At 35.6% G+C, this 72,089-nt stretch overlaps 2 protein-coding genes across 4 annotated transcripts in view; both read right to left on the bottom strand.

The window, feature by feature from the left end:
- Positions 1–713, bottom strand: part of LOC145692870 (uncharacterized) — an 8,395-nt gene extending 7,682 nt beyond the window's left edge. Inside the window, exon 1 of the mRNA XM_081768399.1 lies at positions 1–713. This exon is cut by the window's left edge and continues 751 nt beyond it. Within this exon, the coding sequence (XP_081624525.1) occupies positions 1–195 (195 nt within the window). The 5' untranslated portion in view covers positions 196–713.
- Positions 714–40,002: 39,289 nt separating this feature from the next.
- On the bottom strand, positions 40,003–71,115 carry LOC145692868 (uncharacterized). Of its 3 annotated transcripts, XR_014132655.1 has the most exons (3): positions 70,062–71,095; positions 59,473–59,530; positions 40,003–40,276 (listed from the first exon to the last, which is right to left on the bottom strand). XR_014132655.1 is itself a non-coding variant. In XM_081768398.1 (2 exons), the coding sequence occupies exons 1-2, from the start codon at positions 71,005–71,007 to the stop codon at positions 40,253–40,255; spliced, it is 303 nt and encodes a 100-aa protein (XP_081624524.1). In that variant the 5' UTR covers positions 71,008–71,115; the 3' UTR covers positions 40,003–40,252. The 3 variants fall into 3 exon arrangements, 2 of the variants coding, with proteins under 2 accessions (XP_081624524.1, XP_081624523.1); XM_081768398.1 differs by lacking the exon at positions 59,473–59,530 and having other exon boundaries at positions 70,729–71,115; XM_081768397.1 differs by lacking the exon at positions 59,473–59,530 and having other exon boundaries at positions 70,062–71,090.
- Positions 71,116–72,089: the final 974 nt, after the last annotated feature.

Genomic DNA, 72,089 nt, shown 5'->3' with positions numbered 1-72,089 from the left:
AGATTTATTACAACAAAACACGTAACTTTCATTGCGTTTCTCTATTTTCACCGGTTTGCGGCAAATTATGCACTCAGTTTTTAATTTTATTAGTCCATGTCGTTCGATAAATTTTAAAAAGTCAACAGGGCTTCTGAGTAGTTCATTTATATAACTAAAACTACTTATATCACAGCCTAAACATTCATCAGCCATGCCAGTGTCCTTGCACTACAAGCTTGCACAATGCACACTTGCTCTTAAAATATTTCTAACCTTAGTGGGATCAAATATACTATGAGGCAGTCATAGTTGACATGTCATGTATTACACTGAAAATCTGTTATAAGATGTGTAAAATTGTAGTAAACATAAAGGGCCTTATGGAAAGTCGTTCTGACGCATGATTAGTAAAGAGTTCGATTAACATATCTTTCCTGCAGTAGTCAGGCTTTTAGTATGAATCTAATCATACGTCAAAACAATTCTGCATAAGGCCCAAAATGGATTGAACTGAAGTAAAAACGTGGTCATTACAGCATGACCAAAATGGTGCGATTCAGAATTCGGAAATCACTTGTGTTAATCAAAATGGTTATAAAATAAATTCGGTGTAGAAGAGTAATGGATGTCCACGCACTAGAAAAGGGATCTTAAAAAAAATAAACACTTGTATGAGACGAACCCATAGCACAAAACAGGAGTCCAAGACAAATTAACAAACCCCGACGTCACGACACGAATTGCACATAAAATGCACTTACAGTTAATCATCAAGGAAAAGATATCATGATGTTTGGTTTTTCATCTGCTTCTTTTATTCTCTTTCCACTCCACTACCACACTATTAATAGTGTTCATCATGAAATTAAAACATAATAAAATGTTTTTAATTAATAACAATATTTTAAATATAAGATAATTATTGTCCCTGTAGTGGTAGAAGTAATATTTCATAGTTGTAACTAATTGGGACTTGTCTTAATCATGCTTTCCTATAACCATTCTTACACTGTATATGTAACTATAGCGCGTCTCACTCTTAGATTGTAGTACAGAGTAAATGGAGCGCGCTGTTGCCACATTTCTTCCGCCGTATGTTTTCTTCTGAAGAAAGAACAAAAAGGACTGAAAGAGTGCCTGACTCTGTAAATAAAACCTTTCTTAAATTAGGACTAGCTCAGGAGAGTAATGCTCCCGGAAGTAGGAATGAAAAGCACAGTTCTGATTGGTTGGCATTATCCATTTCTTGCCACGTTGCATCCAAATATCAAAAAATCAATCAGCTATTGTTGTCGGTCTTCGTGGACGAGTGGGCTAGCGCTATATGCTAGTAACAAAAATCTCTTTTGGCGTAGGTTCAAACACGGCCCGAGCAAAGTTTTTTTTTTACATTTCTTTTTACATCTTTATAACAATTTTTAAATTAAAATAATATGAAAATAATACGGTACTCAAAAAGTGATTTATTTACTTTTGTGCAGATTAGTAGTAGTAGGAATGGGTTAGAAGCCTCGCAGGACTCGTTTTGTTCCCCTCGTACTCCATGATATAGGGCTCGTTTTGTTCCCCTTGCAGGCCCGTAGCCAGTCCGAAAATGTAGGGGGGTCCCGGTGGAAGTTAGGGGGGACCCGATCCAAAAATATTATTTCATCACATATTATAGTTCATTTGCAAACCTACCGTGAAAAGTTTAGAGGGGGCTAGTAAAATTTATGGGGGGCCCGGCCCCCCTAGACCCCCTCTGGATACGGGCCTGTCCCCTTGTACTCCATGACATAAATTTTGTGTCCAGCTTTTAAACAACTGGCTAGGACAGCGCGTAAAACAGCTGGCTAGAGTAGCGCGCGAAAAAACGTACTTCCGGCAGCATTAAGGCGGATTTTCATGCCCACGTTAGAACGGAAGCATCACATGTAGCGTATTCACCGTAAATTAGTTTCGTTTACATACATCAATGCGTGTATTGCGCCAAATTACTACTCCCTAGCTAATGCGCATGCGTAAAATAGAAAGTTTGCGACTTTAGTTTGTGATAATGGATTCCCGAAGGAGAGCTATTGTTTTAGTTGGAATATATTATATTTCAAAACGCCGCCGTCGGAAGTATGTTAGGAAAATGTGGTGGGTTCACCCCATTTTCCAGCTTCGACGAGAATACGGAATATACAGGAACCTTTTCTTTGAATTAAAATCCGATCCGGATAAATTTTATAAAACAAATAAAAATATTTATAAATCATACTAAAGCAGTTTCAAATTACATTGCTTTTATTTTATATAGGAATTGATAATTTGTACATAACAGTTATTGTATGAACTATCTATTGTTCCCGGTAATACAACTAATTAACTACACAAATATAAAAGTGCTAACCATCGATACCAATATTCTCAGCAATTTGATGCCATGTTTTTGTCCTTAATACTGAATCCTTGTATTTCGGATGCTTAAGGTTGTACAAAATTTCGTTTTCTCTTACTTGTTCTACGAGTAGTTCTTCAAACGTTGTTTTTACCTCCGCCATGTTAGTCAGTCAATACAACAGTGTACGCGCGCTACTTCAGTCAGAATTGAACAAATTTCTACTCTGACGCGAGTGTAGCGCGCCATCTCCGATGCGTGATTTCATTGGCTATTTAGCACAATCGCTCGCAACTCACGGAGGTAAAGGACACATGAAAATCCGCCTTACTCTCCCGAGCGTGTCGTCTCTTAAATTCATATATTTTCATCGTTTTTGCCATTCCATTTGCGCAAATTCATTTGGAACGTCGAACTGGAGGGTACGAAACAACAGTCTAATAATTGTGTGTTAGGTAGAGGGTGTCCTTTTATGATGGTTTATAAATCGTTGCAATAAAAGTTTAATGGGTGCAATACGAAATTGAGAGAATATATGAAACGAATAGACAACATATGATTGAAATAAATGAAAGGCTAAACTGTTTCACACAGAAATTTCCTGTACCGATTGTGCGGCAAGCTAAGAAATAGCAATGGGTAAGATACTGCTACTGAACCTGGATAAGAGTGTTGGAGTAGGGATGATCATAATATGTGACGAGAAAATATGACGTATGAAGAGGCTCATTTGTCTGTGTACACAAAATATCCGCAAAACTAATTTCGTTTGTCAAACAAAAGTTACATTGTAAAGTATATTGTGAAGGCGACTGCTCCCACTTCCGGTAATTTAGATCTGATTTTCCCCGCGGAACAACAGTATGATATTTAACAAATACCAGGAGGTCTAAATGGAACATCGCACTATAATAGAAATTATAAATGCATTTGTGAATATTAACGAAAGATTTGTAAATTTAAAATTAAAAAAAAAAGAAAAGAACGCATGCTAAATACCTTTTAATCACTTCTGCTTAAAGGTGAAATCCCTTCCATGTATTCAGTCTGTAGTTGAAAACCCAAAGAGCATGTGTGGAATAAACCCGAAATGTAAACGTGAAATAAAAGCAAGGATTGGAATAGCGAAAGAGTTGAGAAAAAGACTCATAAAATGTTTCATGTGGGGTATTGTACTGTAAGGGTCAGAAACATGGTCATTATCCAAAAAAATGATTTAAAACGACTGGAAGCTTTCGCAATGTGAGTGTGGAGGAGAATGGAGAGAATTAGCTGAGTCGAACGAAAAACGAATGAGAGTATTAGAAATGGTTGGTGTCAAAAGAACAATTTTAGATATAATTAAGAAAAGGAAGAGAAACTGATTGGGACATTGGCTAAGAAGGAACTGTATCATGAGGATCGTGCTAGAGGGTATGGTGACAGGTAAAATAGGGAGGGGACAAAGGAAACTACAATTACTGGACGATATCAAAATAGAAAAATCACACGTAAAGACAGAGTTTAACGTAAGACCGTGGATCATGGATGCTTCTCAGTGGCAGTAAGTGACCTGCCAAAAATGTAATGATAAATAGACATCATGATGATTATGACAAAAAAATGTAATGGTGAATAGAAACTGAACATAACTGGTTTCTGTACTCACTTCTGACACCTCAGATACACAATGTCAGTCTGGAAACAGAAGAAGAATGAAAAGAAACCCTATTATATCTATTCTTAACAAACGCACAAGTTGTGACTTTAAATCACGTATATTGACAGCCAACAAGGTGCAGATCGTTGGACGAGGAAACAAAACCAAACAGAATTATCAAACCCGCCGAAAATTCATTTTGTTTCTTTCATACTTCCTGAAGAAACATCGGGGAAAAGAACAAAGAGCCTTTTCATTCTGCTTTGTGAGCTCATGAAGTTATTTGTTGCTAATGTTTTTCTCATCTTCATCTGCATATTCAAAATAAATAAAAAAAGTGGAATTACAAACGAAACCATCTTTTATTGTCAAAATTGTCAGTATTCGAAACAACATTAGGGACTACGTGCGAACTGTAAATGAATCAATTACAAAAACAAATAAGTTTTTATCACCAGGAATGAGAAGTTTTATTATTAACAGATATTATTCTGCTTTTTCCCCTTCCATAGATATTGATCTTCTGAAGAAACAGTTTGTTTTGTTTGAGTACCAACTACATTTTTGTGATTTATGTTATTGCTAACTGAATTATTATCCTGATTCAAGTGTTTACTGTACTTACTATTCATCCGCGGTTGAAATTTGTCTTTCTTGGAAGAGAGAAAATACAAACTATACGCACTCGATGTCTGAATGTCAGTCTTATTGAGTGTGTGTGTGTAACTCAAGGAAAAGGAGCTAAGTAAGAGAACTGTAAGATTGAGTGGAGTTGACACAATGTTTCTCGTATGTGTGGTCCAGAATTCGATTTTGCGATCGTGCTTCCGTTAAGCAGTAGATTTGTTCACGCATAGCATCAAGTGTGAATACTCATCGGTATAGCACAACACTTTACATCAGCAACTTTAAAACAAACATTATAAGAAAAATAGCGTTGGCAAGATTTGTCACTGCCTTTCTTCTGGTCAGATGTACGCGCTTTGGAAAGTTGACTCTTAACACTAAAAGTAATAAAACCTAAATAAAAAAAGATATCGACCAGCAATTTGTTTTTAAAATAACTTCAATCCTTTCTCAATATTTTTCTCGCTTTGCACCCCCATCTAAGCTGAAAAATAAAAAAAAGTTTCTCTGTAGTCAACTTTTTAGATATTGCATTGCAATAGTATATGCACTTTCTCTTACATTTTATTTTTTATTTTAAAATTCAAGAAGATTTTTTGAATGCCAACTTTTCCAACATTGGCACCTTTTCCAACATGGTGTTAATAACTGTATAAGTTTCAACGTTGTATCTCTTATAGTTCCGAACTTATGACTTGATATGTTAAACGCGACGTTAGAATTTACCATTAGCAAGATTTCCTTATTTCAAATTATTTCATTACTTGAAAATCCTTCGTGATATGAGAAAAACAGATTATTTGGTAGAGAATACAATGTTCTACAAAAGTCTATCCATATTTAGTAAATAAAACAATTTCTAAAATTCAGGCTAAGTTTGGCAAAAATGGGCATAAGGAAAAGCATTGCCATTTACTCCTGTACTGCAATCTAAGAGTGAGACGCTCTATAGGGAAGGCCACAAAGTTCCGGTTCCGATATCCGATTTCAGAACCGGTACCAGACCTGGATCCGAAAACTCAGTTCTAGAACCGGATCTTGAACCGGTTCCAGACCTGGATCCGAAAACCCATTTCCAGAACCAGATATTAGGAACCGGTTTCAGGCCTGGATCCGAAAACCCGGTTCGAGAACAGGATCTTAGGAACCGGTTCGAGAACTGGATCCGAAAGCCCTCAAATACCCGTAAAGGAGGCACAAAGCTCACCTTCAAAACACTGCAAAGATTACCACACGCTTGTGCCCTACACGCCCAATACCGCTTGTGCCCTCCATAAAAAAAAAAAAATGGTCCACCAGTGGGTGTTAAGCCACATGAATTTGCCTGTTTAGCCAATGAGTTTCTAGTCCCGGCGGAACTTGGAGATCCTATTTTCAGAGCCGGTTCCAGACCTGGATCCGAAAACCCGGTTTCGGAACCGGATCTTCTAGAACAGGATCCGTTCTGAGCCGAAAATCGGTTCCACCACGAACAGGTTCTGGCCATCGCTACCTGTAAACAGTATGTCCTGTCTGTATATAATTTGCAATTTCTTTCTTTCGTTTTTTATATTACTTCTTCGGATCTATAGCTATTCTTATCTGTTTGTTTTATATATATTTTTAATCTATGATTTTTTCTTTGAGATTTCTTTGTTTAATTGATTTTTCATAAGTATAGAAATAAATGTATAAATTTCTTGAGATGATAAAGATGAATTTTTAAATGTCTTTAATGAAACATTAAAGCTAGATTTCAGTAAAAAATTGATCATTAGCTTAATGGTTTTCCAATTGCTTTCTGCCAATATATATTTGTACGATTAAGGTGTATACCCGTGTAGTTGTTGTAATTGAGAAATGAAGGTTGTTCGAGTAGAATAAATAAGGTCACATTTGAAAACGAGATGGCTCATTGTTCCTATTTATATATCCAGTGGTGTATTTAGGATTTTATTTTGGGGACAATGCACAACATGGGGGAGCAGGGGGAAATTGCCCACCTCGATTTAAGAATTAAAATATATTTTAATCGATTGTCTACTAATATAGCTATTAGGAGAAAATGTGAAACTCGTATGTATGTGGATGATTTATCCCCTTCCCCACAGGCAGATTTAAAATGACGCTGCTGTAAACAGATGTTGAATACTTGTAACCTCATTTCAACTTAAATGATTTCGTTCAGGAAAAAATAGGAATATTCAGTTTTATCTGTATGCGTTTTTACCTGAAAGAAAAAGTTGAGATAGACCTAAACTGAAGTTGAAATATACTGATTGCAGTTTTAATAGCAAGAATTGCAGACTGGTGAATCTTACGTGATATGATTTTAAAAAATAGCGAATCTAACTTTTTTTTACTATATTCAGAGAAGAAACAGGAAGCGTCCTCTTGGCCTACCTAATTTCTGGGGTTGCTTATTCCTCCTCTTGATTATGTTTAATCCGAACATTTACCTTTCTTTATGACTAAACGACGTAAATATTCCTTTGGTATAATAAGAGAAGTCCCGTTATATTGATAGTCGTGCAGGTTGATGTGGAACACCAGTATCGCGTATCAACTCCTCTTAGTTTTGGTGTCGCTGAAAATGGCCGACTTGAATCATAACTAACAACGGTCCAGAGTATGTTAGGAGATACGAAAGAAACTACTAAGAAAAAGAAACGAAAACAGAAAAGGGAAGGAAATGAGGAAGAACATGGCCTCTGGTACAGTTCACATAGAACAACGCTTCTTGTTAGAAAAATGAAGTCGAAGCATTTGTTCAAAATGCAGTGAATTCATTAATTGGTGCATTGTTTTACATACGGTAAACTAATATTATAACCCGATAATAAAAACACTTGAAGTGCATGATTTTTGTGTTCAGATAAAACAAATAGGCTTAGGTGTTGGGTTCGTTAGGTGAATCTCCATTTGAGTTGATTGTGTGTTGTTTTTACAATTACTATAATATAATTGTCTCTCAGATTTAAGGCATACTTTTCATGTTCTTTGCAAGATATCGCTTTTGTATAAGTTTGCATATAGTTACATAAGTTTTGTTGTAGGTGTGGGAAGATGGATGAGGAAAATTATTTATTCTCAATAAACATATCCGATTCTCAAACGTCAACTAATATGGCGGATCTCAATGATGCTAACATGTTGGGAATTTAGTTATAAGTTAGTTAATACAAGTACAAGTACAAATTTACCGGTACTATCTCACAAGGAGAATTGATATTGACATTACAATGGGCTTGTGTATAGCCCGCTCCCCCAGTTCTTTGTCACCGGAACTGGAAGAGTCGCTACTACTGCTACTGCTGCTACTACTACTACTACTAGTACTACTAATACTGCTACTACTACTGCTACTGCTACTACTATTACTCCTCCTCCTCCTACTACTACTACTTGTATCGAGAACGTAACCCAACCAACCCCTGCGGGGCTTCTAACCAGTTCCTACTACTACTACTGCTAGTATTGCTACTAACTACTACTACTACTACTACTACTACTACTACTATTACTACTATTTATACTAAAACCTCCTTACCACAAGATTTACATTTTAAATCTTTATAACATGCGATTCCGATTCATTATGAACTTATATGAATCGTTAGAATCACTATAATTCGTTAAATATCACTGGGGGGAGCGGGCTATACTCAATCCTTACAATGGACCAGTTATTAACTGGTATACAATGTGATGTTCCAGTAACTTCTGCTAGACGAATATACAGAAAAGATTTGAATGGTGATCGTCAACCCACTAAAACAGTTATAATTACATTTGACTCTCAACAGTTACCAGTAGATATTAAGTTTTATTATATACGAAGAAAAGTCGTTACATATATACCATCAATTAGGCAATGCCTAAACGGCTGTTATAAATACCACCACTTAAAAAGAAATTGTCGATTAAATAAAATTTTATGCAAAAATTATGGCGCTAATTATCAGTATGAAACATGTGCAAATCCTAGTAAGGGTATTAATTGTGGCCAATAACATAAGGCAGCCAGTAATGACTATCCTGAAAAATTACGACAGAGGAAGATTGTAAAATTAATGGCAATTAACTAAATGTCTTTTAACGAAGCCAATAAATTAGTTAACAAAATTCAAGACAAGTCCAATACAATGCAGATAAATTTCCAGGGAGACTTTTCCAATAATCTGGAAACAAGAGATTATCCTAAGCTTATGAAACCAGACAACTTTAACTTATGCTAGTAGGTTATATGATACATTCTATATTCAAAGTTCAAGTAATAATACAAATATTATAGAGTCACCCCCAGAAAGGAAAAGACGAAATATTACAGACCCATTAAGGGGATGTTATACCATTTGCCACTGGTTTCTCAGTCCCCATAAGATAACATGTAAACTTTATTTCATGAATATCTAACGAAATATGGTACGTAACAACTTAAACATTTTCATACGTATACAGAAAAGCAATAGAAATGAAATGATTGTTTCAATTTCACGCTTAATGACATAGATCAAGAGTAATGAACTTTTTAAAGTAACATTGTAATGGACTATATATTGAAGGTTGTGTGTTCCAATGTGATCTTCGCGAACAGATGTCCTGCTGACAGGCAGGTATTTCCCTCCCCCTCTTAAGTCCTTTTCCAATGGGTGTGGTAGAACGCCGCGAGGTGCCACCCTCATCCCATTTCTTTCCTTCGTTTCTGCAGAGCGGATAGATTTTCTGTAAATGTTACAAAGAAAGAATATTTGCTTCCAAGACAATTTGAAATATTTGCTTCTTGCGATTTCATGCTGTATGATGTATACTGCGAAAGCAAAGATCAGGTAGAGAACGCCAATTTCTTCATTACTAGTAACTCTAGTTAGATAATTATTGCTAACCACTAATTTCATATTAGTACGTTCCAACTCTTTGTAATAACACTGCCTCAACAGTAGAAAATAGGGGAGAGTATATACTTTGAAGAGGAGGATCAACAATTTGATACAGATCATGGTTGAAATTTAGCTTTCCTTTGCAGCACAAAGTTTGTATGAGACGTTTGCATGGATACAAACTGCAGAATTCCCTCTAGTAACTGGGATTTGAAATTCGTGACAGGTAGTTACTTCTACTTTCTGGCAACATTAGCTATTCAACACAAATTTTTCTGAATGTAATAAAAAAATCAACTTTACTTCAAGCTAAATTCTACAGATTGAAATGATGGATTGAACCCGATGAACCAACTTTCCCGTGAATAAACATACATAGATAACATTCTAAAAAGTGCAATAACCCTTCCCGTTCGTCTGTCTAGTGGCTAGCTCGCGCACCTTTGGATCACAGATCTCGGGTTCGATACGCGGCGGAAGAGCCTTGAAATATCAACAGATCACTAAGGACTCGGATTCCACTGAAGGCTCACGTCTCTTATAACATCGGTACAGAAAAGGGACACTAAACTCTAAACCCACCAAACCAACCAAGCTAATGAAGAACGGACATAGTAATGTCACTATAATTTAGACTACGTGAACGATTTTTTGAAGTTTTCATTATGGTAATAAATATAAGTGGAACTAGGGCCTCGAACATTTCTAGATCTTGTTACTCGAAAATAAGCAAATATAATATACACACATGGTGTCAGGAAATAACTTCGGGATGTGAATCCTCGGACGAAAACATGAAAAAGCCTATAGACCAACTTTGGTGCACAGTTGCGTTATTTCAGATATATTGTCCACAGAAAATTGGTCGTAACGGTACAAGAAAGCAACAACTAGAGCAATATTTTGGAGTTTTCCGAAAACGCCTTAAAGTTTTGTTGTATTTGACAGCAACATAATATGATTTAACATAAGAAATTTAAGCGAGAATGTTTTTAGTACGGTGACCCGTAACTTTCATTTTATGTTCTCGTGTAAGAATTAATTTCCTTAAGTAATTTGATGTCGTTTTCGAACACCCTGTGAACATACATAGCGAGACCTCGGGTCACTAACTTTATACCTATTCCACTGTAGGGATGGATACGAGTGAGTTTTCTTTGAAACTCGACTCGGCTCGAAGCAGACATTTTTGAGCTCGGCTCGAAAAATTTCCTCCAACTCGACTCGAATTCAGTCGAGTTTCGAGTCGAGTCGAGTCGTGTGTAGTTTCAATTGCTATTTTTAAGTATCCAACATAGATAATAGGTCAATGATACTACTACTACTTTTTATTATTATTATTATTATTATTATTATTATTATTATTATTATTATTATTATTATTATTATTATTATTATTATTATTATTATTATTATTATTATTATTATTATTATTATTATTATTATTATAACATCATGTATAACCAAGAAAGTAGGTGTACCTGTATACTAAAAACTAGTTGACTTCCGATCTCGGTCGCCGAGAAGTCTTCAGAAGGCAAGGACATTGTTCACGAGGATTTGGGTTTGAGTTCCGGAGAAGCAAGTATTCAGGCTCGAGCCAAAAATTGTTAAAAGTTATAGGGCGCCGGTCAAATATGTTCAAAACTGCTCGGCTCGGGTCTAGGGTTGTCAGTGGCTCGAGCGGCTTGGTTCATAGCTCATTCACTATCGAGCCGAACCAAGAAGTGAGCCAAACCAACAGCTCACCCAACCGAGCCAACTCGAGCAATCGGCTCAGTTGAGTCGAGTCGAACCGAGGCGACGAACTCGTTTCAACGGAGCTGGCTCGAGCCGATGGCTCATCTCAGCTGAGTTGGTGACTCATCTGAGCCGAGTCGGTAGCTTATCCCAACCGAGCAAGCTCGGGCCAAAAGCTCAATTGTGCCAGGCGACGGCTCGTCTCAACCGAGATGGCTCAAGCCATTGGGTCAATTGGGCCGAGCCGATGGCTCATCTGAACCAAGCCGGCTCGAGTTGTTCGCTCAGTTGAACCGAGTGCCGAGCCGATTGACATCACCACTCGGGTTGGGCTTCTGCTTGAGCTCAAAAATTCGAATGTGCAGATCTCAGCTTTGATAGTAAGAGCTACAGTATATACTTATATTGATGCTCATGACACTTCAGGCTGTCTCGATATAAAAAATTATTGTCGTCTCGTTATCGAGACGAGACGAGATGCGAGTAGTGTTCCTTGTCGTGTGCAACACTAAAAGTATTCCACACTGCTGCTTACATTTCTCATGGCTTTCGCTTTCCAGTCTAATCAGACCATTATTTCAAAACGAGTTAAAACGAGCTGAACGAGCGAGCCATTTAACAAACTCGACTCACTCGAAACGCGACGTCAAAAACAGTGACTCGGCTCGGATCTCCACTCGAGAAAATTACCTTTGACTCGACTCTAAACTTGACTCGAGTTTCGAGTCGAGTCGAGTTTTAGCTCGACTGGTGCTAAAATTATCCAAAATTATCCAAAGATTCAAAATTATTTTCCTATTGAAGTTCATAGAATTTGTATGTGTATGTTAAACAAACAATTGATTTAAACCAATAAAATAATATAAATGATTCAGAACCAGAGTGAACTCAATTGATTCATATCTTTATTCACTTCTTATATTTATATGCAAATTAAATTAGGTCGCTGAATTTTTGACTCTGTGAACTAACTTGGAGGAATAAAGTATATCTTCTGCACTTTGTACTGATTTCACTTGTGCAGTTTTTTTTCTCTTCTTGTAAAGTGATTCTTAAAATATTCACAAGTACAGTACATGCAAGATCAGTACAATATATCTTTATCAGGTGTTCTCCGTGGATGAGTCTGTAGAATTGTCACTTTTGTAATCAGGCAGGGGTCCCAGGTTTGAGCCCAGCTAGAGGACAATTTCTCTCCGATTCAAACCGAGTAGTGGTTTGTAACGCACTTTAAACTGTAGGTCCCGTCCTTCATAACCCCCCTGTTACATAAGAACGGGCTAGAAAAAACTTATTTCTATCCATATGTAATCTAAATAAATTAAAAGTTTTGTAGCCATGGCCCCTTCTTAAAAAAAAAAAAAATGAATAACTGCAACTTGAGGGTGCTAATTCGACTGATCTCGGTCTCAATCTTAAGAAGTGACCGTAAACCGGTCTAACTCGAGGTCATAGGTCAACTAGCTGTTTTCGCTCAGAATCAAGACTTTCATTACAAAAATGTGTTTTATACTTCCCGCTTTATCCCAACTTAGGCTCTAGCCCAATCTATCTTATTCTCTTATCAATTTCTTAACTGTAACTGTGTGAACCAAATAACCTCTCAGATGTTTAAAATTTCTTATCCCTTATTACAAATCTAAAGTAGGTTTTATTCATGCAAATACTCTTATGAGTCTTCCCTAACTCACTCCTTTGTTCAGACACGCTACTCGGTTTGGCTTATTCAATCTTGAACAGTAATGAATGGGCAGACCAGTAAATAATTTGTGCTCTTCTGGTAAATCGTTTGCAAAACTAGTTTACATATGGCCTCGAGTTTGACTTATTTTATTATTTAAAAAAATAGAGGCCACGATTATCCACAAGATAAAGAAAATGGTTCAAAAACAAGTAGCAGTGCCACGTGTACATCACGCAGAAGAGTTTGGTGTCTGTGGTACGATATTTTCACAATTAATATTGAAACTGGAAATTGTAGTAGATTTCTACCACTTCCGGTTTTAGTAGAGAGATTAGACTAGAGACGAAATATATTCTTGGAACGCCTAATAAATTGTAGAAAACCGCTTCTTATCTATTACAGTTTTTATTCTATAGCCATCAAAGTTAAAATCGGTAGTAGTTGATTTCCACATCTTTTGGAAGACAGAATATAGTAGTTATTTTTAGAAAGCTGAATAAAAACCAAAAACCTGCTTCATTCCTGTTCTATGGAGATCACTATTGAAACCGAGGTTTCAATTGAAGATCACAAGAGGAGATGAAAGGTACACCTGAGACGCTTGAGAGCTGCTCGATTGGAAGAAGCCGTTTTCATCTATTTTTTACCGTTTTTGCTATATATAGATCAATATTCATTGAAAACAGAAATTATAGTTGATTTGAACCATTGCAGGTTGTAGTAGTTAATAATAGAAATTAAATATATTCTTACGAAGCAGAAAACCGGATCTCACTACATATTGCCGTTTTCGATCTATGGTGCCCAAAGGTCAAACCAGAAATGGTTTATTTAAACCACTTCCGGTTTGGGTGATGGTTTTAATGGCAAATAAAATTCCTTACTCTTGACTATATTTTGACCAAATTTGGTGATGATCCATCAAGCAGTTCTTTAGTTTTTTTCTTTTACTTTTTCTTTCTTTTTTTCACACACGTGCACAAACGGGTATGGTAAATATATAAAGGAGTAGGTAAACCAAATTCTAGTTATTCAAAAACCAAACAAGGAAAACTTGGTTTTTACCACCCCTGCATACAATTAATCCGTTCTATCCACAGAAATGTCGCACTGTCTGTTTTCTATGATAAATAATATAAAATGAAATGAAACCTATCCTTCCAGAAAACAAAAGATAGGTAAATAAGAAACATTTAGACTTTTCTTCGTTGTATAGTTTTGAGTGGCAGAGAGGTGAAAGCTACTGCTTGGAAGAAGAATCCATCCGTTTCAAGGAAAAAAAAAAAAAAAAAAAAAGATGTAGAAAAGCAATCGGAAACATATGTTCGATACTGAGGTTTCAAAGATCATTATCTTTGTTCTACCAAAGTATTTTGTTGACACTTGAGTCACTCCAGTTTCCATCGAAAAGGCAAATTCAGGTAGTTGCCGTCTGGGGCGGGGAGTGGTAAGTAAAACTGCTCAAGGCGTAAATGATTATGAAAATGGAGGGATAGACATGAGTTTCGCTGTTCAAATTGCCACAATGCATCCTTCCCCAGCATGTGTTCTTCAAAGAATTTCACCTGTAGTAATTTGTGAAGTATGAAAGTGGTCTTTTGATCCTTTACCTGCAATAGTGATTTCGTTATTACGGAAGTAATTATTACAATTAATCTAAGTCATTAAGTTTAAAATTGAGATAACCACCTCCTTTGTATTGCTCTTTGGTATCCGTATAGAAAATTGCAAGTTTCTAAGTGCAGTATTTTGTAAGATATTTACGAATTAAATTTTGCATGTTACCTTATGGAGATTCTGAAGCCTCTGATGATGGGTAGACACCCCCTTAAAAACAAATTCCTTCTCTTTTAGGAATCAGCTTTACAATGAAAGGATTATAGAATTCAACAAATTAAAAATAGTTGTTCACAAGTAGAGGATTTGAACCAAAGTGAGCTAAGAACATTCAGTGCAAATGAAGAAAATAGTATAATTAAAAGGAAAAAGCAACAGGTATATGACAAATTCAAATCAGGATTCATTTATAAAAACTAATAATATTAAGGGCAGTCAAAAAAAAAATGTTTCAAGAAGCTAGTAGGGCTATTCTTTCAACCTCTTTTAGAGTTTCATCAAAAGCAGAAAGCTTTGACAGCGTAACTAATATTAATAAGAAATATAAAGAAGCAATTAGAAAGTGTTTATTGAACTTTTTTGGTGGTCTTCTAGTAAATAAATTTGATACACATCTAGAAAATTTATTAACATTATTATATACAGTGAAACCTCTCTAAAGCGGACAGCCGTCGGGAATCAAAAATTGTCCGCTATAGAGAGGTGCCCGCCTTAAAGAGGTTTCAATATTTTCTTACGTAAATTAGTAATCAAGGTGATATGAAATTAGAAAAAAAATATTTTTGTATGAATCGTGTATTTACGAATATTATCAAAATGTTGCGATACCTGCATTATCCTCCATCATCCAATACTCTATGTTCGAGGCACAACATTGAAATAAGATGTTATAGTTCTCTGCAGTTTACACTCATCACTACTTACTACGTTTTCGGTATGTCGCTTTAATTTGTGGGTTGATTGCAGGAAGTGTCTTTTTCGATACAATATGCCTACCCGCGGGCAAAAAATACCAAACTTGTCTTCTGCTTGGTCAGGGATTCCAGAGGGACAATAGCATAACATGTCACCCCAAACGTCGGGCAACTACAATCACTTTTGTGTCTAAAATAGCTTGGGTTGGAGTGGTATGCATGCAAAGGACATGAGAGTGTTGCTAAACAGAGACGCTTCATCTGGGTTGCTGAGCAGACAGTTGAGGAAGCTAAATCTCACATTACTTCCTTGGTGACACATATATGAAAAAATGAACTTTTACTATACTTTTTAACTTGTTTCTAGAGAAAGTGTCCGTAACACGGAGGTAAATAATACCTATAAAAGACAGAAAAGACTGTCCGTGTCCGTACTAGAGAGTGTCCGCTTTAGAGAGGTTTGCCAATATGTTTTTCCTATTGCAATGTTTGGAGATTACAAAATATATCCGTTACGGGAGGTGTCCGCTTTATAGAGGTGTCCGTTAGTAGATGTTTCACTGTACATCTCTTCATTCGACTTAGCATGGAATATAATAAACTTAGCAGATTTACAATAATTCAGTGAAATTGCCAAAGTGCAAGGGGCAAAATCCCACATTCATCATTTAATTCAAACTTTTCATCCTGATATTCTTTTACATCAAAAAACTTGGTGCAATCCCAAATTTCATTTTCAAATTAAACATTATACGGTTATTAACCAATATAGATCAGACAATTATGGAGGCATTGCTGTTTGTATAAAAAATAATTATTCACATACCACATTCTCCTTACCAAATACCACTAATTTTCCTAATATTCAAATGCTAGGTGTTATAGTAAATAATATAAAATTTCTAAATACTGTATGTATATATATATATATATATATATATATATATATATATATATATATATATATATATATATATATATATTCCACCTAAGACTCATGTAGATGATCATTTTTGGGATTACCTATTAAACAATTTAAATATAGATTATGTAGGGGGGATCTGAACATTCATTATACTATATGGGGTTCAAACCGCACTGATAATGCTATTAAATTATTCTTATCAAAATTAGTAGTATCTCAATATCTCTACTTAAATAACGGAGCCCCTATTAGAATTTCTTCAACAGACATTACAGTTCCAGATTTAACATTATCAAAACTTAATTATTATATTAATACAGAATGTTGGACATACTTCACACCATGTGATAGCGATCATATACCCATTATATTCACAACTCATTTTTTACAATTGAAGATATTAATAATTATGCAATAAAGTTACATGCATAAATAAATTGGTCTGATTATCACCATATTCTGGATGGAAAAATTTCCAATTCCTCATCTGAATATTTAAGTCATCATCCTTCACAAATATTTAAATTCATCAAATTAACTATTTCTATCATTACGGAAACTACAGGAACCACACATTTATATTCATATAAACAAAAAGAAAAAATCTAACAAACACCCATATGGTGGAATCAAACCTGTCAACAAAGTATAAACATGGTACAAAAAGCTTATCATATTTTCATTAATAATAAAACCAGGGACAAATTCCTACATTATTGTGCACAAAAAGCTAAATAAAAAATAATACAAAGTATCAGAAGACAGAGTTGGCAAGAGTTTTGTAATCAATTCTCCGATAGGACTTCACTCCACCAAATCTGGAACTTCTGGAGAAAATACACACAAAAAATATGTCGTATTCTTAGTACTCTTCTATACATTTGCCAATTACATTGGATAGATGATTTCTTTCAAAACCTATCACCACCTTTGCTAACAACTCACGACTTTCATTACAGAAACAATTATTATATAATCAAAATCCTATTATAGATAAAAGCTTTACGATGGGCGAATGACTCTTCCAGTTCCGGTGACAAAGAACTGGGGGAGCGGGCTATACACAAGCCGTGAGCAGTATTCGGCTGTCTAGAATGGCTCTCGAAAGGGAACATTTTCGGGCAATGATCCTTTACGATTTCAAAAGTAGTTTGAACGAGACACAAAGCCTTGACCGTTTGCACGGGGCATTTGGGGACCTTGCTCCTTCCCGTGCTACAATTTTTTGGTAGTTTGGTGAATTCAGAAGAGGTCGGACATCGCTTAAAGATGAAGAGAGAGCTGGACGTCCGGTAACAGCTATGTCAGATGAAAACATTGTCGCTGCGGAACAAATGATTCGAGAAAATCCTCGAACAACTTTCAAGGACATTGAATCTACAGTGGACATTGGATCGCCAGCAGTAACAACAATTCTTCATGATCATCTTCGGCTCAGAAAGATTTCATCTCGTTGGGTGCCTCACACTTTGACTAAACAGCAGAATGGCATGCGTGTGGAATGGTGTGAAGAAATGCTTGCAAGATTTAATGGATGCAATTCTCGACATGTCTCTGACATTGTTACTGGTGATGAGACTTGGATCTATTAATTTGACCCTGAAAATAAACACCAGTCTACAGTTTGGAACTTTCCAGACGAAAATCCACCCACGAAAGTGAAGCGACCGAGAAGTGTGGGGAAGATGGGCACAGCTTTCTTCTCCAAATCTGGCCATGTTGCAACTGTTCCACTTGAAGAACAAAGGACTGTTACTGCTCAGAGGTACATAACTGTTTGCCTAACAAAAGTGTTCCAGAAGTTTCAGGAACGGCGACCAAGAACTGGATTGCGTGGGATCCTGCTTCATCATGACAACGCGTCCGCACACAGGGCCAACATCCCAATTCAGTTTTAAGAATCTACGGAGGTCAAACTTATGACTCATCCGCCGTATAGCCCTGACCTGGCTCCGTGTGATTTTTTCTGTTCCCCAGGATCAATGATCGCAAGCGTGGGAAGAGATTTTGCAGCCCTGACGAAGCTGTTGTGGCTTACGAGAATGAACTTTCAACACTTGAAGAAAAAGACTGACAACACTGCTTCCAAAAGTGGTTTTCGAGGATGCAAAAGTGTGTACAGTGTAATGGTGAATACTTTGAGAAAATGTAAGTGTTAAATTGATTTTAAGTATGTAAGTTATTTTACATCTCAAAACTTTCGTAGTGACCGTCGTACTACTACTTATATCGATAACAGAACCCAACGAACCCATGCGGGGCTTCTAACCTATTCCTACTACTACTACTTCCGCTACTACTACTAGTACTGCCGTTCTACTACTATAGCTATTAACTACTACTACTGCTACTATCGCTACTACTACTACTTATACCAAAGTTTCCTTACCACAAGATTTACAGCTTAAATCTTTATAACATGCTATTTCGATTCATTATGAACTAATATGAATCGTTAGAATTACTATGATTCGTTAAAAATCACTAAGGGAGCGGGCTATACTCAATCCTCCTTTTCAATTTGAAATAACTTTAAGAGTAAGTACTGTTTCTATAATAAGTCAATAGTAAAGTATAATTTCCCGCCTAGTCCAGATTTTTTTTCATCAATTTCTTACGTTTGTCTATTTTACTTTCAAGGATTCTCTAATATAAATTTCCTGGATAGTTTCTGCTACGCCAGTGTTCCAACTTAAGTTAGAATTTTTCGTCTGCGACACAATAAATTACAGAACCGAGATGGTGTTTTTCGAGCCGTTGTAATTCTTTCTTGCCAAGCACTTTCAGCAGTTGAGTCAATAGTGCTAAGTTTTATGTTTATATGTGCATTCCTGAAAACAAAATGATTATATAATTTCTGTCATAGTATAATAAGAAAAAGTATTTATTTATTGAAAGATCTCAAGTTTATTAAAAACCAACTTCATTCTTTACTCTTTGCTACCTTTTTCGAGCCCCCATGTTCCGCGAAATACACCAGCACGTTTTTTCGCCCATCCCAATACATGGCTGAACTGACACTCTTATTGGCCACATACTGATGACGTCACAAAGTTTAAAGTTCAACATGTTACTTTGCTTACGCTTCCGTGTGCACAGACTAGAATATACTGACCGCAAACTCAGCGAAAAACTGGAAACTTGGCGACAGTAGCGCCTCTAACACGCGACGAAGGAACTAACCAGTCGATCTGACGTCACCTACGTGGAAACTTCGAAAGCAACTATTACTCTCTCGCTCGTTTGGTTGCATTTGGGAGGAACAGCTTTTTGTGTTGACGTCAGGGGCGTCATTTAGGGAGGGCAGGAGGGGGCAATTGCCCCCCCCCAAGAGTTTGAGGAATACATATACTTTAATCGATTGTCTATTACTATACTAGTACAAAACGTTAAAGTCTTATGTCGGTGGTGCTCTTGCCCCCCTCAAGCGAAGGCTGAAATGACGCCCCTGGTTGACGTACTTTCAATGTGAACTCTTTAAAAGAAAGAAAAATCTGTTAATATAAAAGAGTTGGAAAGGAACGTTCAGTCCAGAGACAATACAAGAAAAAGTGAACATTAGCTTGTCTGATCTTTCTGCACTACATCTGATGAGAAGCAGTCGAAAACAATCTGTCGGTTACTATGACAACCCATGACATCGCCTTCCAAGACCGATAGCAGCACCATCCACACACGACGACACTGATCCCGCTCACCGAGAGCATTGATTGGCTCTTTCGCTGTACAGACAATTCAAACTGATTTCAATTGCGAATATAGGAAGTTGCTCGTGTGTCCGTGTGTGCGTGTTTAAAAAGAGAGAGAGAGGAGATTATCAATATTGTTACTTGTAAAATACTTGCATTATAATTTTTGATTTATGTTCATTTTTTACTCGATACAAATATATTATCCTTAAATAAGTCTTCGCCAAATAAAAGGTTTAAAAAACGCACTACACATGAATGTTATTACTGTCTGCAATTTAAAATTTTATAAGATCATGTATTAGCTAATTGTGCTCACAATAAAAACACTGGCTTTTGCGGAAATCGTACAGTTTGTAATGCAACACCTTTTGATTTCAAATTTATATACAGAACTTGGGTTCCAATCACTTAATGTTGCAAAATTAAAAACGCCTTGGTCTTGTAACTTTACCATGTACAAAAATGGTTCTCAAATTAACTTCACTTTACACACTCCAGTTCGTCCTCATTTGCATCCAAATGTAGGTCTGGTTTAGATGTATTTTGAGGCAAATAGCGTTATAGTGTCGTTATAGATAAGTCATGCTCGGTTCAATTGCACGAGAAATGCCTACCAGCTTGAGCTAGATGGTCACTATTAGCTAGCTTTATTTATGAACCACACATGGATACCGACTGGAGCATACAATGTAAATTGCATTACATTTCGTTGGAATTTAGCGTCCCTTTCAATGCCAAGGTTATTGAGACATGAACCTATTGCTTCAAGTGAAATCCGAACCACATGAGATTACGCCGGGAATCGAATCCGGATCTCCAATGCAGAGACACGTACCTTAACGACAGTAGCGTAGCGTGATATTCCGAAAGGGGGATGCCAAAGTTAGTCATTTGTGCGATATAGTACTACTGCAAGCAGCAATACATAGCTATTCCGAATAGAAATATAGGGTTATACAAAATTTAGGAGGAAGCCCCCCTAATTGGAGGTCTAGTGGGGCATAGAGAAGCGAATGCGTGGATTACGTTAGAATTTAAAAACCAATTGTCTCAGCTCCTTCTTGCTACTACCGTTGTGACGAGAAAACTAGGCCCCACTTTTGTATGAACATTGTTTCCAGTATCGTTCCCTTCATTTCTTTCTCGTGGGCGGCTTTTTTCTCCACATAAAACACGTCAATCTCGTTCTTTCAAAAATATATATATATATATATCGCCCCTAGAAATTTGTCATCTTGGGTCCGGAACTCAGACGCCCGTTCGTGAATATGGGCCTAATTGTATATATCATTTGAAGATGTAAATACAAAGCATTTAAACCAACTCTGGGGTCCTGTTTCTGTATCCAGATACTGAAGTCAAGGGCGCAAATCTGTCTTCAACGTTCGTGGGATGGGTAAGACTGTTCCCATAATCCTTTCCTTTTTTAACGATGTTCAAAATATTTATGAAGTTGAAAAAAAATACTGTGGAGGATTAGGGAAGCAGAGTTGTCTATAACATCGGCAGGAGGGTACATTTTAAGGCTTATTGTGGGGGGAGGGGAGAAGAGACTCATATTACAGTAGATGAATCAGATTTCTGAGGTAAACCTGTTGTACTCGTATATTATATACCAAATGATGTGGATGAAATAGTGGTACATATCATTATTACAACTCAGTGCCGTGAGCACATTCTGAAATATGAATATATGCATAATAATAATTGACATGTTTCTACTTACGCATCCACAATGATCCACATTAAAATTTTAGGACATTTTGTTTTATAACAATACAAATAATGACCCCCAAAACTATGAAAGAAAATCAATCAGGCCTATATTTGGCGCAACAATACTCTTATCTCAGAAAAATTATGATTACCACAATAGCATTATAGGAATTGTTACAGGAATTAAACAAATATTTGAAAATAGACTACTAATAATTAATGACAATGAAATATTAAAGAATACGATTCTTTTTTTAAAATGAAACAAGTCAAAGGACATCAGTTTCGTTTGTGGCAGTCGGATAGAAATCATCATCACAATCTCAAATCGGATTATTGGGGGGTGGACAAGATTGTAGGGAACATGTTCCCCTTATGTCCCCGAGATTTGTGCCAGTGACTGAAGGACCCTGGCACAATCTTTGCGAGTGACGGGGAGTGGTGGCTCTCTTGTCCTACCAGATCGGTGATCGTAATTCTACAGAATGCTTTATATTTATGCCTGTGTCTTTGAGCTCCTTTACGATGAAGATTACAATTACGATGCATTTAGTTGTGATTAAGGCATAACTATTTTAATACTATTATTTACATAACCGGCATGCTTCAAAAATGCGTTGAACTAACCATTTCCGTTTTGTTCTATTTCCTTTATATTAGGGATCGTACGTTCTGTTCAGAAACTATAGCTTAGTTCAAAATATATACAGTTGGAAATACTTGAATATGCCAGCGTATATCTAAAGCAAATGTAGGGTTGCAAGGGATGAGGAGGAGTGAGAAGGGAAGTATTGCGCATGCGCATTCAACAGAAAGCAGACGAAAACCCCGATGCTTTCAGTAGGCCTGGAAGCCCGAGGAAAATAGCATACGACAAGAGGAAAGACAGAAAATGTGCATCTGAGCGACGCGCATGCGTAGGTTCCTCTTGTCAAAGTAAGTCGAGAGAGCACGCCAGAAGATTGCAGTCGAAATAATTGTGATAATTACAAGCAAACAATTTATATATAATGAAATACGTACTTTTTCTTATTAACAGGGGACGCCGGGCATACCGGCGTTCTCTTACGCTACGCCGCTGCTTAACGATAGTTCCACAGAATGTAAAATTATCCCTGTTTTTCTTTAGAATGATTTTCTAGGGTCAACTTTACATTGTCTTAAACTTTAAACTAGTGGTTCCCCAGGACCAGTCCCTTGGAGGAGACTTGAAGAACAAGCGAGGGAGGGATTTAGTTACCCCAATTTATTGAAAGTATGCGTTGAAGACATCTTTTCACGCACCTATAAGTAGAAGGTTCCAGTCAGTGTTAACCCTTTGGGGATCCCATGGTACAATTTGTACCATACGGGTGTTTCATGGTACATTGCGTTATAACTCTCCTATTTGAGCTTTTTCGTCCGTTTTTTTGTTTTTCAAGTCCAGAGGCATTGTAGAAGACATTACGTATGGTTTCACACCTTCCTGCGTCGAGACATAGGAGGTGATGACGTCATAAGTCTAAAATTTATATTTTCGTGTAATACCTTTTGGGGGGGGTTATGTAAAGTATTTTTGGCGAGCTTATTTTTGCACGTAGAAGATTGAAATTTTGCACAAACATGCAGTCCACCGAGTAGTATTTACCAGATTTTTTTCAGATTTCTGCGTTAAAACAGGGGGGATCCAGAGGGTCAAAAATTTGAAAAAAGGGATATTTTTTACCAAAAAATCCCGTTTTTCCTCATTTTACCGCCTTAGATACATGATGGAGACAAGTTAATGGTACCGTCTGAAAGGCAGTTCTATTCTGAAGAGAATGATGTGCGACACATGGCCCTAGGGTAATTAGGGAAGTGTCAGGGAATTTTTATCAAAATATACTTCTGTATAGGGGAATTTTGGACATTTTCGGTATTATTTTTGTGCTGGCTTATTTTTGCACCTAGAAAATTGAAATTGTGCACAAACATTCAGTCTACCGAGTAGTATTTTCCAGATTTTTTGCTCAGACTTCTGCGTTAAAACAGGGGGGTACAAAGGGGCTAAACGTTGAAAAAGGGAAATTCCAAAAAATCCTTTTCACGGGATTTTCCCGACTTAGATACATGATGAGGGCAAGTGAATGGTACCGCCTGAAAGGCAGTTCTCTTCTGAAGAGAATGATGGGCGAAACAAGACCCTAGAGTAATTAGGGATGTCTCAGGGAATGTTTAAAAATTTCCTTCTGTATACGGGAATATGGGACATTGTCGGTATATTTTTTTTTTGACGGGCTTACTTTCGCACCTGGAAAATTGGAATTGTGCATAAACATTCAGCCCACCGAGTAGTATTTACCAGATTTTTTCAGATCTCTGCGTTAAAACAGGTGTGTCCAGGGGGCTAAAAGTTGAAAAAAGGATATTTAAACCCAAAACATCCCGTTTTCCTCATTTTCCCACCTTAGATACATGATGGAGACACGTGAGTCATACCGTCTGAAAGGCAGTTCTATTTTGAAGAGAATGATGGGCGAAACATTACCCTAGGGTATTTTGGTATGTCTCAGGAAATTTTTTACCTGAGATCATGGTGTTTTACGGTAATTTGGGGCATGGTGGGAATTCCTGATAAAATTTCTCCCACCCTTGGTGTTCAAGATAGAAACTTGAAATTTGGCACACACATTCAGTATACCAAGTACTATTTATCAGATTTTTTTAGGTGGCTACGTTCACACAGGGCCGCTCCAGAGGGGCCCAAATTGCGAGAAAAAAATTTCCCTCCGAAATTTTCCCTTTGACATCATTTCCCCCCTCCTGGTATATGGTATGAGCATGCAAGTGGTATAATTTAAAAGCCAGCTCCATTCTGAAGAGAATGAGGTATGAACCATGATCCTAGGATCAATAGTGACGATGCAGTAGTTGCTTGACTGAAAGTCTAAAAAATAGCCCAAAAACCCCGGATCTCTTAAGGGTTAAAAGTACATTTATAATATGGTTGATTTTAGAGATTAGTGTTTGGTTTAGTCATATACTTCTAAATCAACTACGCGAAGTAGTAATATTAATTCCATCCTATTTATGCCAATAACAATCTTATTAATTAAAATACTGTGTAAATTCCAACGGGACTAACTATAGTAAATCCAGTGTATCAATCAGTGACGCCATTTAGCCTATTTTGGCTAAATCACGCCTATTTGGATAGGCGTTTAGCCATACAAATCTACGAAATACTTATAGCCTTAAATATAGCTTATTTTATGGAACTTTTTGCCATTTTTGCCTTTTTTTAAACTTGAAATTAATTCTAAAATACTTTTTCTTTGAAAATAAAGTTTTTTTTTAAATGGCCTATTTGATGTTATATATTATCATATTAATTAATTTCTCTAGACACAGGGGCCCTTATGCAGAGTTGTTTTGACGTCTGATTAACGCCTTCCACGGGTTTGACTAAGGATGTTTATCAAAATTGTATTCAAAGTCTCTGATTAGGACGTAGTGTTTGACGAAGTTAATCACATATGACTAATTAATCTAATGCAGAGGCTAATCTTTTAACCACGGTTTAGCGTGCGACACTACATTTTGTATTTCGTATTTCATGTGTTTACATTTTTACAGACTACGCATGCGCCGATCTACTTTTCCATAGTTGCCACATTTATTTTTCTCACCCGATGCATTGGGGTTAATAAGTAAAACATACCCAAATCATCTTTTTAGTTGTTCTCAAAGTAGACTCTGAATACCAAAAAGTGCACCTTCTTTAGTAAAGAGTTAGTATGCTACTAACTAGACTGTGACTTAAACTTGATTAACGAATTCTCTCCGAATACCGCCCAGGGTATTTTATTACACAACAAATACTTGTTTTTATTCTTCTATTCTCTCCCCCCATCTACAGAGTTACCACTACTTGACAATACTTATCGACTCAATGTCGCTCCTGTAACGGACCCGTTTGTTACTTTTTAATTATTATAAATTTTCGCATTTCATTACAAGAATGAAAGTTTTCTAATACAAATTTAGTAGAGTGTTCGATTCTTCAAGCCACACGGAAATTTTTTGTTGATTAGAGTAAACAAATAGGATATCTAATTTGCTTGAAAACACTCAATGCAATCATAATGATTCATGTGGGTGTACGGAGAAATAAGAAATATTTGTAAGGACTATGACCTGCCGAAAGAAGTACTATTGAAAATTGGGACAATGGCAGTCTACACAATCATAACCAATTCACAATCCAATGGTGGTGTACCCAGTTCCAGCGCCTCGGCTAGCTGCGACGTCATCGATGATGACTTACTTCAATTCAGCTGATAATATGGCCGTTGACTTTCAGAAATCAGTTGAAAAATGAAAATGAAATTTTTGAGTTTTACGTCCCACGGTTATGCCGGTTAGGCTAAAGGAGACGGTGATGGTGAGTAATGAATGAAATGGTGGAATGAAGAAAGTGGGAGGAAACGGGAGAACCCCGAGAAAACCCACGCACACGGTGTTTGTCCACCACAAAGTTCACTTGGCGGGAGCAGGGATTGAACCCGAGACCCCTAGCACCAGAGGTGAACGCTCTACCACTGAGCCACCGCGGCCCTAGAAATCAGTTGAGTTGTTGATGGATTTTATTGTAATTTAAAGTCATGTATGTAGCATGCTAGTCTTTAGCAAATAACATTCAACATTTCCAATTTTACTATAACTCACTTATAATCCTATACACAAAAAGGAGTTTAAAACCTACAATGTGGGTTATACGTTAGGAGTTCAAAATCGCCATTTTTGCGTAATAAAGTTTATTTTAAGGCCATCTAGCCTATTTTCATCAGAGGTTGATAGGAACACTGGTATCAATTCGCCTTCGTTCGTAACAAGGAGTAAGCTGCATCGAAGCAGGCAGTGGTGCAAGAAATGTGATTGCTGTTAGACCAGTTCAGCTAGTGAGTGAATATTTTTTAAATGTTTTATCAGAAATTAACTAGTCACAACATTTATTTAGTGAACATGTAGTTGTTTAACCATACAATAATTAACCAAGTTCTTTATTTTATCACAAAAATAAAAAAAAAATCGCAATGCAATCGCTTCCACTATGAATTACCATTACGAAGGAAAGAAGGAAGAGACACAAACTCCAGATCTGACTAAAGGAAATTTTAAATTACATCAATCTTTGTTGGGTACCAATGGACAACGATAAGAAGATTCCTTCATTCGTTAAAACTTTCCTAATTGTCGCGCGTGTCGTATTACCGGCCTCGCGAATTCTATCACAAGGGTTACGACTTTATTTTTTCTCTTTCTTTCAATGATAAATATGTGAAAGTGTTTTGTGCTTACCAGTGTTTCTTGTGCTTCCGAAAATAAAAATAAATATCAAAATGGTATAAAATTTATTATTTTAAGTCAAATTACATAAAAAGATAAGCAAGTGAATAATACAGAGAATTACGTTTTTATTCATGTTTTCGTTTCAGTTAAGCCTACGTAAATATTTCACTACGTTGTTTTACCGCCCTAATTAAAAATGCCATTTTGTATTTTCTTGTTTGACGTAGCGCAACAAAGTATCTTTTTTGAAATAATAACTTTGAATTGATACAAGCCTGGAATTCCTATATCCCGAGGTTGTGTGGATCACTTATAAGAGTAAAACCTGGGGATTTATGAGACATTTGGAAATCGTAGATCCAAATCGTAGATTTCCATACCTGCTTGGCACCTCGAGCTCTAGAGAACGAATTTGTACACTTCGGTACTTAGTATCACTAGTGTTGTTCAGTTTGGTGTTTTAAAGGAACTGACCTTAAACCACGAAAATAATATTGAGTAAGTTTTATGATGTTCGGTTTCAAGGTTCGAATCCCTGTATGTCATAGAATTGACTTTAACCAAAGCTGTTATAGAATTGGCTTCCTAGTGACGAAGGATAGGTAATAGACTTGCCCATTGATCTCAAACTGAGCCCTATACGTTACCCATCATACATATTCTATCAAAAATTGCATCAAATGTTTCAGAAAAGTGGGGTTTGAACGTGTACGATACAAAGTTGTATGTAATTTTTCGGTTGGTTACAACATTTGATACAACTGTTTTAAAATAAAACATGTTTTTTCCTATCCAACATAGCACCAAAGAAACAAACGAAAATCACTGTGCGGTGGCGCTAAACGTGGACACGGGAAGCTTATTGATGCTTACAAGCAGCACCCTGTTTTGTATAACTGTAAACTTAATGAATATTACAATAAGTACAAACACAAATAAACCTTGGAAAAAATTGTGGCTGAAGTTAGGTTTGCAAGGCCAGAGACTACCGCCTAGTGAGCGTTCACATTTCACATGTACGGTTCATATTTCCAATTGCTCATTTAAGATTTATGATTTAAACAGCTTACTTATAAATAATTGCATGAAGCGAATACCGCGTTTCACTCTATGCCTACCAACAAATGTAACAATTTAATGAAGAAATGTAAACAAATGAGCAACAAAACTAAGTTTTGTATTTGATCGTTTATAGTGCGAGTATAAGTTTTAGCCAAATTATTTGACCAAATGACTATCAAAGGTAAGTTTGATACAATATTTGATGGAAAACTATAGCCATGTGTAATGAGCTTCATAGGATTTTCGCCCTTGTCAAACAGACTGTTTCATTCAAAAAGAAATAGTTCATTGCATTACGGAATCGTTTAGTGCTGTCTTTTATTTTGCGTGTATTTTCTTTCAGTGTGGTATTTTGTGTTTATCATGTCAACAAAAACAGAATTTAAAAAGCTATTCACATCAGTAAATAATATACAATCAAATTTAAAACAAAATATTAAATGAACGCAAGTCAATCTACATAGAAATAATGAGTAATATGAACACATTGAAAAGTGATTTAAGGGAGTTAGGTACTAAAGTTGATTTTTTACAGTTAGAAACAGTACAACTACTCTAGAAATTTTTAACGAAGTAAATGTTGAACAGGGCCGTACTGGCCAGGCAGGAAATCGGGAAATCTCCCGGTGGGCCTTGGACGGCCACATTTTCAGTGGTACTCCTCCTCGTATAAGCAGTGGTATATGTATACAAAAGTACACGTCACGCACTCCCCGTATACGCGAGTAACGGAACGGAGGAAGATAACACGTTGAGCATCGGCAATATTCAGTTTATCTCAGACCAGCGTTGCCATTACATGATGTTGCGGAAACAACCTTTCACATTTTTCGTAATTTAACCCTTGAAAGGTTCTTGATTTCCCACTCTGTTTATAGTTTTGTTAATATTGAAGTATTCAGGTAAATTGAAATATCAAATGATGTCATAACTTGAAACTAAATAATAATTTACATTTTGCAGCACCATTGTTTTCGTATAGAAAATATACAGGAACGGTTTAAAATCGTTGGAGAGCCTGGAGCAGAAAAAATACAAGGGGTCCCATCAAAAACTTTTATGATGAGTCCTCTCTCAACTTGTTCAAAAGGGTCTATGAATTATATAGGAGTGACTCATGACTTGCTTTTTAAATTTTTATGGTGAAAATGTTTTCAGTAATTTTCAAAATTTTTGCGCACCCCCTTGTTTACGGAGTCCTGTAATAGAAAAATGAAAACTCGATACAAGTGACACTCCTGGACTCACTTTTATTGTCGGGGAAAGAAGCAGCACGTACATGTGAGTGAGTCCCGTAGAAACTGCTTTTCTGAAGGGCTCCTAAGTTGAAGTACGGCCCTGATGTTGTAGTTGACGAAATGACGGCGTAAATTAGTATCAAGCAGGATTGTCGTGCTTCTTTGTATTTAGAAATTTTCTGCATTTCTTTTAAAATGAAAATGAAATCGAATTAAAATGTTAGTTTTCCAATTAAGCACATTAGTGAATAAATTGAACAAGAAAATGAAATTGTTTTGTACCAATATGAATATACAAATTTACAAAATATTTGAATTTCTTTTTTTTTATTGCGAAAGTACTTAATATTGCGATTTGATTAATTTGGAGATGTTCTCTGCGGTACACAATTTATTCATTAAAATACATGATTCTGTATTTAAAAAAATCTATGAAGGGAAAAGGAGGACCATGTCTACAATATTCAAATTTTCGTTTTTATATTTATTACATCTTCATGTACGCAGAAAGGAACAATGCAGGACGTTTAGACGTGACCGTTTGGGCGCCAAGCCGTATATCTCAAAAGGTTAATCTACTTAAATGGGTTATAATGTATTTCAAAACTAGAACCCGGATGTCTATACACTAAAAGCCTTGAAAAGTGGCACTAATATAACAAAACTGCCATAAAAATGAATGCACAACTTAAAGTTAAAAAAATCAGAAACATGAAATTTGACCCCCATTTTCTTAAGAAAGCTATCTGCAAAAAGCAAAAAGTTTAAAATTTCGTTACGTTATAGCATGTCCTTAGTTTAGTTCTAGTAAATGTTTGTATAATACAGAAAAAAAAAACAGTACCGGTTTAATTATTTTGTTTCTAGAGTGATATATTCTAATTTCAGAAAAATCGGAGACCATGCAGAATTTTTTTTCGGCATGAATCTGTATTGGGCTAAAAGAAAATTTCCTGTAGGAATTCTATGACACCGTAAAATAAACTGTGAAGTACCTTTATATCATCTTTAACGTAAAGGAATAGGTATTTTGGATATCCATAACTTCATAGCATTGTATTACTGCTTATTACAATGTATTTACAACATAGATAATTGGAAAGGAATCAACAGTGAAATCTAGTTTAGACATTGAATAAGTTATTTTTGTCTTATGGTACATTCATCAATACATAACATTTAATGACGGAATCATGGGCCAAAACCCCGCAAGTATTCTATGTCAGCAGTATCAAAATTCTGTACAATACGACGAATTCTTTCATCTGGCTGAATATATTTTTCTTTTGTTGGGCGGCTCTTCTCCTCCAAGCATTGCGTCGTACAATAAATCCCACGTTGTCCTCCGAAGTGCATCAATAAAGCGCCAAATCGACGGTGGGTCCATTTGAAGCTCCGACTGCAGTCCAGGATGAGCTGTTTCGGCGTGGTTGTTAGTTCTTGACTAGGGTTATTGAAATCTCTACCATACAGGTTCCACATCCTTATTGGAAATAATGTTGTTCTTCTTGTAACATGCGTTTCAGTGATATATTGTAGAAATATTGTAAAAAATATAAAAATATGTACATTATTGTACACATTTTAAGATACAGTTTATAATGTCTGACTGTAAAAAATCAAGTATACAGTGGAGCATGAATAAAATCACATCTTTAAAATAACAAAACATTAACGAAAGAGTGCCCTTTTTACACAAATTCTTTTATTACATATGTCTTGAATTTATTAAAAAGAGATGTTCTTTTAAAACTAAACCGCATACTATGGAGACCGGATAATCGCGACTCGAATAGTCGAGTCTGCTGAAGTTCCTTTCCATTTCTTTTCAACTGGTAGAGACAAGCAGTGCACAATGTGCAGAAACTATGCTGATGTTATTTTTTGTTTTTCAAAAATATTGGTTGAAGTTTTTAAAATTTCAAAGGCATCTTTTCATATTTTAAACATCCGGCCTCAAGGGCATACACTATAACATACGTAGGTATTTAAACCTATTTGGCTATAAAAGGCTTTGCACCCAAATGGCCTTGTACTGAAATGTCTCACACCCAAATGTCCAATCTAGAGACTATTTATTTTGTTGCCAATAATTCCCCTTGCCCGCAGTAATCATTTCAATTGTTGCCTAGGGGAAACTCTCCGATATTTCCAGGTTTACGTTTTACATCTGTATATTATTTAATTATTGTTTAAAATGTATATACATCTTGAACTAGGGGGGAAGGATGTCCAAAAATGACGCCCCTGTTTGTGCGAATAACTAAAAATTAGTGTCTAGGATGAACATCTTTCTATATTGCTTTCTGTTCAAGAGTAAACATTAGCGTGTGCTGTATTGGTGTATAGCGTCCCTCAGTTTTATGTAACACCTAAAGACCTGCTGGACACATAAGACCTGGACATATTGTTTACCATTGAATCGGAACCACATGAACTCCCACGCCGGAGTAAATTTTACAGACATGAGGAGTTGTGATTTGATTACTATATGTTCTAATATACTCTATTACATAGCGCATATTATCTATATATCGGACAGCGGCGTATGGTGGAATTGTGACTTGGGCTAGCAGTAGGTCTACCAGATCCGGACAGTAGTGGTAATTCGTAAAGCGCGTATGTTTTGGAATACCTGCACCGGAAATTGTAAAGAATGGGTAATTTTTACTTTAATACATTGTTATTGAGTGAAGACACATGTACAAGGAATATGTTACTACAATAGATGATTGTTTCTTTGTTACATTACAGCCATTGCATTTAAGTGCCTCTTTCATTTGACTGTTTTTAGGGAGCAAGAAAACAGATGCATGTTGCTTTTATTCTATTATATTCAGGAATGCCGTTTGACTGAACACGTGTACGTGGGAACAATGATATGAATTTAAGAGAACGGGTTGGCATTCTTTGTTCAAGAAAAGCGTATGATTGTTTAGAGAGAGGTAGAACGCAGGTGTAGGTTTGTTTTTATTCTATTGTATTCAGGAATGTGGTTTGAATGTTATGAATTTCAAAGAAAAGCCTTTGTAATATTATAAATTATGTTAATTGACAGGCCGGCTTCCTTTGTTCAAGGAAAGCATATGATTGTTTAGGGGAGAGGTAGAAAGCAGGTGTGCGTTGTTTTCTATATATTGTATTCAGGAATATCGTTTGAATGTTTACGTGACTGGATGCACGTACACAACGGAAGAATGTTTTGAATATCTAAGAAAACCTTTTGGATGCTTAGGGAGAGGTAGAACTCAGGTGCACCTTCTTTTCATTCTATTGTATTCGGGAAAATCGTTTGAATGTTGACGACACTGGATGCACGTACGCAGGGAAGATTATATTGAATTTCCAAGAAAAGATGACATTTATTTTTCTTTATTGTATTCAACGAATTTCTTACATCATTGAGAAAGGTGAATGATCTTTTATTTCTTAGAATTTTATGTAATTCCAAGAATTTTAAGTTATTCTAAGAATTCAATCTGAAGATTACCGAAAATACACGAATGATGTTTTACAATTGTAAATAAGAATTTTTGAAATTCTTTATTGTATTTAACGAATTTGTTAGATCATTGAGAAAGGTGAATGATCTTTCATTTCTTAGAATTTTATGTAATTCCAAGAATTTTAAGTAATTCTAAGAATTCAATCTGACGATTACCGAAAATACACGAATGATGTTTTACAATTGTAAATAAGAATTTTTGAAATTCTTTATTGTATTTAACGAATTTGTTAGATCATTGAGAAAGGTGAATGATCTTTTATTTCTTAGAATTTTATGTAATTCCAAGAATTTTAAGTTATTCTAAGAATTCAATCTGAAGATTACCGAAAATACACGAATGATGTTTTACAATTGTAAATAAGAATTTTTGAAATTCTTTATTGTATTTAACGAATTTGTTAGATCATTGAGAAAGGTGAATGATCTTTCATTTCTTAGAATTTTATGTAATTCCAAGAATTTTAAGTAATTCTAAGAATTCAATCTGACGATTACCGAAAATACACGAATGATGTTTTACAATTGTAAATAAGAATTTTTGAAAATTATGAAGTTAGTTTACTTTATAGTGTGAATAGTATTATAGCTGTTGCGTAGAAAAGTGTTTAAGTAGTTCTTCAGATTTTAAGTTTACAAGTAGAAAAATAATTTCATGGAAACTTTAGTTCAGTAACGTGAAATCGCGTGTAAGTGTTTGAAAATTAATTTAAGAATTTATAAACTGATAGTATCATGTATGTATGATATACAAATATTATCAAGGAAGGACATAATGTGTAAATGTAGTCTGACTCGAATTGGATAAAGCAATACAAAAGCAGAACACAGAAGATATTTTGTCATGTGTTATTCGCAGTTACAGATATTTTAATGAAATGGGACATGAATGCTTATTTTTGGATGGAAATACAGTGAAACCTCTCAATAACGGACATCAGTGGGACGGGGATTTTTGTCCGTTACAGAGAGGTTACAAAAATTTAATTTTCTCAACGGTAATTGTATGCAGTAATATACAGTAAATACATTATATATGAGCGTAAATACGTAAAATTCATTATGAAAATACTCTTTTAGTACGTATTTGAATTACTGGGACGGATGAAGGGGAAATTCATTTCTGTTAAATAATATTATTGTTGGGGAATGTGTTAATATGTTCGTATACTGCAAATGATAATGCGTGTATGGTATTTTTCTTAAGGACATGTCATCACCCTGTAAAAAATCCATTAATTCACTTACCGCCTATATTAAAAGTAAAAATAGCTTTAAAAAGTATGCAATATTATTATTAAATACTGAAAATGTGGAGAAGAAACTCACCAAATTTCTTGGGGAAAAGTCTGCAGTAGTTGTCTGCCGTGTCCTACGGATACTAGTTTCTGTTCGAAATTTGCTTGCAACTGTTGGATCAATTGGAGAACTTCTATTTCACCGCGATTAATAGCAAATTTCTTTAATTGTTCAACTGTTTGACACACCAATTTGTACAAAAGAAAAATTTTGCTTTTCCAAAAAAGTGAGAGAGAAAACGTTGCTCGTTGAAAAATGTTATCGCAAAATAAACAATGTTTCTTTTGTTATCTATGAAATTGTCGGGAAAGATGAAAGGCCCAGAGGAAAAAGCACTAAATTTGTTAGGGAAGGGAAGATCCGCATAGAATTCTTGACCATACGACTAACCCTGCATGAGTGTTAGTGCTTACTGAAGATTTTCTAGGATTTCCACCAGGAAGCAGTTTATTGCGGGCAGAAAAAAAAGAAGCATTGCAAGTTCAGCTTGAATTTGTTCTGTTTGATGATAGATACACTTGTGGGGAAAAGACTTTTCTGTCAACTATCGCAGAACCAAGAATAATTCCTGTCCGTTATGAAGAGGTTATTGAAACGTTTGGGGGTAAAAAAGGACTGTCCGCGTCCGTATCTGAGAGTGTCCGTAAAAGCGAGGGTTTCGTTCCGTAAGAGAACATATTTTTGCCGGGACAAAAAAATCTGTCCGTATTATAGAGTTGTCCGTTATTGAGAGGTGTCCGTTAAGGGGGTTTCACTGTATTATGAAAGTAAGAGTAAAGGATATAATGGAAAATTTCAATGTAGAAGAAAGCATTTTTCAGTGTACGGAAAATCACATTTTATTGGACTCTTAATGCGAGAAACATTTTATACGGCATACTTTAAATTATTGAAAAGCGATGTGTTTTTTAACGATCTTGTGCAAATTCTTCCTGATAAAGGCAGACAGAAGTTTAAATAATAAACTGTAGAACAGGTACACTGATCATTTAACACGATCGTTTTCAAAGAAAAATCTAGATAAAATTTCTTTGAAGAATTTTAATTGTATCGTTTTTAGACAAAACTCTCCTTTCATTTCTGATATTTAACTCTATCGTTTGCTGCGCAAACTCGGTGCTAAAAACTCCCGTGGAAGTTCTTTGTTAACTTTAACTGGATCGTATCCATAGGATTCTCGTTAATTATTTGTTCTTTAGTATTTTGCTTCTCTAGTTTTGCTTATCTAGTAATAGTCTTATTTCATTTGTAATTTTAACTTATTATTTAGAATTCTACTGAAGTATATCCTTATTTATTTTCAATTGTTTTGTTTGTTGCACAAACTAAGACGGCTGCGAGCCAGTAGCGTCTTCTCTGGTTGTGCAAGTCGTGTGTTAACGCCCAACGAAAAATGAAGAGTATTTTCATTTAATTAAATGGACCGTCGAAACCAGTTTTTTTTTTCAACGAGGCAGAATCAACTGTTGAAGTGCAGAACCGAGAAGTACTGTGCGATCACCGTTGTTTTGAGGAGGCATCTCTCCAAGTAAGTCGTTGGCAACACTTCGGCTGAATTTTCACTACTTTACAAGAATCATATTCGGATGCGCTTCATGTTTCTGTGATCCAAGGCATTGTTTAGAAAGTCAAAGTCTTGAGTTTTCTGCTTGTCTCAAAACGTGCTCAAGTCTGTAGATTCCGTGTTGCCAAGTCTGTAGATTTATCAGTGGATGTACAGATATTTTATAGCAACACGGAATTCTTTCTTGGGGTGGTATGATCTAGGACCTTTTTTTATTGTTAAACAAATCGTTCAATTTATAAGGGTGCAATCGACTTCTTGTTAAAAAAAAACATGTAAGGAATACGGTAAAAATATATTTTTTCTCGACCCAATAAAGTTGCGTACGCAGGGTCAGTTGATGTAAAAAAAAAAAGCCTGGACGTTAAGCTACAGAACAGTTTTCCATTCTTATTAATCCAATGTTCTCGGGATTCCTGCCAGAGTGAGTGTTGCTGTGCTGAGCTTTCGTTACCCTACAGCGGCAAAATCTTCAGAGCTATGTGTTGGAGTGTGCTGGTTGTACAACTTATGTTGTGGTCTTTGGGAATTGCTGTGTTTCTATTGGTTGGTTTTGTTGGCCAATGGCGTGCTCTGATTTTGCTGGTGGAAACTGCTCTCTGATTGGCTGATGGTTCTTTTCGTAGTGAGAAGCTGGATCCAGATGTCAGGTAGATGATAACCTTTGTCTCTGTTGATGGATGGCTTGTATGAACGGATGAATAGAGATTCGTGTATTTTCCTGTCCCAGAACTGTTTGCTTTTCTTTAGTACTTCAATTTGGTCCCACATGGCTGTATGATTGTATTGTATGCAGTGTTCGGCTATTGCAGATTTTTCAGGTTGTTTAAGTCTCGTGTGTCGCTGTTGTTCTTTCATTCTGTCTTCAATGTTCCTTCCCGTTTCACCTATGTAAGTGGCGTTACATTCACAGGTGATCCTATAGATGCCTGGTGTCTTTAATCCCAATGGGTCTTTTGCAGTTGGTAGTAAACTTCTGATCTTCGGTGGAGGGCAGTGTACAGTCTTGATGTTGAATTTCTTCAATAGTCTTGCTAGTTGGTTGGAGGTTTTTCCCATATATGGAATAACTGCAGTATTTTCCTTGTCTGCTGTGTTGTCCCCTTTTGTGGTGCAGTTTCTGCTACTGTATTTTCTCATGGCTGTCTTGATCTGTTTCGACGAATATCCGTTGAATTTGAATACTGTTTCCAGGTGAGACAGTTCTGTGCTTATATTATCTGGATCTGCTATTTGGTATGCTCTGTGTATTAGAGTATTTAACACCCCCATCTTCTGTGCAGGATGATGAAAACTGGTCGCATCGAGGTAGAGATCAGTGTGCGTGAGTTTCCTGTAGATTGAATGTCCTAGACTTCCATCTGGTTTCTTGTATACGAGTACGTCCAAGAACGGGAGTCTTCCTTCTGTTTCTGTTTCCATTGTGAACTGGATGTTGCGGTGTATAGAATTCAGATGCTTCAGGAATTCGTCGAGTTTCTGTCTGCCATGGGGCCATATGACGAATGTGTCATCTACATATCTGTAGAATACTTTAGGTTTGTATGTTGCTGTTTCTAGCGCTTTGTGTTCAAAATACTCCATATAGAAGTTCGCTATTACTGGAGAGAGAGGAGAGCCCATTGCCACACCATCGCTTTGTTCAAAGAAATTGTCTTGGTAACTGAAGTAGGTAGACGTTAGGGTGTGTCTGAAGAGATGTACTATATCCTTGCTGAAGTGCGATTCTAGGAGTTTAATAGAATCTTCTAGTGGTACCCTCGTAAAGAGAGAAACCACATCAAAGCTCACGAGTATGTCATCGGCGTTTGTCTTGATGCTGTGTAGTAGACATCGAGATCACTCTTTCACAATCTTGTGGTAGAACGTGTTGTTGAGAATATTTTCTTGTTAGAAGACATTGTCCTAGTTACTGTTAAGAAACATGTTTATTATTCAGTTTTGTGCATCATTAAAGTTGCGAATTGCGCGTGTGAGAAATCAAGTATTGTGATTGTAATAAAGTGGATACCGAACAGTTTTATAATGTGGATGTTGTTATTATAATTTCAAAAATAACAGTATACATAGTTGTATATTGAAAAGCAAAGACGTGTTCGAGGGTTTTAGTATTTTAACAAAGAAGAAACGCGTAATGAAATTATGAAAATATATAAGGAATCATATAATATTCATAGTAAGACGTTTTATATTCTTATACAGTATAATGTTCATATAATTTATGAAAGTTTTGTTTTATTAATCTCTGAGTGTGATTTTCCAAGAAAAATATTTTTGCTTAAAGATTTTCTACACGGAGCGTATATGAATGCAGGTAAATAATTTTAATTACTGTAGAAAACTTACACAATACACGAACAGAAAATGTACTACGCATGCGCATTGGTTGAAAGCTTGTACGCTTGCATACTTGTATGTATGTATGTATACATAGGAATAAATTGTATAGTATACAACATGGTGAGTAGTAAACGTCTATTTTCTTCTCTTCTGGTTACGAAATATCCGTGTACCAACAAACACATGGTCAACGCACTGTGTTAACCTACCTCTATGAAATTTAGTGACTCCCAAGCTTACCTCACGACACTAACTAAAGACCAAGCCCAAATTCTATTCAACGGTCTTATTAAATTTAATTCTTAAAGGGTAATCAGTTTTATTTTTTCTTTTAAAGGAAGGACATGGATTTCGAGTGTTATCCATGGATTTTCTCGGAATTTCAAGCAAAATCGTACAACAAAGAATGAGTCTCATCCACAGAATACTTAGTTTTATTCAAGGGTGACCACAAGGGGGCTATGACGCAAACTGCGTCATTGAAATATTGGGGGGTTAAAATCTATATAAATATGTTTGAAGGAGTGTAAAAATTAATCGAAAAGATTTTTTTTTTCATGGATGAACACCTACGGATAGACAATTGGGGGGTGCGTCATGGAGATAAGAGGGGTGGGCACCACTGGTTTTATTATTGGGTTACGAACAATAATAACAAAAACATGTTATATCAGAATCCACAATATTTTACTTACTTATTAAAGAAAGAGAAAAGATTTGACACCAGATATCCAAGTGCCTGGTTCCCATCTTTCGATTCCAACTTGCGCGAAGCAAACTCTGTTGCACAAACACCCAGCGATTGAGTTTCTCTCGGTGTTCCTTTTGATCATTCACTTACCTCCGTTTCGCTTATTCGTGACACGTAAAACGAAAAGATTTCATAAGAAATTAATTTTAATAACGAAACAAGTGTGGTAACACACCCTAGGATTTTTTGTTCCACGTGCTTAATCTAGAACATAATATTACGTTTACAAGTATTTATCTTTATCCATCATTTCAACTGAAAATATGTGCATTTTCAATACGGTCAAACCTTGAGAGAAGTTTTGCCAAGATATTAATTTATAAAAACAATATATCGGAAACTAAAGAAAACGTTTTCCTTTTACCCTAAAGAACGTAATTCTTGTATGCTATATAATACGATTCGAATTTTAAAAAGAAAAAAAATCATTTTCCGTATAAAATATTTTTAACATACTATCGCTGTAATTTTACTGAATACCGATGTCACACAATTTTCAAAGATATCATTCCCCTCACACACACACAACATTATTAGTTATTATAAGAATATTATCTCATCTCTTCCAGAAAATCAAGTAAAAGCGCTGTTGTCAATTAATTAGTATTGCAATTCTTTTACTTTAAAACTAGTCCCTGAGAACTTTATATAAAGTCGCTCGTAAAAGGAATGTTTAAGTTCAGCATTTCCTACGATATTTGTAATACTCAATTTTAGTCAATTATCCTGCTAAAAAGAATATACTTTGCTGGAAAATTACGAATATTCTCCGAGAGTTTTCACTTCCCTTTCTGCTGAAAAGACCATGACATTTCAATACAATAGCTTAGTGTTAGAAATGGCAAGGCTTATAATTCTCCTTTTTAAAAGAAGAACCAGTATTCAGAAAGAAACCAAAGAGGGAAAAAATGGTCACTCTGTACTACAGCTCAAAATGACACTTTCAACCTGGGAACTTATTTTGAGACTCAACGAAGATTTTTACCCTTCAGGTTAAGAATCAAAAGACTGTCAAACACAAGAACAGTTTTCCCTTTGTACACTTCTTGCAAAACCTAAAACCTTCACTTTTTCTTCTACAAATACTAATAGAAATATAGGGAATATTTATGGAATAAAACAACGAATTTCTGTAATTCCTTATTGTAATTTTTTATTTCCCCCCAATATATACAAGTATTTACAAAATTTCATTTTATAGTAATTTAGTAATTCCAATATTTCCTGAACATCTTCTACATTATTGTCAATATATACATTCATTAAATTTATACAAAATTCATAAATATGTAAACGAGGATAAACATCCTTATTATGTGGACATTTCGCATTGGCAACTTTAATTGAACTATGCCATGTACGTAATACTGGTTTGTTTAGTATGTCTTTCTTCAAGCTAGTTCATCAATTCAATCTCTCCCATTTTTTACATCATTTGCACTAATTCATCCTATAAAGAAAACAGTAAAGGATTATCAGTAACAAATATTTTCAAACGTATACAGAGTAATAAACTATTATTACTGCTATAATTATTATTATTATTATTAAGCAAAGAGTGTACTAGTAATATCCTTATAAGTAAGACACTGATATTTTTCAATCATCTCCCTAATTTTCCTTTCTCTCACAAATCTATGCATTCAGTTTTATAACTATCGATATCATTTCTAAGAAAATACAAGAGCCACAATTTTAGATTCTATTCTGATAAAAACGATGTAGCGTTTCACGACAAATAAATGAAATACCTCGCCCGTGGATCGTCCCACATTTTAAGGATAAATCTTTTTAAGAAAATACTATACAAGTAATAGATGTTCTACATTTTCAAGAAGTTTTAAAATATATCCTTACAAGTCAACATAATTTGATCTCCACCCACTCGAATTTGTGGAAAACAGTGTATTTTGTTAACTTCTCCAGCAACCTTATTCAACAAATAGGGTTCTCATGGTTAACCGTTTAGCGTCTGCGCCTTTATACGTTAAAAAGGAAGTATCATTTTCGACAACAGCTAATGTGATTCAAATACTTTCAATGACTACTTTACATTAATAAGCAAGCCACCTATAGCAACTATGATTTAAAATTTTATTAAATTGGTAACAAATAGAGTACAAAGATATTTTTTCCACCTAAATACGTGTATAATGATGCGCTAATGCTCTCCCCTTCGGTGCAAGTGGTCCCGGGATCAATTCCTAGTAGGTAAAACTTAGTCGAAGTATACAAATCATTTTCAGGGTAGCTGAATGAGAATTTCCTTGGTACCTAATGTATAGGAGACAAAACACTTCACCACTTGTTTCTTACTTCCCTCCTTCCCTTTCCCAAATAGTGTAATGACATTATTCTCCATACATATAAAAACCTCAGAAAACATTTTAATTCCCTAAAAGAATTATGCCACAGTTCACAAGTGGACTAAATAAATCACATCTATTTACACTACTTTGTATTTATTCTATCTCTTAAATATATTTACACAGTTCGCGTTACGAATCGGTATATTTTTAATCTAATTTCTTTATACCCACATTTCGTGTGTTTGTTTTCCACACCCCCAAACATTTATCGGTACATCCACTTTGTAGCTTACATACATGTTGTGCTCTGTGCGGACATGTTTAGTATTTTTATCTCACCGCACCCTGGCAAAGTTTTCTGGGTGCACCCTTAAACTAATAATATTATTCTTTAACTTAAGGTGGATCACTACCCGGAAGTCAGTATATATTTTAGCTCATTCCCTTAACTACTGCGCAATGAAACGTTACATATTATAAATATTGTACTATAAGATAAAGTTGATTGAGCTCCAAGACACTGATTCATTTGGTTGTATCTTCTGATATCGAAAAAGGTAACAAATAAAAGAAAATATTTGATTCGTTTTACAATGAGAACACAAGATGGCACTTGCTGTCAGATCTTACTAGAAGTGCTCAATTTTATGAAATGTTTATTTGTATGTGTAAAGTATTTCGAAGTAACGATGTTATTAAGAAATAGATATATTGTTTGACCGTTTTTCGTGTTGTTTCACATTTTATTTAAATATTAAATTATATTTAAGGAAATAGATTTTGATAAGAAACTTGCGCAGAACACCATAATGCATTGTTGCCAAATTAGAGGGAAGATAAGCACATTAAGGGTAGACTTGAATCTTTGTTTTACAGTGGGAAAATAATTTATGATTGGGTCCTGATCTTATAATATGCCTTAAATATATGGATAATACATAGACCCTTTTGAATGGTGAATACCAGAAGTTCATTAACTTCACTTTTCAGATTAACGTCACACGATTATGCCCTTTTACGGTTACCTTATAAAGATTCCCTTCATGAAGCTCATTTAAAAATTTAAAGCTAGTGAATGATGATATAAAAATATGGGAGGAACGCAGACAAAAATCATGAACACGATTTTATTGAAAAGAAATTTACTTCAGCGGGGATTGAATCAGGGTCTTCCCATATCAGACACAAGCGCCCCACTAGTGAGTTATTACACCCTACACCCTTATATGATCGTTTACTTAAATGATTTTTAATATATATATATATATATATATATATATATATATATATATATATATATATATATATAAAAAAATACAAGCTAGGAATCTCAACTGAAGACTAACATGTTTATAAAATACAAATTATTATGTGCTTCTTGTGAAAAAGGCATCGTAACACCACTGTTTCGTCTTGAAAAGTGTGTATATTTCTATTGGAACAGCTGTCGTGTCTCGTTTTTCATAAATAAAATTTTCTTAAGTTCAGTTGATTTTTCATTTCAATGTCCTATTCAGTACCGAGAGTATATGACACGAGCCGTACATTTATTTAGGAGTTAAATTATTTGAATAAAATTGTATTATATATGCTCTGTGAATCATATGTCTTCCTATATGAATACATGACTTGCCTACGTGAACCTCCTAAATTTGATGACCCTAACAATTTTGGTAAACCATAAATTATGTACTTCCTCGTTATGAAGTTTCTCCCATTCTCCATTCCCGTACTTCTTGAGCCCGAATATTCGTCTCAGGATCTTGCTCATGAAACTGGAATTTATTTTTTTTACGGATAAATGAAAGAAAAAAAATCTCATAAAAGTCTGCTATATCTCACTGAAAAAAGTACTCCTATTTAAGGGGGTAGACTACTAAATGTTTTTGAAAAACTAATAATTTTTCTTTTGCCCGTTTTTCGTAAGTGGAAAGAGGTAATAAAATGTAACTTACTACAATAATAGATAATGTTATTCTACACCCGAAAATACGAATCGGAAGAATTTTCAGTGTTGCCATCCATAGAAATTACAGTGTGATCAGAATTTGAATTACTCAAAAATCTACATAAAGGCAGCGACTAGAAAAATGAACTCAACGGTAATTGATGACTTATCATGCTGTCTACCTTTCTTGTTTACTACTTTTTAAAAATGTTTCTACTTATTTTGTAATAACTTATTTATTTTGTAATAATTTATGTAAGTTTTATAAAATAAATAGAAATGTTATTTAAAAAGCAGTAAACAAGAAAGGTAGACAGCATGATATGTCATCAATTACCGTTGAGTTCATTTTTCTAGTCGTTGCCTTTACCTAGATTTTTGAGTAATTCAAATTCTGGTCACACTGTAATTTCTATGGATGGCAACACTAAAAATTCTTCCGATTCGTATTTTCGGGTGTAGAATAACATTATCTATTATTGTAGTAAGTTACATTTCATTACCTCTTTCCACTTACGAAAAATTGGGAAAAGAAAACATTAGTTTTTCAAAAATATTTAGTAGTCTGCCGCCTTAAGTGTCTTCAATGAAATTTCTTCTTTTTCTGAAAAAACAGATGTAACACATATTCCACAGAGGTAAACAACAAGTAGTCAGCGATATAATTTATATGTGAGGGCACGGTGACTCAGTGATAGAGCGATGGTCTCTGATCCAAGGGGTCTTTGATTCGATCTCCGGTTATGTGAGTTTATGGTTGACAATATCGTGTGCGTGTTTTTTTCTCTGGGTTCCCTCCCACTTTGTTCATTTCATTCATTTCTCATCATGATCGCCTCCTTTAGCCTAGCTGACATAAGCGTGGGAAGTAAAACTCAAAGATTCAGTTCATTTCCTTATCCGTCCGAGTACGCCTCATTGCGCTTCTTGAGATCCTTCAAGTTCCCAGGATGCAATAGGTTTTACCATTCAGATTTAACCACAGCGTGTGCAATGTCCATCAACCCACTATATGTAACCTCTGTACTGCTTACCTAAAACCACAGTTTTCGTCTGCAACAATGTTAATCTTATGTGCACAAAACGATCCCTAAAATGTTGAAAATTTAAATGTGAACTGGATAATCTACACAAAATTTGGAATTTGTCATTGAAAACGGCACGTTCCTAACACTTGTGGTTTTCAAGATCCCATTCTCGAAAGGATTGCGGACAAGCATATAAACGCATCATTTTAATATATAGATGTTACTATTTATGTTATAATTGTGTGTGTAATGCTTTTCTTATTCTTCTTTATGAGGTACAACGGTAAATACTTTGTGAAAATTCTACACTGGAATATTATAAGGAAGTTACAATGCAGGTTTACCTAGGGAATTATCTTTATTTTGCACTATTTCCAAAGACAAATACCGTATTTATTTCCTGAATTTGGCTAATCATATAATTTATGGAAAAAACTGAAAAATCTTCAATCCTGATTCTGAAAAAACAAATCTACAATGGCTTCTTTAAATTCAGCGCTAGCATTTTACTCTTGAAAGAATAAAGTTCAATTTATAAATGTTCGTGCATACAAATCTCTGATATACCCTAATATGGTAATCCTTCTGGAAGGTTTAATTTATTAGTACTTTGAAATCATGTTTATAAAAAGGTTCAGCGTGGAAAGGTTACGCATAGCTCTGCTTTGCTTTGAGAAAATCGGATTTAATTTCCAATTTAAAGGTTATATCCCTCGGATTGAACCTTACGCTGTAGGTTCATGTTTCGCAGAGCGTCCGTGCTGAATACAAGAGAAAACGTAAACTCAACTGAAGTACAATTATTCTGTTTCATTCATATATATATCAATATTCAATTCATTTCGCTTAAGCAGTTAAGTTAGAGACCCGCCTTTAATTTCTGCTGCTGACGATATATGATTTAGAGAGCATATTATATATATATATATATATATATATATACAAAACTTTATTCAAATAATTCAACTCTTCTAAATATACGGCTCGTATCATATACCCTCGATACTGAATAAGACATTGAAGTGAAAAATCAACTGAACTTGAGAAAATTTTCTTCATGAAATACGAGACGAGACAGCTCTTGCAATAGAAATATATACACTTTTCAAAACAAACAGCGGTGTTACGATGCCTTTTTAACAAGAAGCGCATAATAATTTGTATTTTATAAACATGTTAGTCTTCAGGTGAAATTCCTAGATGTATATATATATATATATATATATTTTAAAAATCATTTAAGTAGATGAATATATCTTATAAGGGTGTGCGGTATAATAGCTCACTAGTGGGGCGCTTGCGTCTGATATGTGAAGACCCTGATTCAATCCCCGCTGAAGTTAATTTCTTTTCAATAAAATCGTGTTCATCGTTTTTCTCTGCGTCCCTCCCATATTCTTATATCATCATTCACTAGCTTTAAATTTTTAAATGAGCTTCATGAAGGGAATCTTTATAAGGTTACCCTAAAAGGGCATAATCGTGTGACGTTAATCTGAAAAGTTAAGTTATGAACTACTAGTATTCACCATTCAAAAGGGGTCTATGTATTATCCATATATTTTAAGACATATTATAACATCAGGAATCAATTGTAATTTATTTTCTCACTATAAAACAAAGATTCAAGTCTACCCTTAATGTGCATATCTTCCTTCTAAGATCCTACATAATTTATTTTCAAAGATTACTATTGTGTTCTTTCAGCATCATCCTCCCAGACGTTTTTCAAATTTTCAAAATACTTAGCATGATTTTTCTGATTACAAGTAGGACCCTGCAACTTATAAAAATAAAAATTTTCATCGAAGATTTTCTGCTACCATTTTCTTAACTTATTTCTGTGAAAAAAAGACATCTCCTTCACACAAGCTTGTGTTTCATTGCAGCACACGTGATTCGGACTTTCATCAGAGAGTATTAGGTGTGTATATGTCCCATATTACCAGTGGTTCGCATTTTTACATTCAGCAATAGGTACCTGTCTGATATAGCCTCAGTGTTTATTAAGAATCACTTTTCCTTCAAGAACTCATCCATCCATTTAATAATCAGCAATCTGGGTTTTTCATTGAAAATAATTAAGCTGCACAAGTATCATATCACTTGTGGAATTTAGAAAGATTGAAAAACGCAGAAAAAAAAAAACATTTTCTTTCACCCACTAAACATTAAGAATTTATTAATATTTATATACACAAATATTTCATTTTTTCCAATTTTTTTTTAAATCCCCACAATCACTTCGACCTCCTTCTCTACTTCTTCTTTTTTCTTTCATCTTTCTCATCCTTCTCCTCCCTAACTGCACATATCTCCTTACCCTCTAAATCCCATACCTTACTCAAAATTTCTTTTACATCCCCCTGTCTCTTTTTTTCTGGTCTATATATATATATATATATATATATATATATATACACAGGATGTAATATAAATGCATGGCCAAAGCTGACGAGGTGATTGCCGACATCCAAATACGTAAAAATGTTCCTATAAACATGGGTGCCCGATCCCGCTTTGTTTCCGAGATAGAGGGTGTTCAAATGTCGAGTCCCTCCAATGGCTCACTATGGGAAAGTGAATGCAAATGTTCAATATTACAGGAATAATACAATCAATTGAATTATGCCTGTGCAAATACATTTACACTAACACAGAGAATGAAACTAATATTTGAGGGCTGTCAGTGTTGCCAACCTGGTACAAAGTGTTATGTTTTCAAATAGCATTAGACGTCCACATGTTAGCATATGATTGCTGACATCAAAACGTTAAAAGCGAAACATGTCAATTTGTCAGTTATGTGCACCCACATAAAAAGAGAGGTGGTAAACAAGGAAAATACCTTGCAATAATTTTGCAATCATGTCATCAAGTGCATACCATTTCGCACCCAGAGACCAAAAGGGAGCAAACAAGGAAAAAACACGTGAAAGTATGTCAACAAGTCCTGCCCCTTACGTAACTCGTTTTCAGATTGGTGTCAAGTACTTCCTCATTCGCTGACGTTAGAGGCATGACTTAGCTTATCTGTGAGGGGGCAAAATGCATAACTTCTCCAGCAAGACACTTAGAAGATAAACTCCGAGCATGCGAGATATTATGCAGCAACGCTCCACCATATATGATGTTTCAAGATACAAATATCAAATGAAAAAGAAACTACTCTATCCTATCCTTTTACCGTATTACAAGATCTACATTAATCTCTTAAGATTAACCAATTTTAAGGAAGTTTTGTTGTTGTATTCTACGATCTCCCTCTCCCTTTTTCGCGTGAACTCGAAAGTATTGGTGGGACGGTGGTGGCTCAGTGGTAGAGCGTACATCTCTGGTGCTTGGGGTCCCGGGTTCAAACCTTGCTCCCGCCAAATGAACCTTGTGGTGGACAAGCACCGTGTGCGTGAGTTTCCTCGGGGTTCTCCCGTTTCCTCCCACTTTCTTCATTCCATTCTTTCATTCATTACTCAACATCACCGTCTCCTTTAGCCTAGTCGGCATAACCGTGGGACGTAAAACTCAAAAATTTCATTTCATTCTTCGAAAGAATTGGTGCTGGAAGAGGAACCATACTGGAAGCGGCTCGTGGAGACCGAACCACGATTTGGAAATTTTCCCTGCTTTAGAATTATTCTTACGAGATTTATGATTTACAAGATATTAATAAAAGCAAGAGTATCCATAATGAAGATGTCCTGATGACGGCTAAGAGCTGAAATATTGAATATTTTTATGTCCTGATGACGGCTAAGAGCTGAAATATTGAATATTTTTATTTATTTATTTACCAGCAGTATGCCCTGGTAAATATTTTTAAGCAGAACTTACAGGTACTGGACCTACTTAGCAGGGCATAATTTTAAAAAAATTTATTTTCTTCTAATCTTCTATTTTGTTTTGTCCCTTCCCTAATTTTATCCGCTTTAATAACTTTCTTCCCATTAATTCTGTTTTAAATTACATTTACACGCGAACATTAAAACTGTTAAAAAGAGAATTTAAAATTAAATAACTTAAATTTTGGATATCCAGTCATTAATTAAAGGATTAAGATAAATTATATTCACGTAACAGTCTCGCCGGAGAAACTGAGAATTACTTTTAAGACTGAAAAGATATTTTATTGTGTTTATAAATGTGGTTACACATCAAGTTGACTTTGTGGTTTGCGAAACTATATGTTCAATAGAGAATGATGTTTACTTCATAAAAAAAAACTATAGGGTGTCCGACAGGGTCGACCAGAGATCTTGAGTTTATAACACTTAATTGAATTTTTATTTATATGAAGATGGAAATTAGACTAGATAATAGACTAGACTAATAGAAATGCTAGACTAGACTAATTAGACTAGATAGAAATTAGATTTATATGAAGAAATAGCACTTCATAGATTGTAGGTCCTTTTAGAAACACCCTATGTTTATAGTCACGAAAGATAAAGCATAAATGCTACGACTTTATGTATTTCTACGAATGAGCTTTAGGCTCCTATTGTAAAAGTTTATTCAACAGTGAAGATTTATATATACAAAGAAATAACTGTAAAATTATTGTGCTTCCTTGGAGATGGGGCTTTTATGAGTAGACTTTTTTATTTTTATCTTCGTTGTACTCGAAGTATTGTAAAGATAGGTCGTGATCTTAGTGAGTTTCTCGAATTTCCTACTACGATGTCTTTGCTTTCTCGACTATAGTCATCGCTCTGCATTTATTGTAAATATATAAATTAAATGAAACTTTACACATTTTGTAAAGTCAGATCCCTTTCCAGTACTGCATTCATTAAACTTTAACAGTTTCCAATTAACGAATTGTTTTTGTAATTAATAACGAAATGAAATGCTCTTATGCCATAAGGTCGAGTCATTTTGTTTGTAACTAAAGAAAATTTGTGAAATTAAATTGAAAAGAGAAGGTTACTTGTATTTCACACAAAGTATAAAATTATTCATAAAACAACGCTATTAAATCAGAGACTAGATATGATTATTTTGGATCTCGAGTTAGCCAAAGCAAAACAGTATCATAATATTTCAATCTTCAAGTTTCATTGGCATGGATTTCGATTATATTTCATGGAAGTTAAGTAAGGAGAACGGCGCAATAAAACTACTTACCCATCTTTGGATATCTTCAACATTTTTTAAAATTTCATATTACCTTAGTGAATATGTATTTAAAGCACGAGAAGTGGAAATTTTGACTAAGTTACTTACAACGTAATCAGTTTCAAGCTATTTTGAATTCCAAAGTATTTAATTTTCAACGTTCAGTAGTATCTTCTTCACTGAAGTGATGATATGCTATAACTAAGTTTCAGACATACAAAATCATTCATTATAAAGTTTTTCCATCCCAGTAAAGTTTTCCTTAACTACTTTCATTGATTGTGTTTCTAAAGTGAAAATAATATCAGTCCCTAATAGTAACAAAATATTTTCAAATTTTACAGCGAATAGGGCTAGGAAAGTTAACTGCGACGTATCGCTGCTTTTGTCAGGAGATACTATCGAGTAATATGACTTTACAACATCTTAAGTATTATACTGGACAAATCAAATAAAATTACATTCGATATGGACGAATCGAAATTATCTATTTTAATTACAAAACAAATTATCTAAATTTAGTCTACACTTTTTTATTCTATTTTTTAAACATTTAAGTTGCATTAAAGTTTGTGGAATACTATCTTTTTTTTCGAGTCCTAAGCAGTGAAAGGACGATGTAGAATAGAAAAATTAAGAGTTGGGACAAAGTGATTTTTAAGAATATATTGATAATATGTAAAGAATATTAAAGGGTATTCCAAAAATGTATATGAATATTTGAATCTCTGCACTGAAGTCGGTGTTTCAGTTAATTCCGTTTGAAATATAAACAATAATAATATATATATTATTATAATTAGAGCCTTTCTTTTTCAACTGTGTCCCTTCTGGCGCTACTGTCGATGTGTGTTTTCCCGTACCTCCCTGGAAAGAGGAAAGACAAGTTGCTGCGACCAAGATCTTTCAACTGTTGGATTCAGAAGCGTTATCACAATGAATTATTTCACGAACTTCGCTGTGCTCTGTGTTGTTCGCCATTTTAAGTAGCCCACGATCTTCACTCGTTAAGACCAAACGACTGAATGACAAATTGGCAAACACAGCTCTAGTCACTCACTTCTTTTCCCTAAGCAAAGGGAGGGTTTCATCCCTCAGAGGTTGGCGGGGGTGGGGCCAAAGTACATTTCGCATATTTTCCGAGGGCACGCCTGAGATAGACAGGCTCTAATCAATGTATACGAATTTATTTGTTAGTTTTTTATCTGTTTTTTTTCTATTTCTCTCATTTTATGTAATAAAATGTTATACACCCCATATTTTAATCTATTTTATTTGTCTTACAATAAAAATCAGACATTGCCTTCGCCTCTGATGTAATTTAAGTGCTCTAGGTTTAAGTGATGTTTACAATCTTATTGTATCATTAGTTACTGCCAAGGTGTTCCGAGAATTTTTGTTTACTTTTTGAGTATCTACATGTGTTGGTAACTTTGTTTTATTTAGGTATCGACTGAAGTTCGAAACTAACTAACTAACCACGAACACGATGAAAGAAGTATCTCAGAAGGGATCCTCAACTCCATCCATATTTGCAACGCATTCGAAATTTATATTCTTTTCTTTCTTTGCTCAAAATTCTAAATTATATTATTATTTTTAAAATCTGGTCTTCTTAAGGCAACATGGTCGATTTCTTCTACAATTATGGTTATCAAAATTTAATCCTTTTGTTTTTTATTCTTTCGGATTCTAAAATCTTGGAAATTAAGGAGGTACCTAGGTTATAGTTACGAACATTAGTGATGAAAGAATCTTGAAAGAAGAATAGAAGAGGGGGAGATGTCACTAATCTCATCATGTATTATTTCTACTTCATTAACATCATGGTCAGTTGTTGGCGTATACACTTGTACTATCACAATATCCACTGGTTTTGCACGTACGTTTACACACATGAAACGGCCACTGCGGCATTCCACTTTGGTTACGCGTTTTGCTATTTCGTACCTCATTGGTAACGCAACACATTCACAGCCTTAACGCCACTGAATAGAATATTGTGTAATTTTTCGATCCTGTCTCACCTTTTCCTGGTCATCGCACTTCACTCTAACCCACTATGTTCACTTTACACTTATCCACTTCCACTTTAAATTTTCAAGTTTATCTGCACGTCGTCAAGTGTCTACGTTCCAGATTGCTATGCTGCGAGAAAAATATTATTTTCTCCTTTGATGAGTTTCCCCGGAGTAGTCCCACACGGAGATCTGAACGGGAAACTATTTTACCTACGGAATATTTTACTTTACGAAGAACCATCATTGCATTTTTTCCCCTTCTAAAAAAAAAAAAAATGATAATATTCTCATTTCCACGTCACCTTGCCATTGACCACCTTCTGGTTCATCCGCCTTTTAGGACAGTTACCGCTAACAAGGACAAAATGGTGTCCTGACCTTTAACCGCCCATCAGCCCTCCAAGGAGGTCGTTGGCACCTAGTAGAGGTTGAATCCTTATCCCGGGAGTCAAATCGGTCCCCACCTACGCTCGCTGCCTAAGACGTTGCCCGCTTTCTCCCGCAAGAAGTTGCCGTAGGTTGAGATTTTTCCTTTATGGTATAAGATTCAAAGGCATTTCTTAAAACTCTAGAGTACTTTTATAAAGGAAAATAGATATGTGCAAAATATTTAAAAATATATAACTGAACTCCCTTTTCCCTCCCTCAGGGTAGATATTTGAATTAAAATGAAATTATAAAAACCCTGCTTGGCTTAAGTCTAACTCACTACTTTACAAATTTCAGCCGAAGCGAAAATTCAATCGTTTTTTAGTGAAGGGAGACAATGTCAATTTCGTTTTTATATATTAAAAAAATTATAGAAATTTCCCCCTTCTCCCCTCCCCCTTAGAAGCAGAGTTTTCTGAAACGCTGGTTTATTTAAGGACTTCATATTTGAAATTTTAAATCTCTAACATGAAAGCTCGTGAGATGCTCCTTTTTGCCATACATTTTGGACTCCTTCCTTCATCACCAACCAACCAGCTTACACGTAACTCCTAGAACCGTTCGACGTTTGTAATGAGTATTAATGCCCTCTCCCGTTAAAATACACCAACCACTCCTTCCTGATTACTTGAATCACTGGAGTGAATTTTACGGAAACAAAGTGATTCCTTTATAGTATGATGTCGGTGGGAGATCATATCCTTCAAATAGCTCATAGGAAACATAATCGCATGGTGATAAATCAGGGGAGCGTGAAGGCCATTCAACGTCTCTGAAGCAAGACTCGTAAATTAAAACAAGGAAATACGTGTTTCAGCGTTTTCGAAACTTAGCTTCTAAGAAAGAAAGGGAAGTCATTTCTCTAATACTCAAAGTTCTTTCTCTTTATTCAGAAAATGCCGAATGGGGAGATTCCTGGAGGTGTAGCATTTGGCATATTGGTTTTTAATTAAAAGTAATGAAATATGTTTCAGCATTCCAAAAAAGTTTTGCTCCTAAGGGGGTGATTTCTATATTCAAATTTCCTTCCTTTCCTTTATTCTGAAAGTGTAAGGATTCATTTAACATAGGAGGTGTGAAATCTGGTAAATAAATCTTCAATTAAAAATACGGAAGTATCTGTTTCAATATTCCTAAAAATTCTACTTATAAAGATGGAAAATAACTCATTTCTACAATGTACACATTTTCTTTTCTTTATTCAGAAAATGACCAATCTAAGCATGTTCAAGTTGGAAGTGTAATACTCGATACATTAAATCTTCAAAGTAAGGGAATACTTTTTGGAAAATCCTCTCCATGAAAAAAAAAAAAAAAAAAAAAAGGGGGGGGGTCAGGGGCACTTATAAAATATTCAAATTTCTCTTTCTTTATTTCGAAAGTACTCAACATTGGGACTGGATTAAGTTGGAGGTGTGCTCTCCGGTACACAATCTATTCATTACATACACATGATTCTGCATTAAAAAAAAAAAAAAAAAAAAAAAAATCCATATTTGAAGGGGAAAAGGAGAACGATTTCAACAATACTCAAATTTCAGGTTTTATTTGTATTACACTTTCCTGTACGCAGAAAGGGCACTTCTTAATATTGATAAAATTTAGCGACTATTTATTTTCTTACATAATGATTCCCCTTGCTCGCAGCAGTCATTTCAGATTTCGCCTAAGGGATAGGGGGGAAGACTCTCCGATATACACAGTTCCACGTTTTTCACTTGTGTATTATTATACTATTGCTTAAAATGTATATACAGAGTGGCCCAAAAGTAAGTATACAGTCCCGTACTAATAGATCATGACATTTTATTTACTTATTGTTATCCATACAGGTATTGCCTTAGTTTCTTCTTTATCTATTTTTAATTTATTTTCACTTATACCTTAAAGCTCGGAACAAACCAAAGCAAATAAATTCATTATCCTTACAATTCATTATCATTATACTTGATCGATGCTGGTCTTAGAGGTCTCGGCCTACAAAGCATAGATCACTGGGGGTTCGGGCCAGGCTAGATTTGTAAATTTTTAAATATACAACCATATTTCTCCGGCCTTTTCGGGCCTAACTTTGTAAATATACCGTATAATGATACTTATCAGAACGTTCTTTCTGGAGAAGGCGCGTACACAAACCGCTTAGCCACGAGAGAGATCTTGGCCATAAACGATTTGGGGGGGGGGGAGGTCTAAAAAAACACATGACTACCACGACCGCTATCTGGAAGTCCGGAATTTTGAATATCATTTTATTTTTTTAATCGGAAAGTAGGCATGCGGCATACGTTTGTAAGACTGTTTTTTGACGAGAGGCGCGAGATTCGGAGAGCGTGGTGACTACTCCGTCGGTCCCCGACGCATGATTCAGCTCCCAGCGAACTGCACCCAACGGTCCGGACCATCCTTTGTGAGATGCTGGTGAAGTTGGATCTTGTATGGGTGTCACTTGAAAGTGGAAAGTATCCTCCGAATGGACGTTGGAATAACTTCACATTCCTGGGATAAACGCCATGTGCTACGTTTGAGGGTTTTACTGAAGGACAGCGACTGTGGTTTCCTCATCTGTAGACGTTTTCGGACAACCACTACGATGTCTGTCGTCCACAGGACCGGCCTCCTGGAATCTGCTGATGAGTTTGGCCACACCATTGTGAGATATGGCCTCTTTTTCGGGATATAGCACATTAAACTCCGCAGCCACCATACGTGATCTGCGACTTCCACAGATCAGGATGACCTCAATACGTTCTGGGTCGTCATCACCATTGTTCAGTCATTGGAATCAGCAACGATAAAACAGGCCATAATTCATCAACAGTTAGTGATATGACAAAATGGACTGGAGCATTGCATTCAAAAAACAGTCTTACATGTGGCGCATGCCTCCCTTCCAATGAAACAAAATAAATAAATAAATAAAAATAAAGTGACATTCAAAATAGTGCACTTCAAGATGGCAGTCGTGGTGGTCACGTGTTTTTTAGGTTCCCCCACCACCATTCATTATCTATGGCCAATGTGGACCTCTCACCCAACAGACTTCTGTTACACGACTTTCACCTGAATTTTGGCCTTCCCTGTGTATTACATAGTAGTGTTATATAGTCATAAATTTCTTGCATTCAAAGGTGAATGCTCTTTGTTAGTAAAATGCAGATTCTTTATTTACTTTTTTTTTTTTTTTTTAAGAGCTTGCCTAAATAGAACAAGAACCATGTTAAAAATAAACATTAACACGCGAATCCAAGCGAATTCATTAGACCTAGAGCGCATGGCTATTATTTTTCCGTTTGTTTCTGTTATTGTTGACGTTGTATTTTCCACAGACTTCAATCCCGCATTATTTATTTATGGATGGATGGACATACATACATACATACAACGACTCGTCAGATTTAAAAAATTCCTTCAGTTTACGTTGAAAGCATCATATTTGGAGACGGTTTTCCCTCTTACACTTTGTTGTAACTGTGATAATAACACCTACTCTATGTCACGGAACTTTGCAGACACCCTGTATATTGTCATATTTTATAATTGTTTTCTACATGCCACCCAAGTATTTACTTGGAGGTAATGTCTAGATGGTCTATTTCTATGAGAGGATACGTACATTGCTCTGTAATAGAATGGAGGGAAAATAGATTTCCCTAGTTAGAAGATCCGAGGGACGTAAGGATCTAGTTTCAACTTTTTGGACTTAGTTTCTGGAAGGCAGTCCACTTTTTGTGACCAGAATTGTATAAATACAATGCAACTTTACAGAACATCAAATTCAAGTCAATATGAAGATCTGTACGTAAGAAGAACGTGCATTAGATGAGATGACGTTCTTCTATTTCTACAAACAAACATAACGATGAACTTGTTGGTCGGTCCTTACAAGCTAGTACTGTAATTCATATCAGGAAAGGGACGAGCAGAACGGCTCCCTCAAAAAAAGGTCATGCCGGTTAGGCTAAAGGAGACGGTGATGATGAGTAATGAATGAAATGGTGGAATGAAGAGTGGGAGAACCCTGAGGAAACCCACGCACATGGTGTTTGTGCACCACAAGGTTCACTTGGGGGGGGGGGCTGGGATCGAACCCGGGACCCCAAGCACCAGAGGTCAACGCTCTACCACTGAGCCAACACGCCCCCTAACGGTTCCCTCAGCAGTGCGTCCATAGGAAGCAGGCGCGTTATGGAAAGTGGGTACACACAGAAAGGAAGATTTCTACATTTCAACATTTGCTATTACGTCTGCTTTTTCTCATAGTTGAAAGTAGCCATTGATCATATTTGTGTAAAGATACCTCTCTGAGCGGAAAATGTAGAGCTACTCTGATACATTACACATTTCTAATGTATCATGATCTGTGACTTTTGGAATACCCTGTATATGTTTCTAAATACTGGGTATTGTGTGCTAATATCATTTATTTTGGCAAACTTAAAGAAAACGTATCATTATCCTTACACAGATACGAACAGTGGTACTACTTCGAACAAGCAGTCTTAATAGCAAATATTGAAACAAAGAAATCTTCATTTATAGACATATTCACTTCGGCTAACGCGCCTGACCCTTAAACACGCATTGCTTCGAAAGCTGTCCTGCTTCGCCCTGTCCTGAGGCGGGTTAGATATAGTATGACCTTGTAGTGAGCATGGTTGGCAGATTTAAACAGGCTTCCCACAGATTTTTGTAAACTATTTTCTCTGACTTTTCCTGATTTCCCTTGACAAAGTTTGTTTAACTTTTACATTTTTTCGTAATCTTACTAGTTTAGTTCGACACCTGAAGTACAAGTAGGGCACTAGCTTCCTACAAAATGAGTTGGTCTAGAAAAAGATGCGTGACTAAATATTCTGAGTGTTTCAAAAGTCCCTTACCACCCCTTTTACAATCCATACGGATGTATTCATATTGAATTTGATGAGGAAATATACAACTGGGCTAGGAATAAACCTTTTGGATGATGGTTCACGGACGGCCGCCATCTGAAATTTCAATTTTTTATTTCAAACGATAGGTGGGTCATGTGATACCTTAGGTTAGAATTTGCTCAGGATGTCAAATCTGAAATTAGATTTCTTTCTTTTTTTCTTTTCTTTTCTTTCTTTCTTTTCTTTTTCTTTTTTCTTTTTTTTTTTTGTGAGAAGTTTTGGACAACGACAATTGATGTTTACCTGTTACACAATGTGCTCCGTGCTGGGCAATGCATGTGTGAAGACGCCTCTCCCAATTGCTATGACACGGAGCAGGGTAGCTGGGAAAATTTGCTCACAGGTAGTCATGATACGTTGCTCAACATGACGAAGATCACGAATCTTCACACCATACACCGTAGCCTTAATGTGCCCCAAAGATAGAAGTCCATTGGAGTGAGATCTAGTGATCGAGCAGGCCTTCAACTGGCCCACGGCGACCAATCCATGCCCCAGGAAATCGTTCATCCAGGTACTGAGGCACCCAGATGGCAAAGTGGGAAGTCTTATTGAAAAAAAAAAAAAAAAAAAAAACTGGGAAATGTACGACACGAATTATCGGCCCTCTTCTCATTCATGAAACTTTATCTGGAGATTTTACTGCGGAACGTTATCTGGAGATTTTACAGGATCAGATACTGCCAGGTCTGCTGTCGGAAGATGGTATATTTCTCAGTGTTTTTCAATAAGACGGTGCACCTCCCCACTTTGGCATCCGGGTACGTTAGTACGTGGATGAACAATTTCCTGAGGTATGGATTGGTCGCTGTGGGCCAGTTGAATAGCCTGCCCGATCACCAGACCTCACTCCAATGGACTTCCACCTTTGGGGGCACATTAAGTCTACAGTGTATGGTGTGAAAATTCGTGATCTTCGTCATTTTGAGCAACATATCATGACTGCCTGTGAGCAAATTTCCCCACCTACCCTGCTCCGTGTTTATAGCAATTGGGAGAGGCGTCTTCACACATGCACTGCCCAGCACGGAGCACATGTGGAGCACATTGTGTAACTCGTAAACATCAATTGTCGGTGTCCGTAACTTCTCATGAAATAAAGATACATGAAATCTGATTTCAGATTTGACATCTTAAGCAAATTCTAGCCTAAGGTCATGTATCACGTGACCCACCTATCGTTTGAGATAAAAAAAAATGAAATTCAAGATGGCGGCCGTCCGCGAACCATCATCCAAAATGTTTGTCCTATTGTACGTTTCCTACATCAAGTTCAATGTAAATACATCCATACGGATTTTAAAAGGGGTAGTAAGGGGACTTTTGAAATACCCTGTATATATTTTTATTAGTGTACACGTTACGAAATTATGTGTGAACATACGCGGTATCAAGACTATTAGCTGTTGAGGAGTTACGGTTCAACTCCAAAGACTGTTACTAAATCCTGATAAAATTTATGTGAGACCAACAGGAGAACACACTTTTTCAAATAAAAATAAAAAAAAATCACCAAACTGGAGCATATATGTCGAAATTATGCGTCATCATACACATAATTATGGTTAGATCCTCACGAAATTTATGTGGAACAACTACAAAAGAATACTGTTAAAAATGAAATAAAAAAGTAAATAAAAGGATGATTAAAATCGAAGACACCCTTGAATATACACACAACACACACACACACATATATATATATATATATATATATATATATATATATATATATATATATATATATATGTAAACGGGTCGAATTGAGAACCTAGTTTTTTATATTTTTTAAAAGTCAGTTAAAAAAGGCATATGTACATTCATGTCCAAAATTACTGTCGCATATCTATAATGGTCTTCTTGTAAGAATATAATTTGATAATGATTTTGCACGGTACTTTTAATACTGATACTATGTGCATAATCGGAAAATGTATATTTGTGGTAAATTTCATAGGAAAAGAATTTTAAATACGAAAATTAGAATGAGTAAAACAAAATGTTGCTAAATGGACAAGAAAGATTTATTTTCGTTTTATTGTTCTTATTTACTGCTCTTTTGACATGAAATTTGCTACATACATCTCTTTGCCGATTATACATATACTAACATTATAAGAAATACCGGGCGAATTCGTTATTAAATTATATTCCTACAACAACATATTTATAGACATGCGACAATAATTTTGGACATGAGTGTATCTCAGTTCAGAAGGTCAAAGACGTCACACTCTGTCTACATAAAGGGCTTCAGGATGCTGTACTTCAATTGATTTCAGATTCAAGGACCTAACCACAAATCATGCCACAACACACCTTGATATTAACTTAATAAATCTGTAACCTATTATTTTATATTATTGTACTGTATGATCTCTACATCCGAAGTTAACCTTATTACTTTAAAGTTGCCTTCATTATCAAGAACGACTACTTTGTTTTCCTCACATTAAAAATCAATAATTTCGCTGATTTTTCCTGACAAGCATAAAATTTCCTAAAGTCCTCCATTTTTCAGGTTTGTGGGAACCCTGTTAAAAGAAAGCATTTTAAAATAGTCTTGTTTTTTTTTATACACAAAGTTAAAGCAAAAATGCTATAAATCGTGTGACCTTCATGGTGACGTTTTCCCACATCTCAAACATCTAGTAGCTCTTTTTTCGTACGTTACAAGCTCAGGAATCATGAATGTAAGAGACTGATTGAAATCAAAAATAATTTTTGCATATCTATTTGCATGAATGGTGCAGATCTAGAATGAACACACTAGTAGATGAACACATGAATTCATATCTTTATCACTTCTTTTATTGATATGTAAATTAAATTAAGTTACTGTACTTCTGATTCAGTGAAACTAACTTCAACTAAAATAGTCTTCTATATTCTGAACTGTACTCTGTAGTAGTGTTGTGAAGGCCTGGAAAAAAAAAAAAAAAAAAAAAAAAATGGAAATTTTGGGAAAAATTGCAATTTTCGAATATTTTACTACATTATGCTTTTAAAATGAAAACCATTTTATATTTACTAGTTTACAGTTAAGATCATTGAGTACTTTCGTTTCTTGTATTACAGTAGGGAAAATTTGTGGCAACAACTATATATGCACCACTTCTTTAAAGTTAGCACCGTGATACAATGAAATTATGGCTACAAAATATAATCCTAGTTAGATTAATTAAATAGACGTATTTAAATTATCTTAAGCTATCTTAGGCAGTTCCCAATTTATGGCAGGGAAGTGTTAAAATAACGGGGCCAGAAATATTTTATTTAATACCGGTATGTTAAAATGAAATATATATATTTATGGAGAGATATATCTTCCTTGTAATGTGTAAAATTTCCTGAAATTTTGAACCCATTGGAAAAAAAAAACTTTTGTTCGGAAATATTGGCAAAAGCTGAAAAATATAATTTAAAAACTATTTCTTCGCCTGACGCTCTTATTTGCTGTAAACATGTCTGCAGCATATATGCAATCTATTTCGCTAGCAGCAGGTTTTAATTTTACATTTTAGTTTTCTGATATCTGGTAAAAATCCTTCTTCATTAGAAATTAAGTTAGGATTTAGATTTCTGGGCTTGGCATCTATGGCCATGTTAGCCCGTCACGTATGAGGGATGACGTCCCTCGGCGAGCACCTATCTAAGGAAAGGGAAGGAAGGAAAAGGCATGGAACCTATATGTTAGGTACCAGGGTTGGCAAAAATCATGGTTTTTATTTAAAAAAAACAAAAAACCAGGTTTTTTTGGTTTAAAGTTTTTTTTTTTGGTTTAATTAATTTACTCTATGTATTTATATTAGATATGGACAGAAATTAGTTTGTTTCGCCTTGGTGTTATTATGCAACAACAAGGTTATGCTGGAAGGGTCACATAAGCTTAAAGCGGAATCCAAACCGCTTCTCGACTTACATCCAAGAGAAATTGTCCATTTGGACACGAAACCGGGACTAATTGGTCACAAATGCAATTGCCGACTCACTCACGAAGGACTCCTGATAAAAAAAAATACGTTGTACTGATCTTTACATATGCGTACTTGTTAATATAATTGTCAAGAGTCACTTCAAAAGGACAAAAAGAGAAACAGTTACACAAGTAAAAACATTATACAGATATATATAAATCGGGAAACTCCCGCCTTAGCCATTGGGAAAATCCTGTTATTACTTTAAATGTATTTGTATGCAAAATTTTAAGGTCAACATATCATAATCACTACGCTAAAACTGAGGTAATAAATTACAAGTTTGGCAAGTAGATATCATCTAATAAAATTAAAACAAAGTCAAATCCAAGTTGATGTTGGAAGCTACGTCGGCAGTTGATAAATTTTGCAAATTCTATCAATAAGAAGCAAGCTTGGCTTCTTTATAAAACAAGAGGCATTCATTCAAGTAGAAATATATAATTTGGTTTCATTTCGTATGTTTAGGCTTAACATCCTTAGGAAATACCAAGGTTATCACGGAGAAGACTTTCGCTTAAAGGGACACCTCGAATCGCTACTTGGTTTACACTTGAAAGATGGGTTGTGGTTCGACCAAGAATTGAACACGGGACCCCTTGATTAAAAAGTGAAAAGTAGATAAACGTAATGCCCATGGTTTGATATGTGGAAAGTCACCATTAAGTTCACACGATTTAAAGCATTTTTCGTGTTTTTTTTTTTTTTTTGTTTGTTTGTTTAAAACAGTTGTTTTTTTTTTAAAAAAAAACTGCTGGTTTAAACCATCTTGGTTTAAACCAGCCAACCCTGTTAGGTACCATCCCGGCATTTGCCTAGTGTGAATGAGAAAAACCCAGGAAAACCTCATTCAGCATGGCTGGCCTGAAAAAGCTTTTTACACTTTTTCGACCGAGTGGCCCCATCAGGAATCGAACCCGGGCCTCCCTCTTTGTTATTTGTATATTTTTCGAACAACTCATACAGAGAGATGATCTTATTTACACATACACACGCACACCACACAAGTATGTAGATTTGGGCAGCAAGAAATATACTAAAGAATTTAACATGTGAAACTTTCGTTCGTTATTATAAAGACCAGCAGAATACCCGTTCTTCGCACGGAGAGAATACGTTTCATTTTGGGCATAAAGGGTACCAAAACTGTCGCCAATGAATTTAGGGATCCCAAAAGCTATGGATTCGGCACTAATATCAGTTATTTTCGATTATCTATTTATCTATATCTATATCTATATATATATATATATATCCCTTCTATGCCCCCAAGTTACGGGGATGAATATGGATTTAAACGGCATCGGAAATGTCACTGTTCACCTCAGCGACCCCGAAAACTATGGATTCGACACTAACATCGATCACCTTCGATCATATATATATATATATATATATATATATATATATATATAGCCCGTTCCTTTTCCCCTAAACCGCGGGCCTGAATCTGGATTTAAAGGAATTCGAAAGTTTCACTGTTCATCTTAATGACCTCGAAAACTATGGATTCAACACTAACATCGGTCAATTTCAATATACAGCCCCTTCCATCCTCCAAGTTACACCTTCAAAGTGAAATGACAAAAAATCAACCCAATCCTGAACCTCATCTATATGGAAAATTTTATCGAGATCGGTCTGGTGGTTCAAGGTTTGTTAAGTTGCAAATATAGTCACTTTCATTTTTACATATACAGAAATAATTTGTCGCATTAGTAAACAGGTATTTGTTTCCATACAAAATTTTGTACATAAAGCTTATATAAGTCTTTATTAGAATATTAAATAATACTAGGGGCCGCGGTGGCTCAGTGGTAGAGCGTTCACCTCTGTTGCTTGGGGTCCCGGGTTCGATCCCAGCCCCCGCCAAGTGAACTTTGTGGTGGACAAACACCGTGGGTTTTCTCGGGGTTCTCCCGTTTCCTCCCACTTTCTTCATTCCACCATTTCATTCATTTCTCATCTTTACCGTCTGCTTTAGCCTAACCGGCATAACCGTGGGACGTAAAACTCAAAGATTTCATTTCATTTCATTAAATAATACTAATTAAATGTTTTAGTGCACGAGTACTATTGAAATTTGCCTAATGCTCTCTTCTTTAAGTAAGGGGTTACAATTAACAAAATTTCACCAGATCAAAGAGCCTATTAAGAACTCAGTTTCATTCAAATGAAAGAAATGAAATTTTTGAGTTTTACGTCCTACACTTATGCCGGTCAGGCTAAATGAGACGGTGATGATGAATAATGAATGAAATGGTGGAATGAAGAAAGTGGGAGGAAACGGGAGAACCCCTAGAAAACCCACGCACACGGTGTTTGTCCACCACAAAGTTCACTTGGCGGGGGCTGGGATCGAACCCGGGGCCCCAAGCACCAGAGGTGAACGCTCTTCCACTAAGTCACCTTGGTCCCTCAGTTTCAAGAGCCCTATTTGTTGTAACAGAAACGTTTAATGATGGTAGATGTGTTTGCAACCGTAGAAGTTCTGTAATTAATGCACATCCACGAATAAACGACTAAAAAGCACATAAAGGAAATGAGTGCAGACTGTTAATTTTCAAGAATAATTACAACAGTCTTATTTTCAAATGCTTCTTTTTTTTTTACTGAAATTTCTTAACTTACATTTTTCACGCATTAAAAATAAATAAATAAAAAAACTGTTCCTTTACTAGAAATATTAACTTAACCCAAAAACTTTTATTTTCCCATTTTTTTCGGAAAGAAACCGGAAGAAACTGTTTTTTACCAATAGGTTCAAAATTTCCGGAAACTTTACAACACTACTCTGTAGTCTTTTGATGATGTCCATTTGTTTTACTAACGTATATCATTCTGTATAGTGATTTCAGTTGTGCGTCATTTTGTTGTTCTAAAGTAACTTAAAATATTCACAAGTATGCAAAATCAGTATAACCAGGGTGTCTACTAAAATTGCAAAATGAAATTTCGTGACTTTTTCGTTACCTTTTCTTTACCAAATCATAAAATTTCCAAACATTTTCAAGAGCGAATTTGGGTGCGAATTAGGCCGAATTTTCATCCATGCGATACAAACATAGTTTGCTTGCGATTTGGTAGCGTCTAAAGCCGACCACAGACATTTTTGGTGGTGAATTTTACGTTTTATAGAACAAAGTTTTCCAATCTGTACTTACATTTGTAGTTTAAAAAAAAAAAATCGTGACTCCAAAGTTAAATTTCGAGACTTTCATGACGTATTCTGATTTCGTAACATTCGTGACCAATAGACACCCTGATATCTCTGTCAGGTCAGAATAGGTCAGTAGATTCATCGCCTTTCAAATCAAGGGGTCCTACGTTTGAATCATGATGGGGGCCAATTTCTCTCGGATGCCAACAGAACAAGGTTTGGATTCCACTTTAAGCCGTAGGTTTCGTCCTTCATAACCCCGTTGTTGTATTAGAATGTTAAGGGACCGAAGTTAGAGTAAACAATACAATGCACGTTCCAGTTCCGTATTCACAAGTAAGATCGTTTAAAAGGGTATGGCTAAGTTGGGTTAGGGAAGACTGAATCAATTTTGTGGTGCTGGTGTAGCTTTGGCACCACATTTTGGAAGATTTACACGTAAAATTCAATGCTTTGCATGAAAAGACACGTTTATAAGGACAGCATTAAATACAGAGTAATAAAACTGAATATTAGGTTTACAATTGTAGAATTACTAGTATAAAATCATTTCAAGTGCTTTACCACGGATAAAAGAAGCGAGTGCATATCAAAGATGACTCTATTTGATGCTATTTTCTACCGGCGTTATATCTGTGCACACAGTACAGAACTTGTATTTTACGTTTACAAGTGGATCGCTACTAGTATGAAGCCATGATAAGTGCCATTAAAACTCGTACCATTGCCAAAACACACTTCTTTTCGGTAACGTCACATACGCGTATATCCACTATTCCTGAGGCACCTGCTCCCTTGGGACGCACACCTTATCCACACATCCGGAAGCCGTATCCATACGCAAATCGTAAAAGAACTGTAAATTTTCCACAATTACTTCTGTTGGCTCCCTTAAATTTTAATCTATGCCAAGTAAGATAATTTTACGTTGCCGAGCGGAAACCTTTTAGGGGACAATGAGAAGGAAATTTGTGAAAAATTACATTCTTTTAGTGGTACACCAAAACTAAACCAGTAAAAATTTTATTAAAACTAATCGAGTGTAAATTTCGTCACTGGGTATGGATATACTTGAGCGGGCATTGAAAAGTTTATTCCAAATTTATTCCTATCTAAACGTAATCCCAATACAGCATTACTCGAGCAGACGGCTCTACCAAATTGACACATTTATTGAATTTTCCGGTATCCTCTTGCAGAGCATCCATTAAATGAGCTGCTAATACATAAAACACGAACCAACTTGTGCTAGGTGGCCACTAAAAACACGAATGCTATCTGCTAGGGCAGGAGCGCAGCAGGAGGGCCCGAACGGAGAGAGGGAGTGCGTCCGTAGGAAGCAGACGCGTTAGCGACGGGGGGCATACGCATAAACGAGGATAGGAGAAAAATATATGTCTGCGAATTTCGAAATGCCCAGTTCACACACACTTCAATACAATACGAGCTGCAGTCACTAACAGTTGATGAGGTTATATCCAATTCCATTTCAAATCGTCCAGGCAAACCACAATTGGTCCCCATCATAGTCTCAGATTTCATTTATTTTTTTTATATGGGATCTACATGCAATATTATTAGACCCATATTTTTTCTTTTTGCTGAAAAAAAAAATTTCCTTCGATATACAGCCTTCCAAAATGGCCGCCCTCCTCACAGATTGCTCGAAAAACTGAAAAACACGTCAAATTAAAAGTTTTGTTGTAGAGAAACGAGTGTACTTAGTAACGTAATCGCAATAGCAGGAAGAGTATAAAGTCGTATGTTTCGCTGGAGGGCTAAAATTCGTCTATTGGTCCAATGGGAATCGCGCAATTCACTCGCAATGTTGCCAACTTTGATGAAAATTTTGCTAACTTCAAACCTTTTTTTTCCTGTCCTCACCATCAACCATCTGCTTCTAGCATCGAAATCTACTCCATAAGGTTTCTTGAAAATGTAAAGGACTTACGTTTCTGATTATTACATCCCACGTTATAGCATGGTGAAAAGCTGAAAATTGCATTAAGACGCCATGTTTGGACGCCATTTTCTCAAAAACCCCACCTTTTAAAAATCTGAATTTTTTACATGTATTGGAGAAGTACCTAAGTATTTAAAATCCGTTAACCGTTCATGCGGCTGCAGCCCCTAACATTCGCAATTAATTATTGAAATTTCGATTTTTGTACTTGCAATGTAAATATTTCCTATGGGCATTTAGGTCCTATACACAAGGCGATTTAAAAGGGAGTATGAAAATTTTGAGAGTAGAATCCTGACATCAAATCCAGTAGAAAAGTTCCTATAAACATGAGTCGAATTCCGCTTCGTTTTCGAGTTACAGGGTTTCCAACTCGGGATCCAAAATCGGTTCGGAACAATAGAAAATGAAATATATATTTCGCGTTAAATCAGAAACTGTGTGTTAAAGCTTTGATAAAGTTCAGAAAGTTGATTTGTATCAATATGATGATTTTTACGAGCGTTGCAATTCAGTTGGCAGTGTTGCCAACTTGCTAGAACTTTTATTTGTTTCCAAAAGACACTACGTGGATTTTATTTGATATTTGGTATTCATTAGTGATTGCCAGCATCACATGAAGCATAATTTTCCCCACATTACCACAGTTTTCGAAAACTTACATGTATTTCATTAAAAGGTTTATATCATGTGTTATTGATAGTTTGCAACATTACGTGTGAATTTCACTTGATGTATGCCATCATTAGTGAAACCAAAATGTCGAATAAAAACTACGTCTGTGTAAGTTGTAATAATAATAATAATAATAATAATAATAAATATGAAGAAGAAAAGTATTTTTTATTATCGCAAAACTTCTCGTAACTCCACGCATCAAGTTCGAAATTAATCAAGAAGTTCTGCTGCAACCACGAAACAGTTTATTACGAGATTCGGTGTCGTGAACTTCGTCCTAGTGTCCTCTGGAACCATGAAAATTGTTTTCACTGGTAACATGACATTGTAGTGCACTAGTTACAGTGTTTGTGTGAATAACAATGGGGAAGTCCTACACAGAGAAAAATCCGTTCTCCGTACAGCGGTGTATTGTACAAATATACGATATCCTCTTGCTTACTATAGAAATCAGTACGGAGTATACGTTATCCGTATGCTACATAGGCACTGCCCTTAGGTGTTACATCATGCTGTTGCAGGATGTCTGACATCTAACAGTTTTCCGTATATCACATGTATATACTTATGTTACCTTCGCCAGCTATACGTTATATACGTCCATTTGTATCTGAGATCCTGACCGCCTACATTGTTTCATACAGAAAGTACGTATAGATGGAACACTTATACAGAAAGTATTATAAAACATGCATTTTCAGTTATACGTCTGCTGTACGTTGTCCAAAAAATACAGGAATTACGTATGTAACCTATTTTTTTAAGTTACCGCCTACAATTTTTTTCTCAGTGTATTACAGTAAGGACCGTATTAAATGTGTTGATGATTCTAAAAGGCATAAGATAATTGTCTACAGAAAGAATTCTTGACAAATATTTTATCTTGCGGTAAAATATATGTATTGCGTACAGCGCGTCTGCCAAAACGTAGTATTAGGAGAGGATGATTATTCGTGTAAAGGGTGCTTTGAATATTTACCGTGAACAACGTGAATGTGTGTGATATATTGGTGATCACGAAAGAAGATGTAAATATGAAATTATGCACCAGCAAGATAAAGAACTTGTTCCTCTGAATGTAGATTTGGAAACCATTAACCAGATAGTTAACATGCTAAACATGAATGTGTCCCCATTAAAACTGTCGTTATCGGTGAAACCTAGACTACGGTGAAGGATTCACATTTCAAAATTTTTCATACTGCCTTTCAAATCGCCTTGTGTACAAGACACAAATAATCATCCTCCCCTAATAGTACGTTTGGGCTGACACGCTGTACGCAATCCAAATATTTTACCGCAAGATAAATTTTTTGTCTAGAATTCTTTCTGTGCACAATCACCTTACGGCCAGCATAATCAACACATTTAATACGGTCCTTATTGTAATAGGACTTCCCAATTGTTATTCACACAAACACTTAACTAGTGCACTACAATGTCATGCTACCAATGCAAACAATTTTTCATGGTTTCAGAGAACACCAGGACGATGTTCACGACACCGAATCACACAAACTATCAATAACAAACGAGATAAAACCTTTTAATGAAATACATGTAAGTTTTCGAAAACTGTGGTGATGTGAGGGAAAATTGTGCTTCGTGTGATGTTGGCAATCACTAATGAATACCAAATATCAAATAAAATCCACGTAGTGTCTTTTGGAAACAAATAAAAGTTCTAGCAAGTTGGCAACACTGCCAACTGAATTGCAACGCTCGTAAAAATCATCATATTGATACAAATCAACTTTCTGAATTTTATCAAAGCTTTAACACACAGTTTCTGATTTAACGCGAAATATATATTTCATTTTCTATTGTTCCGAACCGATTTTGGATCCCGAGTTGGAAACCCTGTAACTCGAAAACGAAGCGGAATTCGACTCATGTTTATAGGAACTTTTCTACTGGATTTGATGTCAGGATTCTACTCTCAAAATTTTCATACTCCCTTTCAAATCGCCTTGTGTATAGGACCTAAATGCCCATAGGAAATATTTACATTGCAAGTACAAAAATCGAAATTTCAATAATTAATTGCGAATGTTAGGGGCTGCAGCCGCATGAACGGTTAACGGATTTTAAATACTTAGGTACTTCTCCAATACATGTAAAAAATTCAGATTTTTAAAAGGTGGGGTTTTTGAGAAAATGGCGTCCAAACATGGCGTCTTAATGCAATTTTCAGCTTTTCATCATGCTATAACGTGGGATGTAATAATCAGAAACGTAAGTCCTTTACATTTTCAAGAGACCTTATGGAGTAGATTTCGATGCTAGAAGCAGATGGTTGATATTGCTCGTGAGGACAGAAAAAAAAAAAGGTTTGAAGTTAGCAAAAATTTCATCAAAGTTGGCAACATTGCGAGTGAATTGCGCGATTCCTATTGGACCAATAGACGAATTTTAGCCCTCCAACGAAACATACAACTTTATACTTTTCGTGCATATTGCGATTATGTTACTAAGTACACTCGCTTCTCTACAATAAAAATTTTAATTTGACATGTTTTTCAGTTTTTCGAGCAATCTGAGAGGGCGGCCATTTTGGAAGGCTGTATGTCGAAGAAAAAAATTTTTTCAGCAAAAAGAAAAAATATGGGTCTAATAATTTTGTATGTAGTTTCTTATTTTAAAAAATGAACTAAATCTGAGACAGTCGTGTGGACCACCCTGGACGATTTGAAATAGAATCACTCAGAAACTTTATAATATTACGCTCTCTATCGCACAATTCTTTGTAATAGAACCGTATATTAGCATTACATCCATCACAAACGTCAATTGCTAACACGAACAGAACATTCCCGCCTTCTTCGCTTCCTTCTATTCTTCCGCCTTCCGCTTCAGTAAATAGTTACATTTAGAATACGTTCACTACCATTCAAAATATATTTCAATATGATATCCACTGATTGAAATTACTTATGGTAATAGTTTACAACAGCTACTTCTCATCTCCCGTGCACGTGGATACTTCTTACTGTTGCACTACCTACAGAAGTGATTCTATATCATGTACAAATGGTAATGGAAGACACAACAAACCCAGATCATGTTGTGTTCACACTCCAACATGAAGTGTGAATATTCACACTGCTCTTCTTTCACGAAAAGTGTTTGACATCGTACTTTAGCTACAAATTTTGTTTTTGGTAGAGCCGTCTGCTCGAGTTAACCCCCAAATACATGGACCAAATCTATTTAAACGACATAAAAAGGCTTAAACAAAAAATAATAGTAAAAAAGATTCTTGTCAGCACTGGTGCTGACCATCTAGCATATATTGATAACGTTTTTCACACAACTGCCTGCCCAATGTGTAAAAATATAATAATGTCATCTGTCCCACAACTTTTGAGTTGATTTTTAGTTTAGCGCAGCAGCTATGCTATATGAGACGTGGACCTACTGATTAACGTGAAATCCGAACCACATGAGCTCCCGCCGGGAATCGAACCCCACAACCTTTCTAAGCAGTCCTACTTTCCGTGTCTAAAAGATACAAACTGGAACATGTAAAGTGAGCTAACCCAAATTTAATATCTTTTGCGGTAACTATCTTACTTCTTTCCCTCAGAGCATATGAGGATTAATTCCGTGGACACTAGTTGAGCAGAGACACTATGATGGTAGTAACAACTAAGCACCTAACCTATGTTTTCCTTACCTAGTTGTTATCGTGGTTTGTATAGCTGACCTGCAGCTATGAGAAAATCGTGCACAACAGCTTTTGTTGATTGTTTGAACAAAACTTCCGCAACATACCCTGCAAAATATTCCTTCTTTCTCCCATTTCGTGGTATGTTTGGTCTGAGAATATTCCATACAGCTTCTGCGTTTTTTCTATCTACAGTTCCGATATGCTCTTCATAAACACCACTCGACAGAGATGATATAAACCCCACCGAATGGTTTATAAGCAGATGCATATAGTCTTCGTTGGTTGAACAGTCATGTGTTTTCCAACAATGTGTTACAATAGTCGTTCCTGGCACTATTTTGTTCTTAATAATCTGTATTAAAGTTTCTTTCTTGCTATAGTCTATTGCCTCAAAGAAAAACTTTTTTGTGTTACCTCGTTCACTTCCAAACACCCACTGTCCTGGGACGCGTCTTCTTTGGTTAAATTTGTTCTTCAAAAGCTTCATTTCCTGAATTTCTACTACTTTACCAACACCACCTATTCTCTGAGAACGTTTCCATGCCCAATGAAGGCACACTTCACGACAGTAATTACTCCAATCTGTTACCGTTTCTCGTGACATTGTCAACTCTTGCTGTATAATAGCATATTTTGGCCCTTTCACTAAACACCATAAAACAACAAAACTTACTACTTTCTCCAATGTGAGATGCGATCCTTCGAAAAATGTTCCTTTCACTGCCGAAAACCTTCTCTTGCACTTCTTTCCATTCGTATATTTATAACAATAAAAAACATAACTTTCATTGCGTTTCTCTATTTTCACCGGTTTGTGGCAATGTATGCATTCAGTTTTTAATTTTATTAGTCCATGGCGTTCGATAAATTTTAAAAAGTCCAAAGGGTTTTTGGTCAGTTCATTTATATAGCTAAAACTTCTTATATCACAGCCTGAACATTCATCAGCCATGCCCGCGTCCTTGCACTACCCACTTGCACCTAACTTACACGAAAAAGATACAATAATATCACATTTCTTCTTCTTCTAGTTTCTTTAAAATTATAATGAAATTGGGCCTTATGCTGAGTCGTTCTTATGTGTGATTAGTCATGCACTAAGGAGTTCGACTAACATGTTCCCTGCAGTAGTCAGATCTTTAGTATGTCGCTAATCAAATTTCAAAACGACTCTGCATAAGGTACATTATTATCAGTGATAGAGAGTGCCTCAGACGGAATGACTTAATAGGCACGATTCTTATATTGTACAAAAGGAGAGGTGAGTGAAACTTGATTGTTTTACTCCCAATGTTGCTGGAGGAGTATTTCGATCGACAGGTAGTTGCCTTCATCAGGTTGGAAATTCGTATATCGTTCGATAGTCTGAAAGCAAATTGGTATCTGGGGAGAGTATTCTTACTATAAAGTTCCTCCGAAAGAAGACACACAAGAGATTTTTGTTAGGTTATTGTTTGTTTTTTATTATAAGTTGTAATAGTATTGTTAGAGGGAATGCCATTGAGGAGTAGGGAGCTAATAAGAATTCTGATACCGAACCAATTGTTTGCTGTCAAGATGTACTGATAGGAAGAAGGGCCCATACCAAGATAGAAAGTCAATCGCTGTAGAAACGAATGTCGTTGTTGTTGAAATAGATCACGTGCAAACAAGAGGTCGTTAAGAGAGCCTACACCTTTATCACATCAACTGTAGTAAGTACGTTTCTTGCGAATCGGAAAAACCTTGGCGGGAGTAAAAGCAGTTCTAAATAGGATAAGACACGAGATCAAGTAGCTCTGATGATATCCCCGGGTTTGAGTCGATGTTCCAATAATTGCCCGATAGAAATGGCTATAACCACGTCTATTGTTCCGTTACCATCACATCAAAGCGATGGTGTATTGTCTGTCTAATAGATATGAATAGCTTTGATGAGGAAGTTTGATAAAACATACCTGTCATCTGTACATGCGCTTTTTGCAGATAAATCTATAGTATCGCTATGTTCCTAGCCCACATGCGAATGCATAAAGGGAAAGTGGACAATATGGG

Source organism: Thermobia domestica, chromosome 8 (assembly GCF_964235325.1).
Source record: "Thermobia domestica chromosome 8, izTheDome1.hap1.1, whole genome shotgun sequence".
Lineage (NCBI taxonomy): Eukaryota > Metazoa > Arthropoda > Insecta > Zygentoma > Lepismatidae > Thermobia > Thermobia domestica.
This window is presented reverse-complemented; position numbering and strand designations above follow the sequence as displayed.

Bases quoted from the DNA above. Each gene is read 5' to 3' on its own strand.
- LOC145692868 (XM_081768397.1), bottom strand. From the start codon at position 71,007: ATGGCTGATGAATGTTCAGGCTGTGATATAAGAAGTTTTAGCTATATA.